Raw genomic sequence first — 72,089 nt, 5'->3', positions numbered from 1 at the left:
GAAGGCGATCTGATTTGTATAAGCTTGGCTTGACCATACTAAACGGGCATAGAGCCCCGCTCTCCGATGGACGCCGCGCATGGGACCGGACCTCGGTCTTATTCAAAAAAATATTTGTGGACCTTCATCATTTCTAGTTGAGGACCCCTGATATATACCATTGCAGTGCAATGGTATATATGGTCTGGCCAAGGCTGTCCCCAAACATTCAAGGTTCGAATGTTCGCTCGTTAGGGTTGGCACTCGAATCTTAATTAATGGGCTTGAACCATTCGTTTTTTAAATATCATTTTTATTTAAAAAAATATATATTTTTATTAATTTATTTTTTATTTTTTTCCTTTTTTATTAACTTGAAAATATATCTTGGCGAGAATGCGATATGAACGTGTAAAATAAAATAAGTTTCTAGTGCATTCCTGTCAGAAGTTATGATTTTTTAAAGAAATCTCTCCTTGTTCTGCTGTGCACATTCATTTGGTGATTGGAGACTCGCGTCTCTCTCTCTCTCTCTCTCTCTCTCTCTCTCTCTCTCTCTCTCTCTCTCTCTCTCTCTCTCACAAACACACGCCAGCTTGATCGCTGATAGGGGGAACTGTTCTTACCAGTAGCAGCCATAATATATTAGCATATGCTCTCTAGCATGATAGCATCACAAAATGAGTGAACTCTGATCATTGTTAAGCAAAACGGTCACGGAGGATCTGCTTTTTCCCTGTGCCCACTTCTTCTGAAGCCGCATTCATACACAGGTGGAACAAATTAACGAGGAACAGCTAACGAGCAACGCGCAGATCAGCTGTTTTCGTGGTGTGTGTGTGTGTTGTGAGAGACGAGAGAAGAGCGGGGGAGACGCGCTGTGCGCTCTGTTCGAGACGGTTATTTTTTAATGAATTAAAAACAAATGGTCCGAATGTTCACTCGGAAATTCCTGCCGAAGTTCGAGTCCTAAAATAAGGGCTAGGGTACAGCCTTACATTGCACACAGACAAACTGTTGTTTATGCATGCCATAATATTTTCCCATATCTCTTATTGTATTACTTCCAGTTTCTGGAGCCAGTCAATCACCAAACCAATCAGTAACTAATTTATAAACAATATATGAAGATAAATAATGGACAAAATATCAACCTATGAAATGGTATGCCATTGCAAAATCCTTAGAAAATAAAATACAATATGCTTAGTTTTGACAGTTTTATTAAATTCTCCTTTAGCAAATAGATTTTAAATGTGTCGGCCAGAGGTAACATTTAAAAATGTTGATTGTCGACTGTATTTTGGGAATGTTATTGCTTTTGCATGTTAGATTAGTTTATTTTTTGTAAACGATTGTTTTTAGTATAGTTAGATATTTGTATAGAAAGGCCTAACCATTAGCCTCGGCTATGAACCCCATATATATATCTTACAATGCAACGGTTTCATGATTTTATAACTAGATAGATGCATTGTTTTATAACTAGATAGATGCATTGTTTTATAACTAGATAGATGCATTGTTTTATAACTAGATAGATGCATTGTTTATAACTAGATAGATGCATTGTTTTATAACTAGATAGATGCATTGTTTTTAACTAGATGGATGCATTGTTTTTAACTAGATGGATGCATTGTTTTATAACTAGATAGATGCATTGTTTTATAACTAGATAGATGCATTGTTTTATAACTAGATAGATGCAGTTAGATGCATTGTTTTATAACTAGATAGATGCATTGTTTTATAACTAGATATATCACCCTGGGATACTTATACTGGCTGCTTTGTTTTCGCTTAGTTTATCTGCTGCTAGTTCTGCTTCTCACATTACATTTAGTTTATCTGCTGCTAGTTCTGCTTCTCACATTACATTTAGTTTATCTGCTGCTAGTTCTGCGTCTCAGATTACATTTCAACGTTTGTTTTAGAGACATTATGACCGATATCATATTGATATCAGACAAAATGAATTGCTGTTATGGCCGATAACCGATATTACCGATGTCGATAACCCTATCATTATGTGTTAAACAATTATAATAATTTTGTCCATTCTGAAAAACACATGTACAGTATGTAACAAGGTATCTGCACTGCAGGCTTAGGCAAGTCAGATTAAACTTTAATACCTTATTTTTAATATTGTGATACATTGTTTATCTGTAAAGACAATCGGACATATGTGTATTAATCGGTTCGATTGATTAATCGGATTATTCAGAAAATAACTAGAATCGGCCGATACCGATGTGTTCACCGATTGATCTCCCATCACTGGTTTGTGTCATGGTCTGTCACTCTACAGACCATGTCTCCACATCAGCCACTCCCATTCTCCATTCCCTCTCTCAGCCCTTGTCACACACCTGTTTCCACCCCCTCTTCAGCCCAACAGTGCCATGCCCATTCCACACCTGAGAACACTTCTGCAATCACCCTGCTCCCTATAAGACTGGACTAATTTCACAAACAAACTGTCAGTACATACATCCTTGTTCCTGTGTTCTGCCTTGGACTCCCCGTGTGTTATTTTGGGCTTCTAAGAGGTATTTGTGATTTGTATAGCCTTAAGTTTTTTGGACTTACTGAGTTTGCATTTATTGCTTCTTGACGTTTTGCATTTTTTGGATTTTGGACTGTACTTCTTGCATTCCCTACTTTTTGTTGTTAAACTTATTAGGCTTAATAAATAAGTTAATTTGAAACCTGTTCTGCTTTTGTCTCTGCATTTGGGTTCAGTCTTTCCTGCAAACCGTAACAGAATGTACTGACCATAAATGAACCCAGCAGAGATAAAACTTTTTCATAGAAAAGTAGTAGAATTTGAAAATGGTTTCCCATCTCTTGGCCTCTCCACCTAAACTGCTTGCTGAACTCCAAGTGGAGATATCGGTACAGCAGCAGTGGTTCAAGGAGAGACCATGGGTAAGCCATTTTGTCCCCCACCTGGATGTGGTCCTTGGGAGGCTCAAGAACTTTGAAAATGCCTCAATTCCCCATGCGTCCCAACCAGTTCCCTGCTCTCTCAGGCTTGGAGTGGTGAGTCTAGAATTAGCTAGCCCTGATAAGTTTGCTAATCAGCAGAAGACTCAGTATATGGACTTGCGTTCCTATTTTTGCAGTAAGGCCAAAATTCCAGTTTTTTCTGAACAACTTCACGCCCCAGATCCTTATCTGGGCACACGCCTGGCTCTGGGAGGTCCCCGTAGTGCCAACAAACGGGGCAACATCCCCCGGGATCGCCCAGCAACCAAGCCCACCCGGCCAGCCATCTCCAGTCTGCTGTCAGCCCCTAGCCAGAGACCAGTGTCTGCAGCTCCCCCTGCAGGCCTGCCACCCATGTTGGCCGTTCCGCCTCCAGTGTCTGCAGTTCTACCTGTGGTCCAATCTGCAGCATCCTCCGTATCTCCTGGGTGTGCAGCTGCCCGGCCCTCCGCTGCCCGTCCCTCCGCTGCCCGTCCCTCCGCTGCCCGGCCCTCCGCTGCCCGGCCCTCCGCCGCCCAGCCCTCCGCTGCCCGGCCCTCCGCTGCCCGGCCCTCCGCTGCCTGGCCCTCTGCTGCCCGGCACTCTACTGCCCGGCTCTCTGCTGCCCGGCCCTCAGCCTGCATCCCCGGTTCCTCAGCCTGCAGCCCCAGTTCCTCAGCCTGCAGCCCCAGTTCCTCAGCCTGCAGCCCCAGTTCCTCAGACTGCAGCCCCAGTTCCTCAGACTGCAGCCCCGCCTCCCATGGCTGCAGCCCCGCCTCCCATGACTGCAGCCCCGCCTCCCATGACTGCAGCCCCGCCTCCCATGACTGCAGCCCCGCCTCCCATGTCTGCAGCCCCGCCTCCCATGACTGCAGCCCTGCCTCCCATGACTGCAGCCCTGCCTCCCATGACTGCAGCCCTGCCTCCCATGACTGCAGCCCTGCCTCCCATGACTGCAGCCCTGCCTCCCATGACTGCAGCCCTGTCTACTGTACCTGCAGCCCCGCCTGAAGCCCCGGCTCCACCTGCGGCTTCCCTGTCATTTCCTCCAGTGTCCTCTGCCTCGTCTGGTCCTCCTGGCCTACCACCAGACAACACCTCTGCCTCGCCTCGGCCTCCAGGCCTACCTCCAGGTGGCACCCCCTTCTCGTCTCGGCCTCCAAGCCGACCTCCAGACGGTGCCCCCCTCTCGTCCCGGCCTCCAGGCCGACCTCCGGACGTCACCTTCTCAGCCCTGGTCTGTCCTCCAGGCCGTCCCCCTGAGGTTACCCCCGCCTCTGTCCATTATCCAGGCTGGCCCCCTGACGTCGCCTGGTCTGCCCCTCTTGCCCTCCTCCAGACCCCCACCACCCACCCTGCTCGATGCTCTGGACTATATTGAGGCATGTCTGGAATCCATGCCTTAAGGGGGAGGTACTGTCACGGTCCGTGACATGTGTTATGATTTGTTATGTTCCTTGTGCTAGGTTTTGGTTTTACTTTACACTTGTGTGCTTTTATTTTGCAGTCTGTTAGTGTTTCCTGTGTTGCTCTTGTTACCTGTGTTGTCTCACCAGTACCCTGATTACCCTAGTGTTTCCACCTTGTCTTGTTAGTCCTTTTAGCCAATCATTGTGATAATTATCTGTTGAGTTCACCTGTGTCTTTGTGTATTTATGCTCCCCTGGTTTTGTCTTTTCCTTTGTCAGATCATTGTTGTAGGTCACCAGTGTATTTTCAAGTTTTGAAGCTCTTAGGCCGCAGTCACACCTATCAGACAAAGATCTTTGTCTTGTCTGATGAAAAGCATCAGACAAGACAGCTCCCAATTCATTCCCAATGGGAGTCACGTGGTTTGATAAGACAAACGTGTTTTATGGGGGGGGGGGGGCAAGACACGCGACAGAAAACATTTTGTAGTCGAAAGACTGAAGAACAGGGTGGGACTTCAGACAAGACAAAAAGGGTTGGGTTTACCCCCCAACCAATAGGAGAGAAGGTCCGTTTGTTACGCTTCACTGGGCGGTCTTTTCACACTCTGTTGTTTTTATTCAGCAGAGTGCAGACGCGGAGGAGGAAATGCATTTTCGGAACTAAAATGTTGTTATTGTTAAGTAAAGTAGTTTGGTCTGTTCCAGTAAGCAATTCAACAGGAAAAAATAATCCCTGCCCGTCGTGGCCGAACAGAAAATTAAAACAAACGTTATAATTCAAGGTGCATGCATTGTATCATTCACGATCCTAACCTAGCAGCCTCTGGTCCATATAGCCTAATGCTTATATGATTCTGCCCTGTGTTATGATCTGAGTGCCTATGCTGTGTAGCCTACTTGTACGACTGTACGTGAATATACAAATGTACTCAGCTATATATATAATTCTGTATGTGTATAATAAATTGTGAACCCTTGGCGACATACTGTTTGAGTGTCCCGTTATTTGCATTTGTTATATGCATTGGCATAATGGACCGGAGCTACTCCGAGTCCTAACCTGCAGAAATAGTACAGTAGCATATCAAAAGAGATTGCATGCAAGCTATCAAATAATTCAGGTGTCACGTCGACGTGAAGTTTCAGATCTCTCGTTCCACCTCGCATCAGTTTGTTATTCCACCCGACCCATAATCAATAGTTATCCGCCTGACTGCACGGACTTGGTTGTTAAAATAAAATAAAACTGTTAATATGAATGAACATGTTTTCAGTTCGCATGGGCAGTGCGCATTGGACTGGAGATTATGAAAGAGTCGTAGCCATGACTTATATTTCTGAAAATGCTACTGCTCCCAAACAATCATTTTGGGCATGAAATGTTGAAGGATAAATGTAGATGTGATAATGATGTGCCGTGTTGGCTATGCCCAATGGGCCTACTGTACATTAGGCCTACTTCAGATTATGGTTCAAATATGATTTTTTTCTCTCATTTTTTTAATAACATTAACATCGAGGTGTCCAGTGGCAATGCCAAAGCAGTGGCATGCACTCTTCAATCTGTCGTCTCCTCTCCTGAAGTAACGGTGAACGGTCTGACTGCAGATAGGAGAGAGCCGTGCGCCCAGGCGCAACCTGGAGGCTCCAACTTGGAGACGCATGTCATCTTATCCTATATTTCGCCTATAGTCTACCATCGACGTCTGCGTCATGGCTAACAGCCTGAAATGCAACAAGTCGTCTGAGCGTGTTGTGGTAAAATGGATGCGCTTTATTAAAAATAATGGAGTGGTTGCTAACATAGAAAATATTAATTTTCCTCAAATGATGCCATGCTCTCTGCTAGTCTGCGTTCCTGGAGGCTACTATACATACACACGGAACCAGTGCCAGACTTGGCACCTACTGTGGTAGTGGTACTGATAACGTGGAGACAGCCGTGCGCCCGGACGCAACTTGGAGTCTCCAAATTACGCGCAGCTGTCTCCAGTCTGGAACGTTCTGGAAAGTTCGTTCGACAATCAGTACCAGATTTGTCGATTCTGGCACCGATTGTGTGCAGGTAACCCCCCAGGGACACAGTCACGCAGACTACAGGAGAGAGCATCAAGATGGCATCATTTGATGAACGATTAATTGTTTCTGTTTGTAAATATCCGATTTTGTACAGCAAAAGCCATCCATACCACTGTAGGAAGGACATGAGATGGGCAACATTTAAGGCTATTGCCCATGAGATACACGAAGATGGTAAGTAGGCGAGATATAGCCTAACGTAGGATAAGATGACATGGGATGGGTAACAGCATAGGTTGGCACCATGCAAGGAAGGGTCTGCAGCACCCTATAGGCCTATATATAGGCAATTTGTTCCAAAATGTAAAAAAGGACATAAATGTGTTTACATTATTTGAACATGCTTAAATAAGACTATAAGGTCTAGTAATGCTAACATTTTGCTTCATGTGTGCTTCGGAAATGCGCACCAGGAGCGCACTAGCCTATTAGGCATTGCACCGTGCGCTCTCCTCAGTGCGCTATTTCCGAACGCGTGTAACTGTGCAGATGCGATGTTGTGATTTAATCTTCATTTGATCTGACCCTTCACGTATTTTGTGGACATCTTCATGCCTCACGTATATAGGCTCTCGCTAATAAAGAGGCCGGGTCTCAAATTAGTTCGTCGTCTCAATTTCTCAAATATATTCAGAAGGAAATTAAAACTGTATTCAAGTGCATTCCCTATACGGTTGAGCCACACACGGCTTTTCAAAGCGCGCGCGCGTACACGTGCCCCACGCATCCAGTTAATATGTGCTGTGCGCGTATGCGGGGCTCGCGTGTGCGCGCAAACGCGAGCTGAAAAGCCTGGTGTAGCTCGGCCGCAGGCACGTGCGTCACGCGTACTCTGCGTAAAGTTCGGGCGTAATTTCTACAAATCCTCTATATAAATTCATTTTCCCAATAAACAATACCTTGAAGGATGTAAGATGATGCAGCATTGAGGCTATATGTCTAAATCATGGACGTATATTACTTAATGTCATTTTCCAAATACTTCTACATTTTGGACAAAATAGCCTATTTATGATCGAGGTGCCCACTCTGCTTGTATTCCTGTCGATACGTGTATCATACTGTGATTATACACTGCACACACAAGAAGTGGTACAAGCCTACTTGATTTTATCATGTAAAAAAATATGAAGGAGATACTTGTTGTAGGGATCAGGCACCATACAGTACTCATACAGTAGACTCCACTGTATGATGAGTAAAGTACAGTAAACACAGACCTCTGCAGTGTATTGCCTTGGGCAACAATTTGAATAGGACAGAATACAAACCATGTTGATTGAGTGAATCATTCTTTAACGTTTTGATAGGCCTATAGTACATATCTACCAAATGGACAAAAAAACTATTTTCCTGGGTGTCCCTTTGGATTTGTGCTATGCTTCATTTCCGTGTCTTGCATACTCAGCACAAAAGTGCTTCGATAGGTGGACAGGCCTCCGGAACCAGTACACCAGGACAAGGCGGGCGTTGAGAACCCCCAAAAGTGGCAGCGAAGGGAGGGACACGCACAAATGGCCACTATACGACATCATGTCGTTTCTGGAGCCCCATGTCACGGAGAGAGAAACATCCTCCAATTTCCCACCTCCAAATGGTAAGAGAAATATTTGTTATGACCGTTTTGAGTCAGCACACAACAGGCCAAAGTTTTACAATATATCTTTCAACCTTTATAGACAGCAATCAGCAGCACGGCAGCCAGGACTCCCAGGAGCCATTCTATGCTGGAAATGCAGGTAATAAATAATAATAGTACACATGACTCGTGACGGTTTCCAAATTCAACACCAACCCTTAAATAATTGTACACAATAAATATGTTTGGAACCTTTCTCAGATGAAACGCATCAGCAGCACTATGCAGCAGGTCCCAGCCACTTATTTGCTGACGGTGGTAAGAAGCATATATCACTCATGACTGTTTCCAAATTCAACACCAATCCTTAAAGAATTGTACACAATAAATATGTTTGGAACTTTTCTCAGATGGAATGCAGCATCAGCAGCACTATCCCGGTCACAGCCACCACCTCTTCCCTGACAGTGGTGAGACGCATATTACTCATGACTGTTAACAAATGCAAAACTTAACACATATTTAGAGCCTTTTTTCCTTTTTGTAATTTACTTTTATTTGGGAAAAGAACAGATAAATGCTTGTCACATTACAGTGTTTTGCTTTTCTATTTGCTCCTCTGCTACATTATTTGTCCTATTTGTACATACGATAAAGTATCTGCATGTTTTTCAATGGTCCCCATTTTTGTGTGTGCAAAAACACAACAAATGCACTGCCAAAAAATAAAATGAAATATCACTCTACACCAGGGCTGCAAAAAAGGTAGATCGCAATCTCACAGCAGATCACAAAGGCTGTTCAGGTAGACGACATGGCATGCCCCTAAAAATATATCATTTAAATATGGAGAAATAGATGTTTTGGCAACTGCTACTTGAAGGTGTCTTGATTGATTTACATCAAAAAGCTAAGTAGGTTCAAACTCACATTCCAAAACTGTTTTCAAGAGTGTTGCTGTTGCACCAATTCCATCTTCCCCCACTATTGTCTATATCAGGGGTGCCCACACTTTAACTTGAGAGCTACTTTCAAAATGACAAGCTCAACAAGATCTACCCGCTGAAAAAAAGAATAGTATACCATTGCTGAAAATAGTTTAAATATGGAATAGCAGAGCTGGCGTTACAAATACACTTGGAATTGGAAATAGAGGGGGATAAATGGAATATGTAGGGTTTGTTGTATTTAATCTGTAATGCTACTGACATTTGTGCACAGCAACACTCTTTAAAACAAAATAGTGGGTTTGAGCTGACAGGCCCTTTTTGATGTCAATCAATCAAGTCCCCTTAATTCAAGTGGCAGATTCCAGAAATATTTTTGAACTTTTCTTAATACTTTTTAGTGGCATGTCATGTGATCTACCTGCACAGCTCTTGTGATCTACTGGGCACCCCTGGTCTACATGTAATGCCAGCATTGCTATTCCAGAAACCCCTCATGAAAAATGTTAAAACTAAATTATTTATATAGTTATATACTATTGTGGGGATAATATTTATATAATATAAATATGTATAACTTCTCTAATATATAGAAGTATATATAATATAGATAATTATTTTGAGGTGGGTAGATATCGTTGAGCAGGTCATTTTGAAGTCAAATCCAAAAAGTGTGGGCACCGTTGCTCTACACAGACATTCACCATGTGGTTGTGAATTTGACTGAACACAGTTCTATCAAAAAGATTAGCATCCCCTCATCTCTAACATCCAGAGCCTTGGTTTTTCTTTTCTGAGCTGGAGAATTTAAAGATTGTCTACCAAGATGTTTATCAAATTTGTCGCACACCTTTCGTTAACATGCAATGTATTGTGAACTTGCATTTCCAGAAGACCTTTGTAAAGTCATGAGAGAATCCTAGGATGATTCTAGTTCTAAGCATCTGTACACTTTTAATAGTGCTGATTTTACCTTATCTATGATGACATTTCTGGAAATGTGTTGTATTTCATGTATTTGTTTTTCTTTTGAATCTTGGGAATTCTGAACCTCTATTTTCTTTCCCATTTGTTAATAGACAGAAGTCTCCCTCCTTATCAGGTGCCCAGCTCGCCGTTTCCTGCTGAAAGAGGTAATATATATGCATGTTAATCATAACCGTTTACAAACACAACACCAATCCAAACCATACAGGTGTACACAAATGATGTATGTTTGATTCTAACTTCATAGAAAGAAGTGTGCAGCTTCACCAAGTGCGCCAACCCTACATTGATGACAGTGGTAAGAGAATGATGTATATTAGTAATAAGATGACTAATTACAATTTCAATCAAGCCATAAATCTCTATTCAATAACATGTTAACCCTTACTTTACAGATGCCACTCAGATTTCCCAATGGTCCAGGCAGGACATCTTTGCTGTTGCAGGGGGTAAAAGTAAGACATGCATATTACTCAGAACAAATGTTTACAAGAACAACAAATTCAATAAATGTTTGAACCTTGCTTCATAGAAGGAAGCCGGCAGAAGCTTTCTTATTCCTTCGGTGCTCTAAATGTTAAGACATAAAACCTTACTTTAGACCAATCAGGAGCATACAATTTCAGAGCCAACTCACGAACAACGTGGAGAGTCACCAGCAGCCGTGGAGGATGACCCAGAGTTCACAATTGACTTGGTGTACCTGAATGTACCAGGTAACATGTTGTGATAGTTATCCAAACTAAATTATACTTTGCTAGAATTTTAGGTTTTAGGGCTTACAAATCCAATAGAAAGGTGTACTGACATGTTTGCAACATTACCTAATAGAAGACGAGCCCAGCCAGACCCAGTCTCTGCTGTCAGCGCCAGCCTGCAGGGAGCGAGGTCCACAGCCTGCTGAACGTGGTAAGATGTACAGACAAGACATTGACAATTAGAAATGCAACAAAAGAAAATCAAGCTCAATATCATATGATTAAACTTCTTCATAGTTGCCAGTCACACACCTGCTCGCAACAGCCAAGCAGCGGGGCCGAGTTGGTCAGCAGCAGACCAGAGACCCACAACCCCTGGACCTTGGTTTATGCAGTCCCCAGCTGGTGAAAGTGGTAAGGTGTAAAAGACAGTCATTCACATTTACAAATGCAACAAAAACAATTCAAGCACAATATCATATGATTAAACTTCTTCATAGTTGCCAGTCACACACCTGCTCGCACCAGCCAAGCAGCGGGGCCTAGTTGGTCAGCAGACCAGAGACCCACAACCCCTGGACCCGGGTATATGCAGTCCCCAGCTGGTGAAAGTGGTAAGGTGTAAAAGACAGTCATTGACATTTACAAATGCAACAAAAACAATTCAAGCACAATATCATATTATGATTAAACTTTACTTCATAGCAGCCTTTTACACAAGACGACGAGGGAGGGGGTCCAGTCGGTCACCAGGCCACAGACTGCCAGCCACGGTACCTGGGTACCAGGCAGGTCACCAGCCTGTGATGGACACAGCTGCTGAAAGTGGTAAGACATTCCAAATGAAACCATTTCCATTTAAGAATCTAACCCAAAAGCAATTCAAGGTCTATATCATATTGTGATTCAAACTTACTTCATAGAAGTCAGTCACACCAGCCACACTGCCACCAGCTGTGCAACAGCCAAAGGCAGAGGCAGGGGCAGAGGAAGAGGCAGAGGCAGAGGCAGAGGAGGGTCGGCCAACCAGCAGTGGTCCAGTCATCTGACTGGACCACAGGCTTCTGCAGGGTCAGCCAGTCAGATGACCGGACTGGTCACCAGTCAGATGACTGGACCACAGACCTCTGCTGTGGTTGAGCAGAGGCCTGTGCTGCCATCGGCTAGTGGAAATGGTAAGATCTTTAGACAACTCATTGGGATTTGCAAGTCAAACACCAAAAAATACAAGCTCTATATAATGCTATTAAATCTTACTTCATATCAGGCAGTCACACCTACAGGCACTGGGACCCTGCCACCAGGAGCCATCAGGCCAGACCACCAGCCTCTGTTGGTCAGACATCACAGGATGAAAGTGGTAAGATACAGAAAAGTCATAAACATGTGTACAAAGCAAAGACAAAAACAACTCAACCCCAATGTAATATTTGATTTAAACTTTGTGTGACTATAGTCAGATTTGACATGATGGTTGTGTAATACAATAAAAAATCAATTTCAGGTCAATGTAATACATGGTTGAACCTTTGTTGAATAGGATCCAGTCAGCAGCAGCAGACGGCCTCTGGGTCTGGGCAGGGTGCAGGCCCTGCAGGGTTAGAGCAGCCCAACGCCTTTGAACGGGATGTCCTGCACCAGCTCCGAGATGGCAACCATGACCTGCAACCCGACACACACCACTTCATATATTTCATCGGCCATGAAATGGACAAGTTGACGCCATTGGCAAAAAACAAACTCCGCCTGGCAATTCACCAGGCACTGGCGGACGCACAAAACAGCGACCAACGCCAGCCAACGCCAACGCCATGCAATTCAATTGCAGGAAATGGGGGGGAAGACATGCAGTAAAGGCCGTCAGGATCGGGAGTCGAGCCCGCGGCACACTGCCAGACTGGATTACCAGCCAAGGTGCCTGGACCGCTGAGCCACGGCCCAGGCATGACTTATGATTTTTTATGACAATTCTTTTTTTTTTATGTACTTACTTACGTACGCCTGAGACCCTACTGGGGTATAGGCCGTCGACAAGGATCCTCCAGAGTTCTCGGTCACTGGCATTCGTCTCTATTTGCGACCAGGTGCATCCCCGCCTCTTGGTGTCTGCCTGGAGATCCCGCCGCCAGCTGTTTTTGGGCCGGCCTCTGCTTCTCTTTCCCTGAGGGTTCCAAGTCAGCGCCTGTCTGGTGGTGTTCGATACTGGTTTGCGCAGTGTGCCCGATCCATCTCCATCTTCTTTGTCCAATTTCTTCTGTTGCAGGGAGTTGTTTAGTTTTCATCCAGAGATCATTGTTGCTTATTTTGTCCGGCCAGTGAATTTTTAGGATTCTCCTCAGACATTTGTTTATGAATGTTTGCACTTTGCTTATTGTGGTCTTTGTAATTCTCCATGTCTCTGCCCCATAGAGCAGGACAGATTTAACATTGGAGTTGAATATTCTGATTTTTGTTTTTTGTTGTATCTCCCTAGAGCGCCAGATGTTCTTTAGAATTATAAAAGCTGTTCTTGCCTTGCCTATTCTTGCCTTTACGGCTGCATCCGTACCACCCTGGTGGCTGATAGTACTTCCCAGGTAGGTGAAGGACTCTACCTCTCCTATCGTGGTGTCGCCTAGTGTGAGTGGTTCGGTACTGGTCGTATTTATCCTCATGTTCTTGGTTTTTCCTTGATGTATGTTAAGTCCTAATTGTGAGGAAGTCTCTGCAAGTGTTTTGGTCTTGTCTTGCATCTGATGGTGGGTATGTGACAGTAGTGCCAGGTCGTCTGCAAAATCTAAGTCATCCAGCTGTGTCCATAGTGTCCACCTGATTCCATTCTTCCTGTTTTCAGTTTTTTTTTAATGTAGGCTATGAAATATATTATTTTATGTGGAAATGTAATTCTTATGACGTTTTTTTTATTCATTTTTTTTCGTCATGAAATAAAAAGCGGCAGAGGGGTGGCTAGACTGACTGGTTTACAAGTGTGTGTGTGTGTGTGTGTGTGGTTACTCCCTCTGTCCGTAGCCTGAAATGCCTGCCTTTTCCTTTTCTTTAATGAGCCTATAAGTGACTATTATATGTACTCACTGTTTTTCATCACAGATATTTGATAATATCCAAAAACAAAACAACCTTCTGTTGTAGTTTGTCAGTGAAATAATCTTCCACAGGAATAGCCTATTCTGTCAATAGATCCATGGCCTGACCATGTCTCATTTGCATATTTGGTTACGTTTACAATGTCCTGTGGGGAACGCTATCCGGACCAAAAGAAATAAGCAACAATTAAGCATTTGGTCCCTCTCAGCAAATTCTGTTTGAACCATGTCCAAAAATTTGGTTGGTAGCAACCTAAGCTCAGCTTACACTATATTAAAGTCACACTTTGAAACAAATTAATAACTAAATAAGTCATGCGGAGTAGGTTGCAGGATACACTGCAGTTAAGTAATTCCAAATGTGTCGCATTTCAAAACTTTTAAAGGGTTACACAGCAGACGACTGAAAATCGAGCATTTTCTATAGCCGTTGCTGATCCATTCGTCCTAAATGACTTTGCATGAATGATTATGACATGTTTTTCAATGGCTATTTGTTAATGTTGTTGGGTCACATGAAAGTGAGCATTGTCTACGTACTTCACTATGGGAGACCATTTGCACCAAGTGTTACAATATCATGATTACCAAGTGACTCAGGAGGTGGAGTGGCCGTCTTGGAATTGGAAGGTTCCCCGTTCCATCCTCTTGCTGGCTGTTGTGTCACCTTTCTCTGATGAACGTACTCACTACGTGACAGCAGCGGTGAGGGGCTATGGTATGAGGAAGCTTTTGGAAATGGAGTGATAGACAATTCCAGTGCAAAGATATCTGTAAGAGAGGTACACAATCATCAATGTTAACAAGCATGGTTGATAATTATAGTTCAGGTGTACATGGATGGATTAGAGCAAAAATATAATGTCAGTGAAATAGTGTTGAAAGGAGCGTCCCATATGCTAGTGGCGTTTCCTACACAATGAACAATATTCACAATGATGATGTTTTAGTATCCTAAATAGTATTCCTGCTGTTCTACATTCTGCCAGCCAGACAAAGGCCTGTGAACCAATAGTTCAATCCACCTACTGTGTCAAGCATAGTAGGAGTGCCATACCAGGTTGATATTGTTTACAAATTCAGGACGGAAACCCCTTTTGGTGTTTTAAGCATTGTTATACTTTAGCTATTGAAAAATAGCAGATCTACAAGCTGATAACGAGGCACTTGGTGCTGTGCTACAAGCTTGTTGATTTGCTGTTTTTGAAAATTTGTGAAAATGTGGCGCAGATTTGGAACATATATTCTTCCAAAACAAACGTTTTTAACTCAAATGTTTGCTTCTGTGGGGTCCCTGGAACAACATATTTTGAGATGGGGGTCGGAGGCCAAATACATATAATTCTAGGGGTCGTTGATATGAAATAGTTTCAGGACCACTGACATAGAAACATAGGTTTTTCATGATTTAGAAAACATTTTGTAGAATCGAGCTGAAGTCTTAATGGGTTCATTTGCAAGGAGTGCACATATGACAGCACAGTATCACGGCATCTCACCGAGGCATGGCCAGCTTTATGGCCTGCAGGCTGGAGAAGGCTGTCTGGTACTGGGAGATCCACTGGTCCAGGTCAGAGTACCTGCACACATGTTCACACGTATTTTTATAATCTCTGGACATACAGTAGCATATCTGCAGTGGCTGGGGAGGTGGTATCCAACCACAGCAGTATAGACCGATTCCGTAGCGGGTCTCATGGTCGCAGCTTACGTATTTCCTGTAGGTGGACTCGACATAGCTGTGGGGTTTAAATCCTCACCAGGCGCACCTCTTCTACTATAGTGAACGGCAGAGTGACTGATGTTTAGTCTGCCTCAAACGTTACTCTTTTACCTCCTTTTTACTAACACTAACATTACAAATATGCCCAGAACATCGTGATGAACCTGTGTAGTTTATGGCTGCTCCAACAGTAGTGGCAACATAAAAAAGGAATGTCAAAATATCCACCGCAGTGGCTGAGACCAGAGCCATTGAGTAATGGTTGAGACCAGAGCCATTGAGTAATGGTTGAGACGAAGCAGTGAAATGTCCTGAAAGATACATAACGTTAGTCTTACCCAATACCCAATCTTTCTGTTTTATGAGCACAAGGTTGCTGTATTTTATACCTCTTACTAAGCATTTAAAGTATGAGGTATAAAGTACAGCAGCCTTGTGTTCATAAAACAGAAAGATTGGGTATTGGATAAGACTGACGTTATGTATGTTTCAGGACCTTTCACTGCTTCGTCTCAATGGCTCTGGTCTCAGCCACCGCGGTGGATATTTTGACATTCCGTTTTCTTTTTCTTTTTTATGTTGCCACTACTGTTGGAGCAGCCATAAACTACACAGGTTCATCACAATGTTCTGGGCATATTTGTAATGTTAGTGTTAGTAAAAAGGAGGTAAAAGAGTAACGTTTGAGGCAGACTAATCAGTCACTCTGCCGTTCACTATAGTAGAAGAGGTGCGCCTGGTGAGGGTTTAAACCCCGCAGCTATGTCGGCTCCGCCTACAGGAAATACGTAGGCTGCGACCATGAAACTGCTACGGAATCGGTCTATATCCAATCTTACTAACAGAGTTACACAGGCAGACACATAATTTCCTGACCTTTGCTCTAGAGATCAGGTGGTCTGGTCCCTCCAGGAAGGCCTCCTCTTTGAGCAGCTTGGCCTACATCTTATCCACTTGGCACAGCACTTCCTGCAGGGACAGGTACTCCTCCACTGACTCCTTCAACATTCTGCAGAGATAGGTGGACATGAATCAAAGACAGCAGATGTACATGTTTGCACTGAGCAATGACAGTGGGGAATCGGAGAATACAGATTATTACATGTTACTAATGCTTTAACAGGGACGTTACCTCGGATGATAGTTTATTTTGTAGCTGCACTAGGAATCCTTTGGTTTGTCAGCGTGACGTAGGTCAGCTGTGGAAGTAGGAGGAGTAGTGTGGAGCTCCTACATGTGTTACTTGCTCATGGGGACACTGCTCACTGTAGACTGATCATCAACTTCTCGTGTCAACTCAGCTGTGATGAGGGACTTTGGTATGAGGACGTTTTTGCAAATGTAGTGATATTATTTACCAGTGGCATGGTGTCTGGATAAGAGGAAGAGAAAAATCAATCACAATGTTCACACACAATCAGAAATGACATGTAACAACTTAGTTCAGGTATATATAAACTTAAAAAGCATGTGTATACTGATTTCAGTGATAAGACAGTATATGTCCAAGCTCAGTGTGTTTAATAATGTCAGTGGGGAGATTGATAATGCATATTACTACATGTTACTACTGCTTCACAGGGACATTTACCTGGGATCATAGTGTCATCTGTCACTGCATATATATTTCCATTGGCCAATCCTACGGTTCACTGCAGCATAACAGTCAGTGTGAGGGGGTGGTCAGGAGGTGTCTATGAACTCCACGTTTAAAGGCTTGAAGGCCATTGGCTGTGATGGAGTCAACTACATGCTCTGGTAGGCTGTTCCACCCACAGACAGCTGTGTGGAGAAAGGTTCTGTCCTGGGGGGGGGGGGGGGGGGGGGGGTGTCGGAGCTGTGCCATATAAGGTTGGTGTTTCGCCATCTGATTTGTGGTGGAGGGAGCATGTCCTGGAGGTCCCTAGGGCAGTGGGGGGGGGGGCATTTTGTAAAGGACTGTAGCAGCAGCAATGTGTCTTCTGTGGCAGTGGCTGTCGATGGAGAGTGTTGTACTGGCAGTGTCCTCCTGGTCAACTCAAATTATTTTGAGAGCCTTCCTCTGAATATTTTCAAGTAGACTGAGATTTGTAGGTGGAGCACTCATCATGGAGTCATGGAGTGAGGCGTACTCCATGACACTGTGGACCTGTAGCTTGTAGACAGTTGCTTGTAACAGTGCTGTTAGCTTCTGACCGGGCCGGATGGAGATTTTGGTCTATTTGGTCTATTTTGTCTGCAGGATGTCCAGCTCATTAGTGGTGGTCATCCACTTTCAGGTGAAATAAGGGATGTCATGTGTACATTCACTTTCGGGAGGATACCTTTGCGTTTGCATCACATGGGGAGACGGGCACACAGACAGCCATTAAGCAGTCATTAACAGATGTGGGTCAGGATCCAGTCGCATAGAGTCCAAGGGCTCAATGCTGCTGCAGCCTTCAGATCCTCATTCCCAGCTGTTGTGATGCTCCTGGAATGTCAGCATGTGTCTGGTCCTCCGTAGAGGTGTTGGATCGCACTTCGTCTGGAACCTCCCCCTTGAGCTGTCCGCCATGGGTGACCCTACCAGGAGCAAAGCTCCCGACGGCATAGCTCTCGGGTTCATTGGAACTCACAAGCTTCTCCACCACTACAAGGTGACGATCCAAGGAGAAGACAAATTAAATGGAGAAGAAAATGGAACCTCCCCTTTGACCTTACCGCCATGGGTGACCCTGGACGGCATCGCTCTCAGGTTCATTGGAACTCACAATCTTCAAACTAAAAAGGACAAAAAAGAAGAAAATGGAACCTCCCCTTTGACCTTACCGCCATGGGTGACCCTGGACGGCATCGCTCTCAGGTTCATTGGAACTCAGAGGGCTGTATTTTGTGTGTCTTAAGTACCAGGTCTTATTCCCTAACTTGAGTAAACTAAAGACCTGGAGGCGTGATCAATGCTCTCTGGCCACTCGGAATAGCCAAATGGCATTGATCACGCCTCCAGGTCTTTAGTTTACTCGAGTTAGGGAATAAGACCTGGTACTACACTGGTAAGACACGCAAAATACAGGCCATAATCTTCTAACTAAAAAAAGAATAATAAAGACACAGGGGATTACAAATGGCGCTCTTGCCACGGCACCGCACCGGCTGGAGAGTTAAAGTACTCCCTGAAAGTGTTTTGCACTTGGAGACCATCAAAGTTCCTCCTGACTGCTGCCCCTGCAGCATGTGAAGGCTCCACTGGAGGCATGTGGGCTGCGTCCTGCTGGCCCCATTTGACGAAGTTGTGGAGGACGGTGGTAGCCTTCACAACCTTCTCAGCGTGGTCAGGGTTGAGCTCGATGACTCCGTGGAACACTCTGAACTTTGTCACCAGCACACCAAAGGCACTCTCCACAACATGCCGTGCGCGGGACAGCCGGTAATTGTAAACACGGTGGGTGTCCGTGCGGAGCGACTGACGCGTGTATGGGCGAAGCAGGTTCTGGCGCAGAGGGAAAGCCAAATCCGCCACAAACGCGTACGGAAGTGGCCCCAGGTGCTCAGCATTTTGGAGCGGGGCATCATCGGGAAGGTCCAGTGTACCCCTCGTCAGAGCCCGCCCAAAATGAGACACTGCAAGTACTCCACCGTCACTGCCACCCCCATACGCACCTACGTCGACCACACGGAACAAGCCAAGAGCATCCACCACAGCCAGCAGGACAATTGAAAAGTGCCCTTTGTAGTTGTGGAAGAGCGATCCTGATCTGTCGGGTGCCTTGATGGCAATGTGTTTGCCATCTATGGCACCCACACAGTGAGGAAAGTGCCACTTCTCACCAAATACATCGGATATAGCCTTCCAATCATCCTTCTTTGGCACAGGCATGAAGTCCTCAGCCATGGTGTTCCAGATGGCAGCTGCCACAGTGGGCACAATGCCAACCACAGTGGAGCGGCCAACACGGAAACTGCTGGAGATGGCCAGGTAATTGTGACCAGTGGTAAGATACCTGTAAAATAGGTAGAGACAATAATCACAACGTTAACACACAATCTGAACTGACATGTTCAAGTTCAAGTGATGTTGATAAGATAATGTTAGCTCTGCATTATTAATATTACAGAACCTCAGCATCCATATATACCGGATCTATAATCATAATGGCATTGCTTTAATAGTGGCTCTGGAGAACAATGGCATGGCTGAATGATGAAATCATTTGTTCAAAAGTAGCCCACAGCAACTATTGAGTGCACAAATTAACATCCTTTTCAGATGGTCGACATTTCTGAATTAAAAAAGTTATATATATTAAAAAAAACTGTTTATACATAATGCATCTATAATAGACAGTGGAGCATCAGACAGTTTGAGAACATTTTGATCATAATAATTATGTATAGGTAACATCTTCGTCATGACCTGACAAAGATGTGCCCTATACTTGTTGTCATTTTTTACCTTCACCCTGTGTGTGCATTAAAAAGGGCTTGAACTGTCTGTGATGCTCCAGTGTCTTCCTTCCTATTCAAATGTTTAACTTTGGATTTAAACAGATCTTATATCAGAGTCTGCATACTATTTCAATAGTCCTGAGAATAAATGTCATTTGTCCCAAAGTGACAGTTTGTTTCAAAAAGCTTTATACCATGTTCTAACATAACGATGCAAAGTGACATAGCTCTGTTTGCAAAATGCTGCACCTCCTCCAACTGCATATACTTCCCCCATTTTCTACTTTTTTTAGTGTATTGTGACACTTGCTTTGGCAATGTAAACGTTTGTTTTCTCATGCCAATGAATCTCCTTTGAATTGAAATTGGATTATGATCTGTATGATTGCTTTTACAGTGGTGGTTCTCAAAGTGAGAAGTGTGTTGCAAAATGTGTTAATATATATATATATATATATATATATATATATATATATATATTAACACATTTTGCATCATGATTGTGATATCGTGGGGATATCGGGGGGAAAAAACGCTACGAGTCCAGTGCGTCACGACGCACTGGACCAGGGGGTTCCCAACACATCTTTTCACATGGGGATCCTCGGCAGAAAATCATATTAATATGGAGTTTGACATGTTAAAGTGTAAGACCCGCTGATTTACAGTAGGTAACTATATAATCTATAAAAAGCCAGTTGAACAGAGCTGGGAAGTATTTGGTGCTCTCTCCACCTTGCATGACCCCCAAACGGTGTTCACTCTCCATTCCGACATGCTGCCACTCCGACATTGACTTCTAATTGTCGAAATGGTGGTATGCTCCATATTTGTAAATATCCCACCATTCCGACAGAAAAAAGTCCCACCATTCCGACAGGGACCCGCGGCAGAAAAAGTCCCACCATTCCGACAGATCACTTTCACAACTATTTGGTTTAGATTTGAAAGTATAAGCAGCTTTTTTCAGTTATGTTTATTGCCTTTTTGGTTTATTGATTAATAATAATAATAATAATAATTGATTGATGTAATATATGACACTGACCATGATACTGACCATGACACTGACATGATACTGACTATATACTGACCATGTCACTGACATGATACTGACTATATACTGACCATGACACTGACCATGATACTGACATATTTACATTAAACTGACCATTATACTGACATGATACTGACCATGACACTGACATGATACTGACCATGATACTGACCATGATACTGACATGACACTGACATGATACTCACCATGATACTGACCATGATACTGACCATGATGCTGACCATGATACTGACATGACACTGACATGATACTGACATGATACTGACCATGATACTGCCATGATGCTGACCATGACACTGACATGATACTGACATTATACTGACCATGATACGGACATGATGCTGACCATGACACTGTCATGATACTGACATTATACTGACCATGATACTGACATCATGTCAGTGTCATGTCAGTATCATGGTCAAACACCAGCAGCCTTTAGTAGACAACTATCCACTAAGCATATAGCCTATATAATATTATCTTTCATCCTCACATCCATTTACATTCCTGGTGCTGTTATGATTTCCAGCTTACAGTAACATATTTAAGTCTACCTGTCATTCCTTGCTGCACAGTGCACACGTTAGCTGATTGGCGAGTTTTCGAGCTAACGATGCATTTACTAGGTGGGTAATCAACAAAATGAACGTAACATAGTTACTGTACCGTAAACAGATAGCAAGACGTTCAGCGGGAGGTATCGCTTCCCTGTAGAAAGTGTCTTGCTTCTGAATGTCTGGAGTCACCCTCGCCAGCAGGAAATCGAACTGTTGGATAGACATTCTAAATTCCTGGTGGAAACGGGTTTCATCCCGACGTAGCTCCCAATAAAGCTGGTGACCGTCACCGAGCCGTTTCCGAACTTGAAAGATCGGATCGACCCACACTCGCCGCCTCCTACGGACCGGAGGGGCCATTTGAATCTCCCTCGCTCGCATTCTCTCCTCCTCCTCCAGCCTCAATCTCCTGGCGACAAGCTCTCTCTGGCGCGTCTCCCTTTCCCTCTTTCTCCTCGCCACCAAGATCGCCAGCACAAGAGCCCTCTTTCTCCTCCAAAAAACCATTTTGTCACCACAAACGAGTTGCAATAACCAGCAAGCTACTATAGCTACTGTGTCCCGCAGCTAACAGCGTAAGGACAACAGGCAACACGTGGATGTGTTTCCGCACGTCCTCGCACCGCCCACGCACCGCCCAGATTCCGCAAAGCATTGTGGTAAATTGATGCGACAAACGACAAGACAGAAAACATTGTTTTATCACACAACACACGTTGTCTGATAGGTGTGACTGCGGCCTTAGTCTTGTTCCTAGTAGTCTTTGTTCCTAGTATTCTCCTAGTGTGTTTTCTCGTGTTTGGTCCTGGACTTTTGTGAGTTTTGGTCATTAAACTCTCTTGCATTTGAGCTCCTTGCCTCCGCCTATCTGTCTTGCATTTGGGTCCTACCTTCCTGCCCCGCACACGTGACAGTTTGTTTCTTAGTAAATCATTGCTGTCTCCATATTTTAACTTACGGTTGTGTTTGTAATTGGATGCCCTTGCCTACTGTAACATGTGAAGGCTATGACATCAGGAGTAGCATTACCTTGCTACTGCTTGACCACTCCGTAAATTCATTAACACTTCACCATCATCAATATTTTATACTATTAAACAGTAGGCCTACAAAGTTGGCTTCCAGGGCACTGGCATTATAGCTGTACATTTGAAATGTGCATTTATAGGCCAATATTATACCAAGTATACATTCAACTGATGTTTTAGTCAGGGACAGACTGTTGACTAGTCAAACAAAGGACTTTTTTTAACGATGGGTTCTCAGATTGGATATTGTGTAGTATATATATAGGTATATATAAGGTTTACTAAGACCAGTGCCCATCAGGCACCGGCCTACTTGGGAACGATGCAAGTTGGGAACAATACAAATCAGGAATGCATACCCCCACAGTATGCAATACCATGTCATCATAGCATCTGTTTTAACTGTCTGTCTGTGTTTTAATTCCAGGAGGGAAAGCCACACCTGCGGATATTCCCAGGCCCACCAGTAGGGTGCAGTGTTTCTCTCTCTCTGCTTGAAAAACTGGATCAGATTAAGATATGGAGGATCAGTGGCCAGTGGGTGCACAGGTGCATGGCAGGTGGCTTTGCTTCCACTGAACTACATTAGGTATAACTTCTAATCCAAATAGTTTTTTTTTTTTTTTCTAGAAACAGCAAAGCAATACAATGCTTGATTAATGGTCACTAATGGGTTAGGCTACATTCATCTTATCTGGCAATGTAAAAATGGGTTGCAACAAAATGATGTACAATAATGACAAAATTATTTATTAGGAAAACAATTACATTACATAGAAATTTCAATTTTTCAATGTAGGCATACTCTTAAAGTAAGGCAGAAATTAAGCGACTTTGTAATTGTAAAATGGACAGAGAACAGGCAGAGAGAGAGAGAGAGAGAGAGCACACATTGAAACCAGCCCCCTCCTCGACCAATCAGCTTGATCAGACACGGCCAGCATTCTGCCTGAGAGAGAGAGAGAGAGAGAGAGAGAGAGAGAGAGAGAGAGAAAGATCGGGAGGCAGCACAAGTGGCCTAACCAAAGAGGCCTTTTCAAATACTGGCTGCCCCCATTTTCAAAGCATTGTCAAACAAACCTAATTCATTACATCTTCAATGGGAACTATCAATATAGCAAATGCAAATTACGATCAGAAATGTTAATTATCTCCCCATGCAGCCAGCTCGGTAGTAGTGAGCACGTGCACACGTACGTGCACAACACAGAGAAGTATCTATAGTGTTTTCAAAGAGAGCCACCCCGTTTCTAATTATCTCAAGTTGTACTCTGAGAGAGTCTGTGACTGACTAACAGCTCAACGCTAGTCTTCAGTGCGCCCACATGCAGCTCCGCCAATCGGGCACGTGATGCCCAGTGGCGTCCCGGCGTCCGACGCACCACAAAACAACAAACCAAAAACAACAAACCAAAAAGATGTTCAATAAAAAGAAAAATACATCAAAACAACAAACAGCGTTAAGCGCTTCTTCTTCGTCCTAGCTCAGGGGGTTCACGTACCGTATAGCTCTGATGATGGTCTCTAAACCAGTGGTTCCCGAAGTGGGGTCCAAGAGATATAAATGCCATTAAATGGGGGGGGGGGTCCGTAGACTAATGCATGTCAAACTCACTGCTGGAGCTGTAAATTCTCTTATGGGGGTCCTTGGCGTATATTTTCAAATGGGGGTGTGCGCCTCCACGGGCTAATTAATGTCAATTGTGGGGGTCCTTGACGTGAAAAAGTTTGGGAACCACTGCTCTAAACCACCCTGGCCCTATAACTATAACCTTCTCTGCCTCGTGCACGCACACACCGTACTCACCACCACCTCCAGCTGAAGACCGTACTGCCCATAGCATCACTGCCAGCGCGGACGGATGGGGAGCAAACTCCCCCTCGTCACCGGCACCGAAGAAACACAAAAAAAATAAACAAAAAATTTATCAAACCCAAATCTCGTTTAACAACAAACATCATTCCATATACCTGTACATATATATGTCTCACTGAAGTTGAACACTATACATAAGATGTTAATTTGCCCACTTTGCAAGTATCTATCTTAAAGAATGGATCACATTTACAATTATAATGTGTATAGTGTTTTCCATTCTTTCCACTAGTACCACAGCAGGACATCTTGATGAAAGTCATGACAATTTACAACGTATTTCATTAGAAAGACAGTAGGCCTATAGTACACTCACGTTTTAACAAATGGGACTATAGTAATAGTAATAGTAGTAGTAATAGTAATAGTAATTCAGGCAAACATCATTTGTTTGATTAATGCATAGGCTACAGTCCACCAAAAAAAACTGTGTTTGAGGAGAGAAAAATAAATCATCACAATATGAATATAGCAATATAATCTATACGTATGTCTACATCAAATTAAATCACAATGCATCACCACGTTCTAAGCTTGTAGATCTGTTGCTTCTTCCAAATGTTTTGCCTATTTTGACATGCCCAAAATGGAGACCTTTGGGTTTCATATTGTCGTATTACTGGTAGTCGAGGAGTGAATTTAATGCCCGACTTATTTTGTCTCTTCTGTGTTTCTGTGTCCAAATCCACCCATGGCAACCGCAGCTAAAACCGCCTTCCCCACATCTCTAAAACCCTACTTCTTTTGTCTCTTCTGTGTTTCTGTGTACACTTCCGACTTCTTGACCTTGGCTATGATCGTCGCCTGATCTTTCATTTCCCCCAAAGACTGAATTCGGGTCATGTAGCCCTCCTTGGCTTCAGACCTCTCCCCCTCGATGAGCAGGTCTATGTATTCAGGTGCAGAAAGTGGATTGGGCCTCAAAGCGATCTCACTCAGTCTGGCCAAACATGCAGCTGCCTCCTGCACGAGGGACACCATCAGGTCCTGGAGGACTTTAATCTCTTCCTCTAGCTTTTCGATCACATCTTGTACGGACATCTTTGCTTCCGTGGCTTTCTGGTACTTTTCCATCATTTGGAAGACTGTGACCTTCTTTGTCATCGAAACATACTCCCATCTGAAATTCTCGTTATCATGGGATTTCGACCCACAGCCACATACAGTACACGTTCCATTGTCGTCCATGGCGGCACAGAGTGTCATTGGTCGGTAGCTTGGTATTCCACAGCCGTAGTGACAAGTCCTTCGGCATTGTCTGCAGTTGGTGCCCCTCTCACATTTGGCGACTCTCTCATAATTTGAGGATGTTTCTTCAATCTCAAACTTTGCATTTATGGAGATGGTGGCTTCATGTTCTTCAATCGTTCGCTTCGTCGCCCTTATTTGTTCAAGTTTCACTATCCCAGCTGTAACCTTTGGCTGTATGCCATTGATGGCTATCTCAAGCCTTTTGCGTTCTTTAAGAACCTCCTTTGTTAGCTGCAAACTGTTGGTTTCCATTTTGTCTAAAGCGGCAAAGAAACGTTTCAAGCTCCTAATGCCCATGTTCCAAAACATTTCTTCAAAGTTTTCATCGTCAGAGTCTTCATCTTCACTTTTCCCGGGGGAACCATTGTCTGCAAACAGAGCAGAGGAGTTGAATTTGAAGTGAATGGGCAACCCTGCATCTGTTTTGGGACATGGGACATTGGACGCGTTTATCGCCTCCAGAACTGGGGGCTGCTGGCCGTCTGCAAACGTCACCAGCATCCGAATGTGCTTTGCAATGTCTTTACCAAAAATGGACAGCACGGAGTCAAACACGTACTTCTGTGTGTGAGTCAGTCTTACAAGAGCGGCCTGGGTAACGAAACACACTATGTCAATCTCAGTGACACCAACGTCGGAACCGAAAAGGTTCCGGATCTTCTCTATGATTTCCCTGTCTCTTTTTATTCCTTGAGTATCACCAAAGCCTGGTGTGTCAACGATGGTGAGCGTATAAGGGACTCTAAAACCCTCTTGGTGGTTAATTTTGTATGCAGTGACCTGAGATGTTTGGCTTTCAGCTTGGTTGCCTGGTCCCTCATCGATCAATTTAAATCGGTAATCATCATTCCAGTTTATGCCGAGGATGTAGTTGACCATCCCATTGATGAGGGTGGTCTTCCCTGCCCCAGTTGCTCCAAGCACCATGATCGTGCGGTTTCGCCTTGTGCTTTCCTCGCCAACACTGTAGCTCCTGCATCCATCAATGTGCGTTTCATTCATTTTCAGAGGTAGCTTGTAAACTTTGGGTGGCCCCGGATTGATGAGTTCGCTATTACGTCTGGCAAATTCAGACAGAGATACAGTTGCAGCTTTTGTTGTCTGGACAGTGACCGGAATGCTTTCCTTGCTTCTGCCAGCTACGCCACAGTCACATCTGACTCTGACTACATAATCTGTCAGCGCTTCTAGCCGGGTAATGATGGCATTTTCAGCATTTGATGCCACTTTGTTCCACTGCAGTTGATCATGTTTCATTCCAGTGGATACTTGTGAGTACTCCACACTGTAGCTCTCCACGTTCACCCCGTCTCCGCGCTCCGTCGGTCTCTCCCATTTCACTGAGAGTTGATCTGAGAATGCTTCAACTTGAAGTTTTCCAGGTGGACTTGTGGGTAAAGTGTTCATAGAGCCACTGACTTCACTGGCTGGCCCTCTGCCAACTGGACCCACTGCTCGGTATCTGAACATGTACTCCGTGTTAGGAGTCAAATTTGACACTGTGACTTCATCAGCTTTGGCTGCAGTCTGCTGTTGCCAGATATCTTGTCCAGTGCCACGGTACTCAATACAGTAGTGGCTGGTGTCCTCTGCTCCAAATCTCGGTGCGTACACCTTGAGTGTGACGTTGTTGTGGTTTATGTCACTCGCTACAGCTGTGTCAGGCTTCGAAGGTGGCTCGAAGTTCTCATTGGCCAGAAATCCATCCTCATACAGGTAGACACATGCACCCTTTTGACTCTCATTTGCTGTAGCTGTCACAAGGAACTGTATATTCTTCCTGTCCTTGTTGGCATCCGCAAAATCAATGAAAAGCTTAGCTTTCTGCCTCACTTCCTCATATAGCTCTTTTGAGAAGTACCATTGTTCGTCTTCTACATCTCGGGGATGCAGTGCAGTATCGTCGGTTTTCACTTGTTTGGGTGCTTCTCTTAGATAGCTTGATAAAGCTGACAGATATGGTTCAGCCGTTTGCAGTGAGGTGAAAGCAAAGCATACCGCTTGCTTGGTTTCGGTATTTAGGATTATTTTGTCAATTTCATCCTGACTTGAGACAACCTTTGTGTGTTTCATCATGTTAGTGAGGGAGCATATGATGTTTATTTCTCTCTCTTTGCAGCGCATCCACTCACTCAGGTCTTTGTTGTTGAAAGGAGATGAGTGTCTTCTTTTCAGGATCTCTGCAAGCACACTTTCCTCTTCCCCACCTCCTCTGAGTAAAGGGAGTTTCCTTGCCAAGGTCTTCTGAAAGTCTAGCTTGAACTCATTACACAGATCTTTAAAAGCCCCCAGCTTCTTGCTGATCTGTGGGAACTGTTCTGCGACAGTGCTCTTCAGTGCATCGTTGCACCTCAGTTCCAGTTCAGCGATGTACTCCAGGACACTTTGAACTTCGTTCACTAATCCAATGCCAATCTCACGGACCAGCTGAGCAGCTTTCGGATCTAAAGCCTTCAAAGGCATCAGCCAGACCGTCACTGGTATAGCATTCTCTCCATCTGTTCCCAACAATTGTGGAAGACTTTGGTAGACTTGTATTGCATCTTTAAAAGACACTGGGGTGGTTTTAAGAGTAAAGTCCCCATGGAACTTACAGGAGAACTTATCAACCTTTGCGATGTCTGTGTCTTTCATTTGTAGATCAGCTTCACCTTCTATTGACAACATGCCGGGGATAATATTGATTGCTACCTTCAAGTGGCCTTCGATTTCTTTACGATTCTCATTATCGGACACTTCACGGTCAAATACAAAGAAGGCTTGTGCCCCATAAAGGATACCAGTTACAACATGTGTTGCTATGCCTGAGGCAAAAACATCTGGATAGACCACATTGCCTCTTCCAAGATGATTCATTGACAATTCTTCAAACATTGTGGTAGCTTTGTATGTGAATGTTACTCTCGCCTGATTTTGTGTAGTCTTACTATCATTGAGATATTTGGCAGAGCCCTCAACCTTTACCAGTCCACCCAAGAAACTTGCTTTCAAGGACGCGTCAACATTTAGTGATGAAATTTTGTCCTTAATCGATTCAGATGCAACAATCTCAAATTCAGTGTTGGGCTGGGGTCTTTTTCTGATATCCTTTCGCAGATCTTCATTATTCCACAGTGTATAGCCTGAAATTGAGAAAGTAGCTCAGTTATGTGCCTGTCACTAATATTGATGTTTGATGAAGACATTAAACTTGGTACACAGCCTTGGAATTCATCAATAATATAATGAAAACATGTTGATGGTTTCTCACTGATCCTGGGATGGCTGCCATATAATATTGAATTGTAGCTACCGTATAATTCCAGTAGTAATTAGTACAAATTTATTTTAGTAAAACTTCACGCCCCTTACCCCTTATCCCTAAACCTTTTTGCCATTTTTTACTATTTTAAAACATTTTAAAATAGTACAAATAGCCTATACAAGCTAACAACGTGCACGTCTATATAGATTGGCTAGTTGAACAACTTTTAAATGTTTTAAAATTGTAAAAAATGGCAAAAAGGTTTAGGGATAAGGGTAGCTCTGTTCCATAGCCTTCCGCTTCGCAGAAGGCTATGCGATTTACCGGTTTGAATCTCAAATCGAAATCAGACCAGCCTCTCCTCTTTAGTGGAAATCTCACGAACGTTTGACCTACTCACCAATACAAACACGGGTTGTGTCAATAGAAAGCCTACTTTCCTTAGTGGACGCACTCTGAGCCCCCCACCACACGTATAAACGGTACTTTTTGGCCAGAAAGGGATTTTTTTCCACCGGAGGAAAAATATTCTCTGAGGCAGTTCTCTGGGCAATATCAGTAGAGAGCGCAGCAGAGTAACTAAAAATGTTTTTTTTCCGGTGGAAACAAAATCCCCTTTTGGCCAAAAAGTACCGTTTATACGTGTGGTGGTGGGGGGGGCTCAGAGTGCGTCCACTAAGGAAAGTAGGCTTTCTATTGACACAACCCGTGTTTGTATTGGTGAGTAGGTCAAACGTTCGTGAGATTTCCACTAAAGAGGAGAGGCTGCTCTGATTTCGATTTGAGATTCAAACCGGTAAATCGCATAGCCTTCTGCGAAGCGGAAGGCTATGGAACAGAGCTAGGATAAGGGGTAAGGTTGTGTATTTTCTTGACAGGCAAGTGCTTTTGAGACTTTAGTGTCAATCCCATTCTTGCGAAGTCAATACATGACTATTACTGTTAAGCTTTGTGGTTTGACTTCTCACTGGGAGCACCCATTCAACATATTAATGTAAAAATGGTAAAAGTAGTCTACATTTAAAGCGTTACCTGGGACAAGCGAGTCTCGTCGACAGTCATAGAGCATGCCAAGACTGAAGGGTCGTCCCAGAGCTGCCATCTGTATGATTGCACTGCCCCCTGCTGGGTCCATTGCTCCACTGCCCCCTGGGTCCATTGCTCACGCTGACCTGGAGAAAATCAATACACCTGTGTTAGTTCATTCACCCTGTTGGTAAAACATAATACGCACTATAGCCTACATGTTGTGAACTCTGAATCTGGGCCTTACTTAAATACTCTGTGTAATTTAAGTTCTCCATGAGTTGAAGCTTGTTCTGAAGTTGCTATACCAACGAGGGAGTGTTTGCCAAATGCCGCTTTTAATTGTGACAATAGGAGCATGTATGGGAAGGCATTACATTTAATTTGTGTAGTTTGTTGTACATGAGTCATGACAGACTTATACTTATTGCTTAAATACCTTGTAAAACAATTGTAAATAGAGTAAATACTTGTGTTCTATACCTTTAGCAAACCAGGATCTGCTGTGACAGTCAGGATCATCAAGTTTTCACCATGCAGCACCTGATTACCTGTATGGGAAAATAACATTAAAAGACTATTCAAAACTCCCAAGCAAGCTCTGCATGTATAAACTAATTCAAGGACTTCGTTAAACATGTTATTAGTATTACACAGTTAACAGTACAACGGGTTGCATTGCAAATGTGTTTTAGTTGTTTTAGTTTTTCTTTTTTCTTCTCTTTTCTCCCTTTTGTGTATTGTATTGTATTGATGGTAGTTAGGACCCTCTCGAAAACGAGATACTGTATCTCAATGGGGTATTATATATATATATATATATATATATATATATATATATATATATATATTATATCCTAAATAAAGACATTTCAAACAAACAACAAATATACAGTATAGCTGGCTTTGAATGCATTGCATGCAATATTGGCCAATGAATGAATTAGGCCAAAAGGCACATTATAATTATTATATTATTGCAAAGTACTTTGCCGAGCAACATAGAAAAGAGAATAACAAAAACATTACAATTAAAATAAAAGTATGATTGAATATCAACACAGATATTTTAAACAATCAATTAAAAGCAAGAGTAGAAGAGGCTGCAAGCCATTGGCTCGTAAAAGGGCATTAAGGAGGAAAAAATAGTCTCCAGAGTACATTAGTGTACATAAAGCATTATGCACAGTGAACTGGCGAGACATATCGCTCCGTTGCTCAGTTGAGTACAAATTATTAATTAAAAAATAGTTTCTCATTGACTACAATCCTGTGGTAAGACAGCACTAGAAGCTCTAGACTAGAAGCACATATAATAAGCAAACAAATATCACAATATAACATCACAAAACCCAGCACAGCATTCTTTTCTTTTTGATTAGCCATTTTTCTGTGGATCCAGATCTTCAAATAATAAAATCATCAGGAAGAAGCTAACAAACAAACAAAAAAACATCTGAAAAGTGATGGAAAATGTAATGAATAGGGCCGGGACTTTAACGCGTTAATTGAGATTAACTACAGAAAAATTAACACGTTAAAAAAAAATTAAAGCATTTAATCGCACCTTTTTTTCCCACCGCGGAACGTTTCTCACTGGGCTCGTTTCTAGTACTGTAGTACTGAATTGGCTGCGGCACGCCTACTCTAGCAGCAGCAGCAGTGATCTCTACACCCAAACCCAAATTTATCGAATGAAGAAGCCGCTTATATTGCTTTTGCTCCATGGATGGGACATTTAGATGTAAAAGCTATCGGATGGACGCGTGGATAGCGGCATGGCTGTGTGCAATGTCAGAGGGAAAGGATCCATGACCAACGTTAGCTTCCATGCTAGCTGCTTCAGCTTGTCTCACAGGACACCGGAGACGTGCGGTGATTTCAGCACAGCACGAAGCTGTCAAGGTGTCCTCGATGCGAAACATACTGAAGTAGCAAGCGTGGGAATTCCGTGGTCAGACAATGGTGTACTGCCCCAACCTCATGTGAAATGTTTCCCCCTAATAAAGTTGTTTTTATTTGTTTTCTCATGCCCCGCCATGTAAAGCACATTTGAGTATTCATATACACGCTGAAGTGAAGACACTTTATATAGGCACTTGCTAGTTGCTGCACAAGTTTTATTGCTTAAAGGGGAATACCACTAATTTTCAACACATTTTTTTTCTATGGAGTTGTGTGCACTGGAAATAATAAAAAGTCCCCCCATTCTGTGTTGCCTAGAACTGGAGGTCTGGAAAAAACAGTAACATTATGAAGTACATTTTGTGATGTCACTGAGATGTACTTCATAATGTTACTTCAGACATCCAGTTCTAGGCAACACAGACTGTGGGGGACTTTCTTATTATATCCACACAACAACTCTAAAGTATATTAATGACAGTACAATGTTGAAAATGAGTGGAATCCCGTAGTCACTATTCACTGGGATACCAAAGAAACCAAAAAAAGGTTTCTCACTGTTCTCAGGTTGAATATTGATATGCGATTAAAATGCGATTAATCGAGATGAATTAATTACAAAGCCTCTGATTAATTAGATTAAATGTTTTAATCGAGTCCCAGCTCTAGTAATGAATTTAATTTCCTTACTTGTTAAATATGCTCCTGATGATGCTGTGTCGATGTGGACTGCCTCTGCTCTTGTCACTAATGCCTTAACTACTCAGCTATGAGTGGGGATGGATTCAGTATTCAGTAGATCCTCCCCGGTTGGTGGTTGGAATGGATTCAGTATTCAGCGTCAGGCCTCTAGTGGTGTTGTGGATGGATTCAGTGGTCAGCTCCCCGGTTCAGTGTCAGACCTCTGGTGGTGGTTTGAACTGATACAACAAAGTACTGGACAGACCTTTTTTATATACTATTCTAAGCTCCACCCTGAAGTTTGCTATTTAATCAGTGCTATCACAGCACTGACGAAGGTCTTGGGACCGAAATGTTTGCTTTTCAATCAGTGCTATCATAGAACTGACAAAGGTCTTAGGACCGAAACGTTTGCTTTTGAGCACAGAGCACTTTATGAGCATGATAAAATAAAATAAAATATATTTTCTTAAGTCTCAGTCCAAGGAGTTTTACTTCTATTTTCTATACGGTGAGCGAGTCTTTTTCTGTCAAAGTTTCCCTTACATTTATTTTTGTACAGTGTACAGTTTGTGGACCATGGTGACATTGATCAATTCTTGATAAACAAAGTTTCTAATTTATTAAAATGTATTAAAATCTATAAATCTCACACTATTAAGGCAACCGGCCGGTTCCACAAGGTGCCCTTTTTTCACGTGAGCACCTGCCCCTCTAAATGTCTGTGCACGCCACTGGTAATGCACACCAACAATAATAAAAAACATTATTCATGATTAACATACTGTCTATTACTGATGATTGCATCTGACTTGATAAGGCAACATGGTTGAAATGTCAGTTCCTTAGTTTATTTCCTTTTCTAAGTCTGCTGGGAATGTCCGCAAACGTCTTTCCAAGTTCTCTTTCTTCACCATCACTGTTCAGTTCTTTCTGATGAGACAAATAATTACTATAGAGCAGGGGTCCTCAACTAGAAATGATGAAGGTCCACAAATATTTTTTTGAATAAGACAGAGGTCCGGTCCCATGCGCGGCGTCCATCGGAGAGCGGGGCTCTATGCCCGTTTAGTATGGTCAAGCCAAGCTTGTATAAAATCAGATCCCCTTCCACCCAACTAATAATGGGGTGCAGAGTGCAGGCCCGGAGTGGAACTCCAAATCAGGCCGGGAGTTATACGCCCTGGCAGGCCACACTGTGCGCGCATAGCGCGCGCCAGAATTTTGGGGGCCCTTGGGGGACATTTTGGGGGCCTTTGCAGCAATTTCACATGAGAAATGTATACCATCTGATGTTATGTATATTATTAACTTAAAAAAAAACTTTTTTTTTTTTTGGGTGTTCCGCAAAGAGGTGGTCCGCGGTCCGGTCGCGGACCGCGGTCCGCCAGTTGAATACCCCTGCAATAGAGTAATGGTGAGAGAGCTCTATCCAGTTCCATGTATGGTACACAAATTCATATGGCTGAGATTTCTCTTCTTTATTTCTTGTTCTCAGTTCTCCGTTTGATGGAAAGTTAATCAAATGATTTGTGGTTTGCCAGAAAGGGTCTTTCCAAGTTCCCTTTATTCACTTTCACTGCATAGTTGTACTATATGTTTTTGGTGTCATAAACTCATTTAACCATGTCCATCCCACTCATTTGTTAGTTTCAAGAGTAGTGGCGTCTGTTAAGGTGAACAAGTATTGTTGATGAGAAAGTCTTAGTACATGCATACCGTATAGGACCAGTATAAGAAAGGTCAGCAGAGGCTGCATTTTATGCGCAGACTGAGACAGTATAACGTCGAAAAAATATTATGGCACTTTTTCATCGATCCTTTGTGGAGAGTGCACTGACATTGTGTTTTGTTTCCTGGTATGGCTCATTATCATTGGTTAATAAGAATAGAGAATGTGTGTGTGTGTGTGTGTGTGTGTGTGTGTGTGTGTGTGTGTGTGTGTGTGTGTGTGCGTGCGCGTGCATGTGCGTGTGCGTGCGTGCGTGCGTGTGTGCGTGCGTGCGCGCCTTCAGTTCTAGTTGATAGTTGTCAAATTCCAAACTGGGAGATACTGCCTTCAGGGATACATGCTCCACGTCTAAGGAATATCTGTCAAAACAAGTTGAAGCTGGATGTCCTTATTGTTTCATATGATATTTTTTAAAGATTTTTAACTGACCTCACACTAGAAGAAGGCGTACACTAGTATGCACCTGCTTTTTGTAATAATGTGTTTTTGAGATTCTGATTCTGTTTTCTGGTGTGTGTTTTTGTATCATAATCCTTTTGTGTGTTAGTGTTTGCCATGTATGTAAAATCATTGCTGTAATTGTTCTTTGTATACAGGGTTAGGGGTTAACCCCTAACCCTTTTGAAAAAGAGACCTTGGTCTCAATTGGATTCCCCTGAAATAAAGGTTTCAATCAAATGCCTTTTGAATAGCCATGCCACAATTACATGAATAAACACACTGTTGCGATGTATTCCTGTCTCATCGGCAACTAAAAAAAACTCAATCCATTGGAACTACTCCAGAACTACTCTGCCAGGGCTGGGAAGTACACTTCTGGTGCATGGAAGGACTAGGCTCTGTGGGTTGTCTCCTGCCCGGGCCCCTCCTACGTCTCACCAGGTCCACTTCTGCTCTCACCAGGCCCAGGACCTGTGCGTTGCACCAGAGTCCCAGCACAAGACAGTTCATTCAGGAGTGGTGGGCAATGGTTCCGCAGGGAAATGCTGCTGCGGCTCTGCTTGCTGCTTGCATGGCCCTCCTAAAGTCCTCACCGAGGGTTGTTGGGCTTCCTCCTCACGGAGGACACAGGCTGGGGCACACATCTCAATATTTGCCATTGGCAATGAACGGAGAAATTTGGTCAAAATTCCACTAAATATGACGTAAATTAAACATCAAAAGCCATTGACATTGAAAGGAAAATGTCATATGTACGATTGTACGTCATATGCAAACGAGCAAATCAGCTATTACACCAATCACAGCTAGGTATTCTGATGTACGAGATTATTCATGATGATGTATGATGATAAGACTACCCAGGTGTGATTTTTCTTTAATATAGTGATATGAGGTAGGGACGGGCAATATGTCAAAATATTATCAGGATCAATATCTTTTCAGCAATTATCAAAATATTGATATTCATCAGGATATCATTTTTATGTTTATTTTTATATAATCTATTTAACCAATTAGTTTTTATGCTGATAGACTATTTGTTTTTTTATGCAGATAGATGGATTAATTCAATTAAATTAAATTATCTATATAGCTATCTATCTATGTTGCTCATGGATGCATGGATGGATAGACAGACTATCCGTTTTTATCCTGCTGTTCTATCATGTGATATTCGATGCAGGGCAAGATGCTCGATTGTGAATTAAATTGTAATATTCTCCTTGGCTTTGACTGCTTCAGACAGAACATCTGACACACAGCTACAGTAGACTATTAATTTACTAAACTGGTAACTTACTCGGCTGCCTACCGTTGCTCGTTAATCAGGTCACACAATGGATGGACCACTGATATTTATCCAGCCAGGTCGGTGATTACTAATATCATTCATGCTGTGCAACACATGCTTTTGTAAGCGACGCTAAGGATTGTTTTGATCGATAATAATCCGTCATGTGCGTGCGCGCGTGCACTCTTTATTTGTGCGTGCAGCTGTGCACAGTGTTTCTCCCGCGTTTGGTTAAAAGTTGGCGTTCGAACTTTACAAATAAGTTTAGTATTCAACGTGCCGGGGACGCTATCATGCTGCGTTCACTCTGACGCTCTGTGTGCTGCCTGCGAGGGAACAACAGACACACAGCACATGAGCACAGAGTGCTAAAAGGGGGAGGGCCGAGGGCGGTGCGGTGGAAGCAAGGGGAACAGATCTTCAAGCTAAAATGCATCGAGCCTCGACACGTTGTAGGCTTGTAGATCTGCTCTTTTTGGCGAACGACACCGCCGTACTACATATATAAATGTAGGTATAGAACTGAAACTAATAGAATGTGTATTGCGGGATCAGAGCCTTAATTGTCTTTATCACGATTGAACGGTCAAATTCTGTAGTCACCAGTGCTACAAATTTAATTCTACAACTCGCACGGTGCTATTTTTAGTAGCATATGCGACTACCTAGTCGCACTGTCGAGCCCTGCCTGTGTATACATGTATGTAATCTGGCACCACTGCCGTATCAGGCACAATTTGCTGGGACGGTGCATACGCATCAAAAGTGGCGGGTTGGCTGGGACGGTGCGTACGGCGCAAAGTAACCACAGTATACCGCTAATCAATTTACAAATTACTATACATAATACATAGTATCTCAATGATGACGTAAAAAAGATGTGGATTAAAGGACCAGGCCAGAGTGTAATTGGTTTTCGGTGGTGACGTAATGATGATATATTTTAGTGTTGGGAGGATTAAAGGTAATGCTCCTATGTATACATGTATGTAATCTGGCACCACTGCCGTATCAGGCACAAGTAGTCATTACTGAGATTTGACAGTTTGTAGCGGTCGAAAGTACTTGCGCGCTCTGCTTGCTTGCAACAAGCAAGTATGCACTTGACAGAGTGCAGTTCTAGTTGATATTGTATTCTATAGCTATAGGTCCATATAGCCTAAATGCAGTATGGTTTAATGCTGTATAATTCACAGCTTTGTGCCATTCTTAATGAATAATCATCAATCAGTCAGTTCCCCATACAATGCTCCAGTCAGTCAGTTCCCCATACAATGCTCCAGTCAGTCAGTTCCCCATACAATGCTCCAGTCAGTCAGTTCCCCATACAATGCTCCAGATGACATTGAGAATAAGCTGCTGATGATGAGTACTACCATATAAGAGTTATAGAACAATATTTTTGTCATTCCAGCTGTTTTGAGGCATAGGTCTACCTGAGAAACATCCTTAGATTCTACATGCTAGGGGCACGGTGGCACAGTTGGTAGTGCTGTCGCCTCACAGCTAGAAGGTCCTGGGTTCGATTCCCGCTCGGGGCGCTGTTGGTGTTGGCGGCGTGTTTCCTCCTCCGCGTCATCAGTGCCCATACCCGAAGGCGGGGTTGGCGAAAGGGCCTTTCTGTGTGGAGTTTGCATGTTCTCCCCGTGTCCCCTAGGGTAGGTACCCTCACAAAAACATGCAGTAATCCTGGTCTCTAAACTGCCTCCCCCTGGCCAGCCGGGACGCCTGATGGAGGGGAAAGGAACTGGTTGGAATAACGTGCTCCTTCCACGCGCTACGTCCAACCAGGGAAACTCCCCCCTGTCAGGTGTAAAGGAGCAACTTGGACACTCAAGCATGAAGGAAGCATGAGTTAAGTCTGTTGCTCTCCCTAGGTTGGCGGAGGGTGTGTAGAGCCCAGGATCACATCACAGGATGATTGACACAGGGGTGAAAAATGCGTTACAAAATCGTGGGACAAAAAATATATAAATTTAAAAGATTCTACATGCATGTGGGTAAACTAAAAACATGGCATCAAAATATATTTCCTGTTTCCAGTTTGTATAGGCATTTTACAGTAACAGATCAGGATTAGAACATTTAGAAGTCTTGAAAAGAAAACTGTAAAGGGGCCTTGGAGCCTATTTTTACATATATTGGGGTCCGTATACCTGTAGACAATATGTGCAAATATGTAAATCCAAAAAGTAGGTGGACAATGGAGCAGGATTAACTTGAATTTTCTGCATTTGTATTAGCAAATCTCATGGATACATTTCATGGCTTTTGAGGTACCCCTGGTAGAAGAGTAGGAGCAGTATTACATGAGACTATAGCTATTTCCACCTATAACCAGTAAGACGCCTGAGGGTGAGAAGCGACTGCGTCATAAAGGGCGAGGTGGTGTGCACACATCCACCTGGGTGACTGCTGGGTGAGTGCTGGCACTTTGGCATGGGGGGTAAGATCAACATAATTATGGAATTAATTATGTACTGACCATATATGGAGCATGTCTTGAGTGTACTGGGTCTGATGAGGTCAGATCAACATATAGAATGTCAGAACAGGTCAGCTCCATATAGAACTAAGAAAATGTGCAAGTAATAATTTCGCCCGGTCCGTATGCACCGTCCCAGCCAACCCGCCACTTGATGCGTATGCAAATAAAACAGCAAATTTGTGCCTGGTTTGCTGGGACCAGATTACATAAATGACCATATTTCTTACGTCATCATTTAGAGCTAGTCATACATATACTATATATATAATCAGTCAAATAAAATAGCATATTGTGCCGTAAGAAATATGGTCATTTATGTAATCTGGTCCCAGCAAACCAGGCACAAATTCGCTGTTTTATTTGCATACGCATCAAGTGGCGGGTTGGCTGGGACGGTTTTTGGCGCAAAGTAACCACAGTATACCGCTAATCAACTTACAACTACATATATATAGTATATGTATAACTGCTCTCAATGATGACGTAAGTAATACAACATTATTTTTCTGGAGTGTATAAAAGTAACGGTAGTGTCAAAAAGTTAACCATAAAGCTTTACGTTAATTTCATTCAACATTATCAAAAAGTAGTGTGCAAAAACTAAGTCAAAGTTTTATTCTAGAAAGTGAAGATATATACTTTCAGACGGGACCACTGACCTAAAGAACTGACCTAAAGAACCACTGACAAATCCAACTACAGATTACGGAAGTATTTTAGATCATGTATATTTTAACAAAAATTGAAGTTAGAGACACATATTACTCTGATCATGATTTAGTATTAATATCACTATAGTCCAAGATGAAATACATTTAAAACAATTGACAATTTACAATAAATAATAAAATAATTATACTGTATAACATATTTTAATTCAGTTTATATACCTTTTTTTTCATCACATATCAATGATTTATTTTTCTTTGAAAAACTAGAAAGGGATCCAGAATATTTCTAAATTGATAAAAGTGTATTTCTTATATAGATAGAAACTTGAACCATACTTAATAATACTAGGTGTTTACATGCATTTAAGTAGGTAGGTAGCAAATAGTTACACCTAATAATTAGACATTTCAAACGTTCCTTCACAGAGATACTGAGATTCCACAGTTTATATTCCACAGCGCACTAGTTGGCCATTTATGGCCTACTAGTGTGCAACAAGCAATATGCACTCGACAGAGTGCAGTTCTAGTTCACAATAGAACCAAATATTGGCATCCTGGTTGCTTTAGGGGCAGAGAGCACTGAGGGGGAAGGTGCCCAAACCCCATAAAAGCGCACCGTTTTGGGGTGGTCTTTTTGTGTGGGTCCCTTGTGCCATTTCAATTCAGAAATACCCAACTAGTATGTTTCACAATAACTTGGCCTGTGTCATTGGAATTGACCCACCTTCAGGGTAGGTGTTTTTTGCAGTGGGGATCACTTCATGGATGGATTTAATGACTTTTGCAGTAAAAGTAAAACGTCTGACCATCCATTTCATGAAGAGGACATCTTAAAGATATGAAAGAACAATGTCACATTTTTTTGATAAATAGTAGGACCAAAATTCCAAGTGAATGTTGCTCAGAAAAGTTAACTTTTTGCTATTTCCGCCTATTTAAGTCCTTATATAAAAGGCTGCTGCTTCACAATATAACCAAATATTGGCATTCTGATTGTTCTGGGATGTAGGCACACTACCTGGGGAGGCATACTGTTGTCCGACGGGGCATAGGCCCGACACTGCGCTGGGGGTCGGGAGAGGGTTGCGGTTAGGTTTAGGTGTCTGCCCCGGGGGAGGTTAGGGTTAGGGTGAGGGTTTGAGAAAGGTTGTCGTTCGGACCAATGCTCCGTCGGATCAAAGTACTGCACTCCACTACCTGTAGACAATTTGTGCAAGTATGATGTAAAAACAAACAGCAGGTAAAATATTACAGAGAATTCTCTTGGAACGATCTCTTTCAGATAGACGTTTTTTATTGCCTACTGTATGTGCTGAGTAACTTCATGGATCAATTTCAACCCTTTTGCAGTAAAAGTAAAACTCGGGACAATCCATTTCATGAATGGGACATCCTAAAGATATGAAAAAAACTATGTCCCGTTTTGTTATACCTCGGGGAGGGGTATAGTCAACTTTTGGGGCTTTTGTTCCTGCACTAAAATGTCAGACATGGACAAGTCTTGCCGCGGACACGTGTGTCCATCAATGTACGGACATGTTGATGACCCCTGGAACAAACAGACAGGCAATTAACCAGGATTAGGCGCCAGTACTGGGATGCATGCAGTATATTTATTAGGCATAGTAACAGAAATCTGTTTTGAGCATATAAATACAATATTTTTTTAATTATTATTATCCTGCCTGAGGGGGGGGGGGGCACAGTGTGTGTGCAGAATTTGGCATCGACCGGGTTAACGGTGCTGGAGATTAGCTGCTCACGGACACACACACGGACGGACGGACACACGGACGGACGGACGGAGTGCAAAACATGCCTCGGCCTGGTGGAGACAAAAAGAAAGCTGTTTAGTACAGTGGGAAGAGGGGGGTATCATGCACCCCCCGGAAATATACTTATAATCAGTGTTTTATTATTGGAAAAAAATGTGCTGAAAATGATGAGCTATGATAAAAAGTTGTCAAAATGTCCCACCTACCTCAAAACCCCCTTTTTGGTATATGGCTCTGGCGAAATTGTGTAAAGGCGAATATTAATTCACTAAAATTACATAAATAGTCTGAAATTTGTCATGGAGTATCCTAACACATAGGGGTAAGTATAATAATAGGATTTGGGGGGTTGCTACCATTATATTTTTAAATATGACCTACATTATCCCCAGAAAAACAAAAAAAGATGCTGTCCGCTTGACTAATAATAACAAAGATGGTTATTTTCCAACACATTATGGTGAAAATCACTGCCTCACTTGTATATAGAAAACCTCCCATATCCCTAAGCTTCATTTTGAAGCCAAAACTCTGAACTATACCTCAAATCGGTGAAAAGTGTATATTCAGTCAGTATCAGCTATACATTTGGAATAAATTAATGAATGACTGAGTTTGAACTGACTCCACATTATGGAACATTTCTTACTTGAATAAGCAATGTTAAAAAGTTGGAAAAGTGTCCACAAATCTACAATTTGTATGCAAATGTGTACCTCCATTATCAAAATAATCGATTTTCACTATATATCTCAGCCAATACTGCACTTAAATGAACAAATAAGGTGTATAGACCTATGTTTTGAGTGAAACTATTTTTAAAGTGACCATATGTGCCCGTGGCATGCTGGTGTGCAAATCAGTACCGATTCAATCAATTCCTCTATCTCGTTGGCTTCTTGTCCGCATGCTTTCCAGTGTCAAGGAGATCAAGCAGTGAGGTTGGTATAGGACTGCACCACAGGACACACTGGATTAAAAAACTATTTGGTTATCAACCATCCCTGCCCTTCATCATATGGTTTTGGTTTTTCCACCATAGCTTCATAAGCTCGCTTGTATAAGGCAACAGTGGCTGTCTTCAGAGCAGAGTTGATAGATAGATAGATACTTTATTTGTCCTTTCGGAAATTTGTTTTGTGTCAGTCATCAGTCATCAGGATATACATAAAACATATGCAAACAAACAGATCACACAGTACATAGACAATAAAGAAACAATGCCAACAGAAGGCCACCAGTCATAGTTCCAAGAGGCATCACATCACACTTTATGCATCGAACTGAGACGGGGCCTGCTTGTTCATCAGTCCTATACTTATGGGAACAAACGATCTTGAGGCCCTAGCCTGCAGGGAAGGTACCATATACCTGCTGGACACGCTGATGATTTTATGGAGTTTGTTCTTATTAACCAATGATAATGAGCCATACCAGAAAACAAAACACAATGTCAGTGCACTCTCCAGTCTCCACAAAGGATCGATAAAAAAGTGCCATAATATTTTTTTCGACGTTATACTGTCTCAGTCTGCGCATAAAATGCAGCCTCGGCTGACCTTTCTTATACTGTAGATGGAATGAGTGTTGGAATTCCATGTCAGCTTGGAATCAATCGTTGTACCCTAGTACTTGTATTGCTCCACAATCACTACCCCATCCCCACCAATGACTATTTCCTAGTGTGCATGAGGTCAAATATGACCTCCTTAGTTTTTTTGATATTCAGCTGGAGGAAGTTACTCCTGCACCAACCGGCAAACTCGTCCACTGTTCTTTGATAGCTAATCTCATCAGTAGTTAGTTAATAGTTATCTGCACGCTCAGTTAGTAGGACAGAGCATTATGGATCAGGAGATAGTGAAGCCAGTACCAGCCAGTAGACCAACGTGCCTTCTTGTCAATCTGAATAGGCCTACCCACAGTGGCACAAAGGACATTCACTCAGAAAAGAAGATAAAGGTCATTCAAAAAGCAGTTATCAGCACTGTTAGTAGGACAGAGCATGATGAGTCAGGAGATAATTAATTAATCAGTGGAAAGAGTTGTTTTACTTAAGTAAAAGTACCAATAGGCCTACTGCAATTTAGTATGTAATTGAAAATGCACTTTAGTAAAAGTACAAAAGTATCTGCATCAAAATGTATTTAAAGTAGGTCTACTAAAAGTAAAAGTATACTCATATTGCAGAATGTCCCATTTCACAAGTTCAAAATGTGTAGAAAACCTATTGAAAATAGCCGATCGACAAGCTCGCAATGCGTAGATCGTAGAGACCTGCGGATGGAGTTTTTTGTCACCCGCAACCGCAAATTCATTATCCGCCCGCTGTCCAACCGCATTAATGATATCCTATTTATATTAAAAGTTATTAGTTATAGTAAAAGTACTTAGTTACTTTCCACCACTGGATATAATACAGCACAGTACCAGTCAGGTTAAGCAGACTGTGACTGTAATCAGTAACATAACAGTACTAGCCACGTGTCGTACCACTCTATCATGGCTGTATACTGTAGGTAGACATTATTCAGCATATGCTTAATACAATATTTACGCTTTTTTAGTTGCCGATGAGACAGGAATACATCGCAACAGTGTGTTTATTCATGTAATTGTGGCATGGCTATTAAAAAGGCATTTGATTCAAACCTTTATTTCAGGGGAATCCAATTGAGACCAAGGTCTCTTTTTTCTCTGTATACAAAGAACAATTACAGCAATGATTTTACATACATGGCAAACACTAACACACAAAAGGATTATGATACAAAAACACACACCAGAAAACAGAATCAGGATCTCAAAAACACATTATTACAAAAAGCAGGTGCATACTAGTGTACGCCTTCTTCTAGTGTGAGGTCAGTTAAAAATCTTTAAAAAATATCATATGAAACAATAAGGACATCCAGCTTCAACTTGTGTTGACAGATATTCCTTAGACGTGGAGCATGTATCCCTGAAGGCAGTATCTCCCAGTTTGGAATTTGACAACTATCAACTAGAACTGAAGGCGCGCGTGCACGCACGCACGCACGCACGCACGCACGCACGCACGCACGCGCACACACACACACACACACACACACACACACACACACACACACACACACACACACACACAGTGTGTGTGTGTGTTTCACAGCTGTTTCACATGGGGTGGACTCTGTTTGGTCAGAGGTAGGAGTGGTTTGCAGGGTATATAAGAATGAGCGAGCCTCCTATCCTTAGTATCCTCACGTCTCTTCTTGTGACACCACACCGACACGACACGGTAAGTCAAGGAATACTTAGAATCCATAGATTGCCTATATAGATCTATGGATTTCAATCTTTAATGGATTGTGAATATATATATATATTTTTTTTAATGTTCACTATATTATTTTATTATTTCAGAAGATTTTCTAAAGATTTATTTTTCAGAAAATAAATATTTTCAGACATAACTTTTATGACAGATTGAACATATAGCATAGTTTTTCATTCACTTTGATAAAATATTGTCTTTTCTTTTTTTTCAGCAAACTGAAGCAAATACTGACTATATACGGTAGGCCTATGATATGTCTTAATCATTTCACCATAAATGTATGACTATTGACAAATATTAATATCATTGTCTGACAGTTATGTAACAAGTAAAGGCCAATTCATGTTTTGACAATAGGTGTCACATTAAAGTCACATTAAATGTATAGGGTAGTGATTTTCTTTGTTTAAAATAAGTGCTATTCCTCCATACTTTAACCTATAGAAACTCAATAAACAATTAAAAAAAAAACACCTTACCTTACTGTGTGTAGACATGCATTATTGAGATCTTTACATTTTAAATACTAGCTAGTACTTTCTGTACTGCTTTTCAATGTGTTTTCAATGTGTGATTTTCTGTGAACACGTACTTTCCCAGCTGGCCGATCTGAAGCAGCAGTCCTCTGTCCAACACTCCTAGAAGGAGAGCTCACCCAACCCCACCCCCAACTGCACTGTCTATATCTACACCCCCCTGTTATGGTCAGTGACAGGTCAATTTGCTATAGAAACTGAAATAGTTAATTTGATTTATTTTGAAAAGCCATATAGAGCACTGAAGTCTGCCGTCAATATCGGTAGAGGGCACAAATCCACGGGTTCATGTACTTTTTATTTGCATTGTAATACCCATAGGGGGATTTTAAATCATAATAACTGAGAGAAAACGCTATTGTTACTGCTACTGAATTAGTTTTCACTAGAAACAGTCTGTTCATAGAAGACACAAATGTTGACAAAGGTTTAAATGGTGTCACTGATAATCTCACAGTTCATACAACTGAAATGAATGTGATTATTTAACTAATGATGTTAAAAAATATATAATATATATGTAATCTTGTTGATTGAAATTATTAGTTTGTTTATTTATTTGAACCAACAATTAAACAGCAGCAAGAGTTCCTGACATGTTGGTTGAATCCATCTTTTAGGTCGCACTTGAGAATCACTCTCACCGTAGCTGCTGAAGAATTCTGCAAACATGGGGAATTCGAATTCGAATTCGGAACCGGAACCGGAGGAGAGACCAGCAGAAGACACAGATGACCTGACATGCTACAGGTGTTCTATTCCTCTTCCTCGATGCTCCTCGTTTCACGATTTTATAGAAACAACAAAATATGGCCAAGACGTGTATGAGTTTAACAATGGTGCATTCTACAGACCAATAGAACCAATATGTTACACAAAATATACGTGTGGAAGTTGCATGGATATAATAGAAGCGGAGAGAGAGTTGAGAGCAGCGGATCGACTGATTTGGCATCTACAGGGGCCTGGCAACCGCTTTTGACACCGCGTCGACAGCGGGGGATGTGAGAAGTGAAGAGATTTAAAACACAACAAGAGTTCTACCTAATAAGTAAAAAAAAAAAGCCCAAATTGATTAAATAAATTAATTAACAGGCTGCATTATTGTCATCTGTGGTGGTCCGCTATACTGTAACTGCCTCTGTGTCAGTTTCAGTGCAGTAGTTTAGGTAGGAACCACGATTATGTCTTGTCTAGATACTTCCTTAATGTAAACGAAGTCCACACCCACAACACCAGATGGAGTGCAACAACAAACCATGTACAACCCAGATTCGACACAAACAAGGGACTAAATTATTTTCGCTCCTATGCCACCAAAATGTGGAACGCCCTGCCAACAGTCATTAAGACATGTAAATCCCTTGACTCCTTCAAAACCGCTCTCAAAGGGCACCTACGGACGGCTGCAATTCGAAACTGGCCCCTGTAAAATCTGAATCCGCCCCCCCACCCCCCCCCCCCCCTTTTCCCCTCACTGTATATGTATCTTTTCCCTTTTTCTCCTTTATGATGAATCCCTGTTCTGTTCTTTAACTATATAGAAGTGTCTATTTGTATGTCTCTAAATGTTTTGATGAATTGAACAAGATGGACCCTGTTGTAAACAAGTGTAATGCTTAACTGGGTCGTCCACTCACAGTTAACAGTCTTTGTATTGAGTTTGTGCTTGAAATGTACTGTAATTCTGCAAACTGTTAATAAATATTTCAATCAATTAATCAATCAATTCTCTAAAGCGGAACTATTGTGTTCCGAGTCGTTCGTTTCCGCCCGGACATATTTAAGATTATATTTAACCGTCTTCCTGCCATTGCCGAAGCCCTTCGGCAATTGAAGCATTAATTTGATATTAACGCTTGCTGCCATTGCCGAAGCCCTTCGGCAATTGCCCTTTATTAGTGCATATGATTGATCAAGCCATAATGCTACTCACGTTAGCCGGTTAGCTAGCACTGTTGTTAGCACTGCACTGGATCGTTCATATTAATTCACCGTCGCCATAAGAATCCATTCTATCCGTTTCTTTCAATCGCCTGTATCTCCTATTCCTTGTCCCAGATGGCATTTTTGGTCAAAACAGCGTTTCTTTGACGGCACGAGCCGACGTTGTGGAGTGCAAAAATGTACCGGCATTTTTCGATCATGTAAACAAAGGTTGTCTTGGCAACGTAAAGCTGGCAGGGATAAGCTCACTTCCGGTTGAGGCAAAATGTGGCTTTTCAAAATAAGAGCTCAAATTAAAAAAATGCTGGCATGAATTAGGTCCTAATTTCTCAATAAATGGCAGCAGTAAAAGGGTTAAGATAATATATTATATTTAAGATTATATTTAAGATTATTTAATTTAAGAGGATGTATAAAAAATGACATACTTAACTATTACAGAGTGGAGGATGAGGCACATTGATTGTCTCGGGCTATACTTGATTATACTTAATTATTGTTCTTATATATATGCATGTACGTGTGCATGTATGTATGTATGTATGGATGCAGTAACACTTGGATTATATGTTTATTGTAATTACTTATTGGTGAATGTTTAAGATGGGGGTAGGAGTAAATAAGTTTTTACTTCTTCCTACTCCTTTTTGAACTTCAGGTGCAAGACCAATGATCACATTGTTGTCATTATAATTTTCATAATCAAATTAAAAATATATATATATTGACCGCCGCAGCTGGTAAAATAAACATGCATAGAAGTGGAGTTCTTAAAATACAAACGGGCGTCAGAAAATGTAGAAATGCAGGCAGATGAAGCTCTCGCGAGTTGTGACCTTTAATGTCCAGAGAAGGAGCCGGCCCTATGGCGGCCCATGAGCTCAGGAGCTCATGGGCCTCAAGTCCTGTACTGACCAGTCACTGACCGCAGCACTGCCCTGTATACTGACCAGTCACTGACCGCAGCACAATGCCAGCTTTGAGCCTTTGACTGAACTGTCTTCACAGATACAATGACAATAGTCCAGTGGCGTGCACAGATAGACACTATAGGGGTGCTATAGAGCACCACCTGCCCTTTTCCCTCTGGACAGCAATGTGCCCTTTTGGAAATCAAAACAAAACAATCCTTTTTTGTACAGAGTACAGTATGTGGACCATGGTGACATTGATCAATTATTTATACAAAAAAAGCTTCTAATATATTAGTTATGCCCCAAAATCTATAAATCTCACACCATTAACCCATTCTGGGCGGGAACACCTTTTGGTGTTTTAACTAAGCATTATATTATACCTTAGCTGTTGAAAAATAGCTCATAGCGCGCCACGAGCTTGTAGGTCTGCTATTTTTGAAAAATCGAAGAACGACTGACATAGAAACATAGCTTTTTCAGAAAACTGTCAGGATGTAGAAGACATTTTTAGAATCAAAATGGGTTAAGGCAACCGGCCGGTTCCACACGCTGCACAAGGTGCCCTTTTTTCACTTGAGCACCTGCCCCTCTAAATGTCTGTGCACGCTACTGACAATAGTTGTTACAGAGCAGAGGTGAATACATTGGGTGGAGTTACTTGCAGATCAAAGCATCGGTGGTCTTCTTATACTGTCTCCATATACAGGACATTACAATACATATGCAAATGGTTTATCCAATCTTACTACTACTACTAGCAGTCAGTTGAATTAGACATTGTATGGTTGAACATTATTGAATATGAATAGGGTTTAGGCACTATACCACAAAGGCTTACGGAACAAGAGCAAAGGGAAAAATAAGTTGAAGAGAAGTATAGTAGACCAGGCAAACTATCCGCTATTAAATCCCTAATCGATTGGAATTATCACGGGTGATAGCTATGGTACTCACCATATTATAACAAGGTTGGATGCTATTTTTCAATAGCTAAAGCATAACACGATGCTAACACCAAAATGGGTTCCCGTTCAGAATGGGTTAATTGAGAAATCGTTGCAATTTATGTCGCGACAACGACATGGTATTTTCCCCTTGAAAACCTTGAAGAAATACATAGCATACTATACTTATAGGGAATAGGGACACTAGGGCTCATGTGGTTATACTATATATGTGTGTCCTTCCTGGGATTTGAACCCAGGTCTCCTGCGTGGGAGACACCAGTTGACAACACCAGTGATCTAAAACAGAATGTCTGCTTAAGTAGGGAAGATTTTGTGTTTTCTGCTCCAGGCAATATACCGCTTGTTGTCAACCAGTAACGGTTCCTCTGCGTCCCTGGGCTGTGAGCTTGTAGATTGTCAGTTTACGACTGTACGTTGTCACCTTCAAAGTCTATCCACTGGACACACACTGATCTGATTAACCCATTCTGACCTGAGATCAGATTAAAGAGTGTAGTAGTGCATTGGATGGTATAGTCACTCCTCATAGAGGCTGTTTGGAAAACTGGCAGTTGATATTTCTCAGTGAGTGTCAGTAATGATTTAATAGCATTGGAATCGGAACGATAGGAAAAGATCGTGGAGGCATGTGGAATTAGTGTGAACGAACGGCGTCATGAATTTAGTGCTTTGAGGACGTGACGATTGTTTTCCATCTTTACAATACTACGTGGTCGTCACAGATTGGTTACGGAGGACTTGATTGTTGCTGTTGATTGATAGACAGCCAATCGACGTGAAGACTGCATTGGCTTTAGTCAGTGGACGAACTACTGTAAGCAGATAAAAGCCTATACAGTAAATCAGTGACACCGTTTCAGTTTTCCAGTCATAAAACACGTCACAGACTGTCACCTCAACTGATCTCAAGACAAAGTCATAGTATTAATTATTAATGATTAATCTTTTTCTTTTTTTCTTCTTAAAATTGCTAAATACAATGCACCAAATACTCATTGATCATATTGATCATTTACATTGCAAAACGATTCGATACAATGTCAAACGATACGAAACTATATTATCCATTTGCATTTCGATATACTTTAATTTCGATTTTTTTAAATTAAAATCGATATTTCGATACAGTTACTACATCATTACACCCCTATAGTTAGTAGCGTAGCACAGTATACAACAACACAGTCAATATACGGGCCTGTGACATTTCTTACTGTCACTGTTCATACTGTATACTAAACCCAAGCGTTTAGGTTATAAAGACTTATTTGTAACACTTTTTAAACGTGTCACAGTGTTTAGATTATAAACAGAAGAACATGTTTAATCGCCTGTAACACTTTTTTAAACACATAAACGTGTTTAGTTTTTACAATCAAAGTCAGTCATATTATAGGTGTTTAGAATTTTAACACTAGGTGTTCTCGTGAGGTGTTTGAGTGAACTCGTGTTCTACTGTATTTTATGACCATTAATAAACACTTGGCATTTTATTATTACATGGTGTTTAGGTTTAAACGCGTCACATGTTCCAGGGATTTACAGATAAGTGCACGTCCACATACTGCAAAGATACTGTAAAGATGTTCATAGCAGAGTGAATAGTGTCGGGCTGGCTGGCCAGTGATGCCCAGTCCAGTGTGATGTATATAGATTATAGACCCAGGCCTGGCATGCCTCACATGGGTGGCATTCCCCCCTCGTGCCAGATCACGTTACCATACTGCTCAACTTGGGCCTGTGTGTGTCAGTGTGTGTGTGCGTGAGTGCATGTGCATGTGCGTGTGCGTGTGCGTGTGCGTGTGCGTGCGCACGTGTGCATATGCGGACTGAGAGCAGTTTCTTTACTGTCAGCGTTTCAGTGCAGAGTTTGCTGTTGAAATTACACAGCTGAGTGATGCTGTTTAAAGTTTCACTCAGTTTAGAAAGACTTTGCTGCTGATGGAGGTTGGTTGTGTGTGTGTGTGTGTGTGTGTGTGTGTGTGTGTGTGTGTGTGTGTGTGTGTGTGTGTGTGTGTGTGTGTGTGTGTGTGTGTGTGTGTGTGTCGGGGTCTTCAGGGGGCACAGCTGCCTCCCGTTCCCCCCCCCCCCAATACCCCTCGCGTCATGTAGAAACAGGTGCGGACGAGACCCCCGCCCTCAGTTTGCTGTAGCACGCCAGCGCTTCTGTATACAGCCCCACACACACGCACACACACACACACACACACACGTACACACACACACACACACACGTACACACACAAAACGGCACAGGTTAATCTCCAAAGAGCTGCCCCCCCCCCCTCAGTAACATCTCAGTCCGCAGGGGGCTGAAGGGAAGGGGAGGGGGCCGTCCTGCAGGGTAAGTGCAGGCCGTCAGAGGGTCAGGCTGTATGTGACCGTGATAAACCAAGCCTGTTGTTGACCCTGTTGTTTTTGGCCGGGGGGTGACGTGGTCGTCATTGCTGCAGGGTCATCCCGGTGTGTGTGTGTTAGGGCATTAACGACTTGAGATTTTTCCCAGTCGACTTGTCGGACAGTAAAGTATCGATTTATCGATTTATCGTTTCTGGCGGCGGGGGGGGGGGGGGGGGGGGGCGGACGCGGACGCGCGGGGGGGGGGGGGGGGGGGATTTAACAGGGGCGGGTGGAGCTGCCCATAGAGTTATGGAGCTGCCGCGCGCTCAAATACGGAGCATGTCAAACATAGCACTGCGCATTCAGTGGCCTCTCCAATATGACACAGTCACAGTGCATGTATCATCTATATCAGAGGTTCCCAAACACCGGTGCCGGTCCGCGGGACACGTGGCACTGGTACGCAAGAGGGGAATTCTAAGTTTTGCGTCGTTTAAAAATGTCCAATCTTTGTATCTTTAGCAGCAGCAGCTGTAGGCTATTTTGTGACGATCACGTTAATGAAACCAAACGCTACACGCGGTTCCGGTACAGGATTATTATTTCATGTGAATCATGTCAAAATGAAAAGATGATGTTATCCAGGTAAAGTAGTGGTATTGGCACACAGCGCAGCAGCAGCACCGAGAACACAATAAGAGATATAACATTATTATTCTCCTCCTCCTCCTCCACAACTCGATAACGTTCTCATTTGTTACTCATTTTCTGAGCCATGCAAATAAACAACAACCCGCACTGACCGGAGACGGAGAGGTTCATGTGCGCTGCGCGTAAAGCTTAGCCAGAAACAGACAGTCATTGCGTCAGCATGAATGTAGCCTCGGGAACCCAGACGTTATATTTCCAGCACGGAGGTGAGGGGGATATCGTTTGGGGGTAACGTTTGCGTGCTTCTATCTGTTACTTCTCTGACACAGCGCTGCAGTTCAAACAGACTTCAGCCAGTCTCAATAGTGGGACACCGCGCGCTGAGAGCCACATAGCCTACACAGCTGCATTTGGTTTTTAATTAAGGGCGCGTTCTGAATGCAATGAAAAAAGGGGAGGAAAAAAAAAAAAAAAAAGCTCAACTTTCGACTCGCGCTGCTGCCAGTCGACTCGTGACTCGTTTATCGATAAATCGATAAATCGATTTTTTGATGAATGCCCTAGTGTGTGTGAGTGTGTGTGCGTGCGCGTGTGCGTGTGCGTGTGCGTGTGCGTGTGTGTGTGTGTGTGTGTGAGTGTGTGTGCGTGCGTGTGCGTGTGCGTGTGCGTGTGCGTGTGTGTGTGTGCGTGTGCGTGTGACAGTGCAACACAGATTACTTTTATATAATAATAATAATATACAATGGCATTGCAAGACTAAACAATGAAAAAAAAGAACAGAAAAAAATATATTAATTAAGTAATTAAGTAATTTTGCAATAGTACTACCATGGGTCAAACGAGTTAACACTGTCCTTTGCGTTGTTGACACGTTGAAATCAGGGAAAAACTAGAAAAAGTGCCCTTCTGGGCACAGGTCTCCACCAGGATAGGAATGTAGGACATTGCAGCTTGCCTTCATCTGGTGGTTGGATAAAAGGGCAACAAAAGTAAATCAGGATGGAGTCTGAGAAATCTGAAAGATCGGTTTCGTTGAATGGCTCTAGAGAGACAGTGTACCAATTTGCGTGATGTTTGGTCAAAATCTGTAGGTGTACTGTGCAAAAACGTGTTTTGCACAAAGCGGCCTCCTGGTGGCGCTATAACAGGCCGTTCTGGAAAGTTTGGGGCAGAGGTTCATCGTTGGCATCCAGGGAGTGTGTGTGCAAAATTTGGCATCGACCGGGTTAACGGTGGCCGAGATTAGCTGCTCACGGACACACACACACACACACACACACACACACACGGACAGACGGACGGAGTGCAAAACATACTCTCCCCCCATGCCTTCGGCCTGGTGGAGACAACAAAGCCTTAAAGTGTTGAACTATTGCAGCCTTTCTCTGTAGTTTTGGCACTAGAGCAGCGACACTTAGCGCCTTCATCCACTTCCTGTGATCTACAGCGCCAGAGAGAGGCTCCTCGTCAACATCCAACCTCTCAGGGCGAGAGCTGTGATGATTGACTGGCTGGCCCTGGATCAGCCGTCTGGGCTGCCACGGTATACTGGGGAAATGTTTTACCCCGTTTAGATTAACCCATTCTGACCTGAGATCAGATTCTAAAAAATGTCAGTCGTTCTTCGATTTTTCAAAAAATAGCAGACCTACAAGCTCGTATCGCGCCACTCGGTGGCGCGATATGAGCTTGTAGATCTGCTATTTTTCAATAGCTAAAGCACGACATGATGTTAACACCAAAATGGGTTCCCGATCAGAATGGATTAATAACCAGGCTCTGATATACTGTAGGAATGCTGACACCTTCTGTAGAACGGTGTTGTTTTTTTGGCAGCAAATTTTCTATTTGAGTTTTTAGTCATTTATTTTAGTCTCTTGGAATAATAGTTTTCATTTAGTTTTAGTCACATTTTAGTCACCCGGAATGTTTTTTTTGGTGTTATAGTTTTAGTCGACTAAATATCGACTAAATCTACAGTTGATTTAGTCGACTAAAATGATTTTTTTTTGGTGGGGCTTGATGTTGTCGCGCAATGGCTTGTAGATCTGCTATTTTCAGCATGCAACCAAGTGTAAAATTACTTATATTATACTGGATCTCTTGTCCACTAGCCCCTTCCTAACACATAGTGTTTTATTTGTTGACAAAATCGACAGTATATTTAATCATAGTTTTAGTCACCATGGCTTTAGTTTTTGTGTTTTTTTGCCATTGAAAAAAGGTAGTCGACGAATATTTTTCATCTTAGTTTTTTAGTCGGCAAAATCAACACTGACTTTGCAGACTCTAAACCCCTAAGGCTCTGATCCTAAACGTAAACTTTCTTTTTTTTTGTTATCAAATGTTTTTTATTTTAAGACAAAAATCACAATAATACACGTTAACAACATGAATGACTTAAAGAAAACAAAACACATATAAAACAACACATAACAGCAAAAGCAAGGAACACAAAAACAAACAATTGCTATTTTTGCCCTGTGGCGCCATCATCGCTCAACAAAGTGTAAAATCGGGCTTATACATACTTAACCTCGACAAAGTTCAACAAATGTTTTCAGCAAAAAGATATTAATAGGAGAACTTTGGATTTCTATCATCCATTCATTCATTGCCACTTTACTAATTTGCCTTGACTGAAAGGCTGTGCCTAAAATAGTTTCATTTTCCACAGTGTCTAAATGAATGTTATGCCTGACCCAGAGATTTAGTTGCGTCTGAATAACTTCCAAAAATATAGGCTAATAGTGTACTGAGCTGAACAATGACTGTTGACCTAATTAGCTCCCCTCGCAGCTTCACACACACACACACACACACACACACACACACACACACACACACACACACACACACACACACACACACACACACACACACACACATTTACAGTTGTGGGGGTTAGAGTGCTTTCTATAGACAGCACCTGCTGGCCCTATGCTGGGTGTCTGCGGAGCAGTCACTGCCCTCCCCCACTTAACTTAACACCATGTCCCGTACTGGCCAGCAAGTTGACCCCCTGGTGTCACGCTCTGCGTCGCGCCTGCCCACTGCCATCCCCCGGGAGAGGAAGAGTGGTCTTCTGCCCTCCTATGGGACGAAAGCACCCAGCCTAGCCTCGCCTGCAGACTCCTCTCCGAGGTACATTTGAACAGTAGTGCGCGTGGCGTGCATGTCCGTTAGTCCGTCCGTCCGTCCGTCCCGTCCGTCCGTCCGTCCGTGTGCGTCTAGGGCAGCAGAGGTTTGGACGTTGTTGGAATTTAGGAGGCCGCGGGTGGAATATGGATTAGTGCCGACATGCCGTTAAGCATCATGAACTGGTAAATTATTGGATTTGTTTGATCTGTAGAAAATGTGCATTTTTGCACATTTTTGCTGTTTTATGTCCTGGATTGAATGTTGTTATTAATGTGGACTACAGATTTTGTATTTTGTACTATTATTGCGATTTTGTTTTGTTCAACTCAACAGTGGCCATTGTACTGTACTGTACGTGATATTGGCATGTTATTTTTGTCTTGGGTATTACTCGGTCTCAATCACTGTAAAACATTGGTTGTTTGTCATTAATTAATCACTCCAATGGCATAGTTAAGTCTACTTGAAGCATAATTAATCTACCATTCTTTAGGGCAATGAAAGCCCTATAACCACAGCAAAGGGTCGAGGCGGTTTTAGCGTTGTCCCTGCTGTGTGATACAGTATGTCTTGTTGCACGTTGACGCACGTTGACCAACGTTGGTAAATGGTAAATGGTGCATTTATATAGCGCCTTTATCCAAGGCGCTTTACAGAGATTGTGCATTACATTCACCCATTCACACATACATTCATACACCGATGGCAGCGGAAACCATGCAAGGCACCAACTAGCACATCGGGAGCAATTAGGGGTTCAGTGTCTTGCTCAAGGACACTTCGACAGTAACTCTGGGGGAGCCCGGGTTCGAACTGGCAACCTTACGGTTACCATCCAGGCACTCTACCCCTGAGCCACCGCCGCCCCGGTGTTGACCCTAGTGATTCAACGCATGGAATTCAATGGCCCAAACCACACCAAAGGGTCGAGACGGTTTTAGCGTTAACTCCTTGTAACCGCTTGGTGACCCCTTTGGTGTGGTCAGGGCTTTAGAATGCCATTTTAATGTGTGGTCTGTACAGTAGTACTCACTGTAGGCGTACAATGGTGACGCAAAGCGAAAAGAGCCGATCTACAAGCTCACAGCACGTCACGTTTTGAGCTTGAATTTATTTTGAAAAAAATCTTAAAGGGACACTTCACCCACTTTGCAAAAACATATATGTTAATGACGTTTAGAAGCTTTAGATCACTTTCCTGGGGGGTCTTTATGTGTGTAATATGTGGTTTTAGATATTTTAGATTGTAGCAGTGAGCCCAGTGTCTCTGATGTCATGGACACTGGGCTCACTTCCTTCCTGGACTACAATTCCCATAATTCTTTGGTGCACTGCTCCTCCTTGTGGATAGGGGGAGAGCTGTCTTACTGAGACAACATGTAGTCCAGGAAGGAAGTGAGCCCAGTGTCCATGACATCACAGACACTGGGCTCACTGCTACATTCTAAAATATCTAAAACCACATATTACACACATAAAGACCCCCCAGGAAAGTGATCTAAAGCTTCTAAACGTCATTAACATATATTCTTTTGCAAAAAGGGTGAAGTGTCCCTTTAATGACATGCCCAAAATATAGGGCCTCCAGAGTTGCAAGTGGTTAATCAACTGAATGTGTCACAAATACAGTATGCGTATACAGTAACAGCATCCATAAATTAACTGATGCATAATAACTCCATGCGTCTTCATTCGTGTGTATATCGGCTTTGGAAAGGCCATAGGCTGGATTTATCGCCCTGCTGGGATCAGTTAATACCTGCATGTTGTCACCAGAGTTGTTGTGAGTGGTCACCATTTCGGATCTGAGAGCCATTTGTTTCCGTCTGACCTCTCAGTGCTGCGACTGTTATTATCTTGCGCCAAACTGATATCACTCACATTTTACTAGGGCAGCTATTATGCCATCCAATATCGCTGGCATAATATGCACTGCAGTGTCACGGACCATTAGTCTTTTTTATTGCTGATGTATGTTGGATTCTATCGAGAGCGACGCGCTGCATCTTGCCCTCATATGTTCTTTTTCCCTCCACATGGAAAGATCTAAAAGGTCGTGGGTTTGGTTAAGCACTCCAGGCTGGGACTGTATACGCTTGCCTTCATGTTTCACTACATCATATAAGGCCTTGTGGTGGAACAAAATGTGCGCCACAGAACCCCCCTGTCAAAGGTTTGTTCTGACAGACACGTGTTGCTGTGGTGGAGTTTCAGTAGAACTGCGGCCTCCACAAACACGTTTCCTCTACCAGTAGCCTGTGTTTTATCTCTGTTGCCTCTGTCGCTTTTAACCCATTCTGACCTGAGATCAGATTCATACGAAGGTTTCCGCCGGACACACACTGGTCCTGATCAACCCATTCTGACCTGAGATCAGATTCTAAAAAAAATTCAGTCGTTCTTCGATTTTTCAAAAAATAGCAGACCTACAAGCTCGTATCGCGCCACTCGGTGGCGCGATATGAGCTTGTAGATCTGCTATTTTTCAATAGCTAAAGCATAACATGATGCTGACACCAAAATGGATGCCCGGTCAGAATGGGTTAAGAGCATCCCTCCTCCTTCCTTCCACCATTCCTTTCCTCCTTCCTTTTTGGCTTCCACGAGACTGCCACCACACGGACATGAAAGTAAAGGGACACGAGCTTTATTTAACACGGAGAGCACGGCGAGCCGTTTTTAGCCCAGACTGTTTTTGGCCCAAACGTTGGGAGAGAGCCACCTATATTGGAGTTGACGGAATGATGAGCTCCGTTAATCTTTGACTTAAACCCATCTCTGCGTGCAAAAAGACATTTAGGCTATTTGATGTAGCGCGAAACACACTCATGGCGCTGGAAGAGTCGCCATGAAGGGTGCTGGACAGGGAGAATTAACCCTCTAACACCCGCATTCATTTCTACTTGCAAAAAATAGATTTCAACCTTACTACTACTTTGTACTACTAGGACTAACACTAAAACATATGTTAAAAAAAATAAAGTTTGATGAAAAACTTATAATAATTATAGAATAATTATATAACAATATAATACATTAATAATTTACATTTGGGGGATATCTTTCACAATAATGAATAAAACATGTTATAGACATTCTAATGATCACAAAAAAACATATATTACAATTATTTTACATACTTTTATTAGGGTAAAGGTCAAAAGTCTTAGGTTAAAATTTTTTCAAAAGTCCAGACATTTTTAATTTGTGTGAATTTCAGCCTCTGTGGGGGGTATTTATATGCAAATATCATGACCAATGGCATTGAAATGGCATTGCAATGAACATCACTGATGACGTTTAGGTGGAAAAAGAACAGAAACAAATAATGATAATTTAGTAATTAATTTAAATAAAATTGTTGCTAAAAAGCAACACTGGGTCTTAGAGGGTTAAGGGACCTACGTAGTTTCCATGCCATCATTAACTCTGTGTGTCGCGTGTCATATAGTTTTCATTTCCTCCCAACGATATGAAAGGCTCTCCTGGTATATGAAGGGAAATGGCCCTGAACCTGTTTTCATGGAGCTCTGTCGCTGTCTGCGATCCCCAGCTCATTAGCATATAACATCACAGGCTCGGAGCATAATGAATATCTCTCTGAGGTCAACAGTGATTTGGCTCTTCTGTCCTCGCTGTTGGTTTTTAAAGTCTCATTTAGCCGCCCACGAATTGCAGCTTGACTGAGTCAAATTGTGAAAGTTGGGGCCGCTGACATTTTTTGAGAATTACCAATTTTCCTGAAAACGAAGAGCTTTAATATACCAGCGAGGGTTGAGACCCTGCAGCTCGCTTTATGATTCATCAGGTCTCTGCCGTTATCATACTGTACAAGCCACATGCAGCACTTAAAGGACAACTTTAGTTTGTTATTAGATAAAGTAAAAGATGAGCGTTAATCTTTTTTCATTTGCTGCTTTCTTTCGTTTTAGGGAATTTAGCTGTTTTTGACAGGGGGGCGGGGGCATTCGAGCATGGGTCTAAATATGTATTTGTAACACAATTTTATGGTGATTTATTTTTTTATGGTTTACTATAGTCCTAATAAACGTCAGGAAATTACATCTGGTTACAGAAGATCACAGGATCTACTGATTGTGAAGGTAGCCTACTGGGGGAAGGCTTATACTGTGTGTGTATAGCAGGGTTCCCCAATTAATTTTCCTCAAGGGCCATATTTTGACTAGCGTACCAGGCTGGGGGCCGAGTCTGCACGCGCGAGGTCGAGGTCTTGCCCTGAAAATTCATTTTCAGGGCAAGACCCCATTTGAAAAGGATGCCCAGTTTGACATGCATAGGCTACTGACCCCCATTTAATGCCATTTATATCTGGGACCCTTAAAAAAAAGGAAAAAAAAGAACTTTTTTTTTCTTTTTTTTTCTTTTGGAAATTCTTTCATGGGCCACAAGGGGGCGCTCTGTGGGCCGCAAATGGCCCGCGGGCCGCCTATTGGGGTACCCTGGTGTATAGGCTCAATATGTCAGTTTGTCACATTTTTTGTGGCCAGATGTAATTTCCTGGCGTTTATTAGGACTATAGTAAACCATAAAAAAATTAATCACCATAAAATTGTGTTAAAAAACACATATTTAGCCCCTTGCTCAAATGCCCCCGCCCCCCTGTCAAACACTGCTAAAATCCCTAAAACGGAAGAAAGCAGCGAATGAAAGAAATGAACACTCACCTTTTAGTTTCTCTAATAACGACCTAAAACATGAACCTTGGTTGAAAAAAACTAAAGTTGTCCTTTAAAGATAAGGTCAAATAAAACTCGAGACATGCAAGTGAAGATAGAAAAAGTTAAGTATTCTGAAAATACTGATGTAATAAAGTCACGTTACCTTATTTACAGTACCATGCTAGGAAGACGGGAGTATGAGAGGGAAGTGAAAATGTTGAAAAGTGAAGTGTGGTATTTACAGTAGTAGTAGTAGTAGTAGTACAAGTTAGGGCCGGGACTAATTGCGATTAATTACGATTAATTAACTACAGAAAAATGCAATGAAAAACGCATTTTAATCGCACTATTTTTTTCACCGCGGAACGTTGTCACTGGGCAGTTTTCAGACGGACCTGCGCACCAAGTGTCCGTGTCCTCTTCAGACAATAACACCACCAGACACCGCAGACAGTTCACCAGACTGGGGGAAGCCGCTGAGATCACTTTGCTTGTCCCCGTGGATTGGAAATAGGATTTAAAAGGCTATCCGATGGTAGCGTGGATTACAGCACAGTTGTGTGCAATTATTCAATAAATAATTATTACCCCTATTACTACAAAAACAATGTTTTATTGCTTAAACTTATGTATTCACTATTCATTGATTCACTAGTATACCAAAATCCATTTGAAAAAATTGCTTTCTCACTGTTCTCGGGTCAAATAATGATATGCGATTAAAATGCGATTAATCTAGATTAATTAATCGCAAAGCCTCTGATTAATTAGATTCATTTTTTTAATCGAGTCCCAGCTCTAAGTACAATATAAGGACAGTTTTAAAAATGTTGCATAATAACTACAGCCTGACTGATTAACACATTAGGTATAGTAAAGTTTGTAATGCAATCATAACATAGCTGGGCTATAAACACTCATATTTTTCATTCAAACTGGAAGCAATGTTTTCCATTATGTAGAACATAAACATAACTAGAAACAAAATTTCAAGAAATTTTACTGGGTGCCTGAAGCTCGCCAAGACTGTGCAGCATTTGAGCCACGGACCACCATTTGATGACATTTAGCCTCTCAGAAGGGTCCATATGGTTACATGTGAGCCAGGTCTCCCCATTGACTTTCAATTTATTTATTGCGCATTACGTTGCCACCAACATTCTAATGCTAACATGCTAACATGCTAATGCTAACATGCTAATGCTATCATGCTAATGCTATCATGCTAACATGCTAATGCTAACATGCTAACATGCTAATGCTAACATGCTAATGCTATCATGCTAACATGCTAATGCTAACATGCTAACATGATAATGCTAACATGATATCATGCTAACGCTAACATGCTAATGCTATCATGCTAACATGCTAATGATATCATGCTAACATGCTAATGATATCATGCTAACATGCTAATGCTAACATGCTAACATGCTAATGCTAACATGATATCATGCTAACGCTAACATGCTAATGCTATCATGCTAATGCTATCATGCTAACATGCTAATGCTAACATGCTAACATGCTAATGCTAACATGATATCATGCTAACGCTAACATGCTAATGCTATCATGCTAACATGCTAATGCTAACATGCTAATGCTATCATGCTAACAAGCTAATGCTATCATGCTAACATGCTAATGCTAACATGCTAATGCTAACATGCTAATGATATCATGCTAACATGCTAATGCTAAGATGTCTGAGCTGTAAGGGTCCATTTGGTTTCGTTCAGGGGGGCGGCCCGGTTCCGGCGAGCCGCCCTGCTTCTGAAACGGTCGAGAAATGACAGTTACGTGTTTCCCCGATTTTCTCCATTGACTTTCAATGTGTGTGTGTGCGAGTGGTGGTCAACTTGGTCTAAGTGCATGGAGCAAGTTTCAAGACTGTAGCATGTTGCAAACAAAAGTTATAGCTGTGTAAAGGCCAGCCAATAGGAATACAGAGGGGCGGAGCTTAAGCAATTAAGCCATTACAGCTTGTTCCTCTTGATGGTCTATGTCCATGTACCAAAATTTGAGGCTGTAGCATGTTGTAAGCAATAGTTGGAGCTGTGTAAAGGCCAGCCAATAGGAAGACAGGGTTTGTGTGTGTGCGTGCGCGTGCGTGTGCGTGTGTGTGTGCGCTCAGGGGGGCAACCCGGTTCTGGCGAGCCACCCCGCGTCTGAAACGGTCGAGAAATGACAGAGTTACGTGTTTCCCCGATTTTCTCCATTGACTTTCAATGTGTGTGTGTGCGTGCACATGTGTGCATGTGCGTGCATGTGCGTTCGTGTGTGCGCGTGTTTGAGAGGTGGTCAACTTGACCTTGAATCATTAACAAAGTATCAATTTCACCTGGGCTAGGGCTAGTCTATGCAAATGCAAACACTATTGAAAGTTAAAACCACACTGATTCAGTGAGAGAACGTATGTCCGAACAAATTGCTCTATCGCAAAAAGTAAACGTCAAATGCGATTTTTGTTTTCGCCGTGAGTGACCCGAGACATTGAGGTACGCCGTGTGCGATCGTGGTATTGGTACGATAAAAAACGTGGTTATGAGAGCGAGTTAAGAAATTGTGTTTGTGATGAAAAAATTGCTGACTCATTCATGCATTTAACATGGAGTTGTATGACACATTATGATGGTACACCTGTCGCTTTCAGGGCTGTAGTTCACGTACCGTATGAATCTGGGCTGTGGTTGTGACATTGGGTGAAAGAGGACGAGTGTGGCTACAAAATTACCGAAACCCATGCGTGTAAAGTTAATATTTTGGCCGTGAGGACGATTTGTTCGGAGAATTTCGCTACAGTTTTCACATTGGCTTCTCCCTCTGACCCGCTCTCTCTCTGGCCGTGCGACACTGAGAGTCGAGATTTTTGCTCAGACCACACACACTTTGAACTGCGGTAGCAGGCAAACCATGCAACGCATTCGAATTCCGTCTGAACCACGACAAAGTCGATGGCCTCGTGTGCTGTTTGAGGTTTAAATCGTGTTTCTACGTAACAGTATGCCAGAGCAATGTGGCTCCAAAGTAACGTGTCGTTTTCTGTTTTTACCCGCGTCTCCCCATTGACTTTGCATGGGGCATTTTTCGCGTCGTTTATTGCGAATTACGTCGGCACGGTAACCCGAAACGGAAAGAAAAGCACAAGCACACCATTCCCGGCCGAGCCGCACGTTTCGATGTATATATTGTGGGGCTTTGGTAAACCGTGCGGCCGGCCATAGACGTCAAAGTTTCGTGTCTTGATTATTACGATTATTAAGTATGTGTTGCGGATTTCAACCTGTGTTTCTGCCATTGCATGGCAGGCACCCAGAATAATGTGCCTTTTGGCCTAATTCATTCATTGGCCAATATTGCATGCATGCATTCAAAGCTATACTGTATATTTGCAATGCAACCCGTTGTACTGTTAAATGTGTAATACTAATAACATGTTTAACGGTGAAGTCCTTTAATTAGTTTATACATGCAGAGCTTGCTTGGGAGTTTTGAATAGTCTTTTAATGTTATTTTCCCATACAGGTAAGCAGGTGCTGCATGGTGAAAACTTGATGATCCTGACTGTCACAGCAGATCCTGGTTTGCTAGAGGTATAGAAGACAAGTATTTACTCTATTTACAATTGTTTTACAAGGTATTTAAGCAAGTATAAGTCTGTCATGACTCATGTACACAACAAACTACACAAATTAAATGTAATGCCTTCCCATACATGCTCCTATTGTCACAATTAAAAGCGGCATTTGGCAAACACTCCCTTGTTGGTATAGCAACTTCAGAACAAGCTTCAACTCATGGAGAACTTAAATTACACAGAGTATTTAAGTAAGGCCCAGATTCAGAGTTCACAACATGTAGGCTATAGTGCGTATTATGTTTTACCAACAGGGTGAATGAACTAACACAGGTGTATTTATTTTCTCCAGGTCAGCGTGAGCAATGGACCCAGGGGACAATGCAATCATACCGCTGGCAGCTCTGGGACGACCCTTCAGTCTTGGCATGCTCTATGACTGTCGACGAGACTCGCTTGTCCCAGGTAACGCTTTAAATGTAGACTACTTTTACCATTTTTACATTAATATGTTGAATGGGTGCTCCCAGTGAGAATTCAAACCACAAAGCTTAACAGTAATAGTCATGTATTGACTTCACAAGATTGGGATAACAAGATTGGGATTGACACTAAAGTCTCAAAAGCACTTGCCCGTCAAGAAAATACACAACCTTACCCCTTATCCTAGCTCTGTTCCATAGCCTTCCGCTTCGCAGAAGGCTATGCGATTTACCGGTTTGAATCTCAAATCGAAATCAGAGCAGCCTCTCCTCTTTAGTGGAAATCTCACGAACGTTTGACCTACTCACCAATACAAACACGGGTTGTGTCAATAGAAAGCCTACTTTCCTTAGTGGACGCACTCTGAGCCCCCCACCACACGTATAAACGGTACTTTTTGGCCAAAAGGGGATTTTGTTTCCACCGGGAAAAAAAAGAAATTAGTTACTCCGCTGCGCTCTCTACTGATATTGCCCAGAGAACTGCCTCAGAGAATATTTTTCCTCCGGTGGAAAAAAATCCCTTTCTGGCCAAAAAGTACCGTTTATACGTGTGGTGGGGGGCTCAGAGTGCGTCCACTAAGAAAAGTAGGCTTTCTATTGACACAACCCGTGTTTGTATTGGTGAGTAGGTCAAACGTTCGTGAGATTTCCACTAAAGAGGAGAGGCTGGTCTGATTTCGATTTGAGATTCAAACCGGTAAATCGCATAGCCTTCTGCGAAGCGGAAGGCTATGGAACAGAGCTACCCTTATCCCTAAACCTTTTTGCCATTTTTTACTATTTTAAAACATTTAAAACTATATAGACGTTGTTAGCTTGTATAGGCTATATTTAAAATGTTTTAAAATAGTAAAAAATGGCAAAAAGGTTTAGGGATAAGGGGTAAGGGGCGTGAACTTTTACTAAAATAAGTTTGTACTAATTACTACTGGAATTATACGGTAGCTACAATTCAATATTATATGGCAGCCATCCCAGGATCAGTGAGAAACCATCAACACGTTTTCATTATATTATTGATGAATTCCAAGGCTGTGTACCAAGTTTAATGTCTTCATCAAACATCAATATTAGTGACAGGCACATAACTGAGCTACTTTATCAATTTCAGGCTTTACACTGTGGAATAATGAAGATCTGGGAAAGGATATCAGAAAAAGACCCCAGCGCAACACTGAATTTGAGATTGTTGCATCTGAATCGATTAAGGACAAATTTTCATCACTAAATGTTGAAGCGTCCTTGAAAGCAAGTTTCTTGGGTGGACTGGTAGAGGTTGAGGGCTCTGCCAAATATCTCAATGATTGTAAGAGTACACAAAATCAGGCGAGAGTAACATTCAAATACAAAGCTACCACAATGTTTGAAGAATTGTCAATGAATCATCTTGCAAGAGGCAATGTGCACCATCCATATGTTTTTGACTCAGGCATAGCAACACATGTTGTAACTGGTATCCTTTATGGGGCACAAGCCTTCTTTGTATTTGACCGTGAAGTGTCCGATAATGAGAATCATGAAGAAATTGAAGGCCACTTGAAGGCAGCAATCAATAAGATCCCCTGCTTATCAATAGAAGGTGAAGCTTCTCTACAAATGAACAACACAGACATCGCAAAGGTTGATAAGTTCTCCTGTAAGTTCCATGGGGACTTTACTCTTAACACCACCCCAGTGTCTTTTAAAGATGCAGTACAAGTCTACCAAAGTCTTCCACAATTGTTGGGAACAGATGGAGAGAATGCTGTACCAGTGAAGGTCTGGCTAATGCCTTTGAAGGTTTTAGATTCGAATGCTGCTCAGCTGGTCCGTGAGATTAGCATTGGATTAGTGAACGAAGTTCAAAGTGTCCTGGAGTACATCGCTGAACTGGAACTGAGGTGCAACGATGCACTGAAGAGCACTGTCGCAAAACAGTTCCCACAGATTAGCAAGAAGCTGAGGGCTTTTAAAGATCTGTGTAATGAGTTCAAGCTAGACTTTCAGAAGACCTTGGCAAGGAAACTCCCTTTACTCAGAGGAGGTGGGGAAGAGGAAAGTGTGCTTGCAGAGATCCTGAAAAGAAGACACTCATCTCCTTTCAACAACAAAGACCTGAGTGAGTGGATGCGCTGCAAAGAGAGAGAAATAAACATCATATGCTCCCTCACTAACATGATGAAACACACAAAGGTTGTCTCAAGTCAGGATGAAATTGACAAAATAATCCTAAATACCGAAACCAAGCAAGCGGTATGCTTTGCTTTCACCTCACTGCAAACGGCTGAACCATATCTGTCAGCTTTATCAAGCTATCTAAGAGAAGCACCCAAACAAGTGAAAACCGATGATACTGCACTGCATCCCCGAGATGTAGAAGACGAACAATGGTACTTCTCAAAAGAGCTATATGAGGAAGTGAGGCAGAAAGCTAAGCTTTTCATTGATTTTGCGGATGCCAACAAGGACAGGAAGAATATACAGTTCCTTGTGACAGCTACAGCAAATGAGAGTCAAAAGGGTGCATGTGTCTACCTGTATGAGGATGGATTTCTGACCAATGAGAACTTCGAGCCACCTTCGAAGCCTGACACAGCTGTAGCGAGTGACATAAACCACAACAACGTCACACTCAAGGTGTACGCACCGAGATTTGGAGCAGAGGACACCAGCCACTACTGTATTGAGTACCGTGGCACTGGACAAGATATCTGGCAACAGCAGACTGCAGCCAAAGCTGATGAAGTCACAGTGTCAAATTTGACTCCTAACACGGAGTACATGTTCAGATACCGAGCAGTGGGTCCAGTTGGCAGAGGGCCAGCCAGTGAAGTCAGTGGCTCCATGAACACTTTACCCACAAGTCCACCTGGAAAACTTCAAGTTGAAGCATTCTCAGATCAACTCTCAGTGAAATGGGAGAGACCGACGGAGCGCGGAGACGGGGTGAACGTGGAGAGCTACAGTGTGGAGTACTCACAAGTATCCACTGGAATGAAACATGATCAACTGCATTGGAACAAAGTGGCATCAAATGCTGAAAATGCCATCATTACCCGGCTAGAAGCGCTGACAGATTATGTAGTCAGAGTCAGATGTGACTGTGGCGTAGCTGGCAGAAGCAAGGAAAGCATTCCGGTCACTGTCCAGACAACAAAAGCTGCAACTGTATCTCTGTCTGAATTTGCCAGACGTAATAGCGAACTCATCAATCCGGGGCCACCCAAAGTTTACAAGCTACCTCTGAAAATGAATGAAACGCACATTGATGGATGCAGGAGCTACAGTGTTGGCGAGGAAAGCACAAGGCGAAACCGCACGATCATGGTGCTTGGAGCAACTGGGGCAGGGAAGACCACCCTCATCAATGGGATGGTCAACTACATCCTCGGCATAAACTGGAATGATGATTACCGATTTAAATTGATCGACGAGGGACCAGGCAACCAAGCTGAAAGCCAAACATCTCAGGTCACTGCATACAAACTTAACCACCAAGAGGGTTTTAGAGTCCCTTATACGCTCACCATCGTTGACACACCAGGCTTTGGTGATACTCAAGGAATAAAAAGAGACAGGGAAATCATAGAGAAGATCCGGAACCTTTTCGGTTGCGACGTTGGTGTCACTGAGATTGACATAGTGTGTTTCGTTACCCAGGCCTCTCTTGTAAGACTGACACACACACAGAAGTACGTGTTTGACTCCGTGCTGTCCATTTTTGGTAAAGACATTGCAAAGCACATTCGGATGCTGGTGACGTTTGCAGACGGCCAGCAGCCCCCAGTTCTGGAGGCGATAAACGCGTCCAATGTCCCATGTCCCAAAACAGATGCAGGGTTGCCCATTCACTTCAAATTCAACTCCTCTGCTCTGTTTGCAGACAATGGTTCCCCCGGGAAAAGTGAAGATGAAGACTCTGACGATGAACACTTTGAAGAAATGTTTTGGAACATGGGCATTAGGAGCTTGAAACGTTTCTTTGCCGCTTTAGACAAAATGGAAACCAACAGTTTGCAGCTAACAAAGGAGGTTCTTAAAGAACGCAAAAGGCTTGAGACAGCCATCAATGGCATACAGCCAAAGGTTAAAGCTGGGATAGTGAAACTTGAACAAATCAGGACGACGAAGCGAACGATTGAAGAACATGAAGCCACCATCTCCATAAATGCAAAGTTTGAGATTGAAGAAACATCCTCAAATTATGAGAAAGTCGCCAAATGTGAGAGGGGCACCAACTGCAGACAATGCCGAAGGACTTGTCACTACGGCTGTGGAATACCAAGCTACCGACCAATGACACTCTGTGCCGCCATGGACGACAATGGAAGGTGTACTGTATGTGAATGTGAGTCGAATTCCCATGATAACGAGCATTTCAGATGGGAGTATGTTTCGATGACAAAGAAGGTCACAGTCTTCCAAATGATGGAAAAGTACCAGAAAGCCACGGAAGCAAAGATGTCCGTACAAGATGTGATCAAAAAGCTAGAGGAAGAGATTAAAGTCCTCCAGGACCTGATGGTGTCCCTCGTGCAGGAGGCAGCTGCATGTTTGGCCAGACTGAGTGAGATCGCTTTGAGGCCCAATCCACTTTCTGCCCCTGAATACATAGACCTGCTCATCGAGGGGGAGAGGTCTGAAGCCAAGGAGGGCTACATGACCCGAATTCAGTCTTTGGGGGAAATGAAAGATCAGGCGACGATCATAGCCAAGGTCAAGAATCAGGAAAAACTCACAGAGATGGAGTCGGAAGTGTACACAGAAACACAGAAGAGACAAAAGAAGTAGGGTTTTAGAGATGTGGGGAAGGCGGTTTTAGCTGCGGTTGCCATGGGTGGATTTGGACACAGAAACACAGAAGAGACAAAATAAGTCGGGCATTAAATTCACTCCTCGACTACCAGTAATACGACAATATGAAACCCAAAGGTCTCCATTTTGGGCATGTCAAAATAGGCAAAACATTTGGGAGAAGCAACAGATCTACAAGCTTAGAACGTGGTGATGCATTGTGATTTAATTTGATGTAGACATACTGTACGTATAGATTATATTGCTATATTCATATTGTGATGATTTATTTTTCTCTCCTCAAACACAGTTTTCTTTGGTGGACTGTAGGCCTATGCATTAATCAAACAAATGATGTTTGCCTGAATTACTATTACTATTACTACTACTATTACTATTACTATAGTCCCATTTGTTAAAACGTGAGTGTACTATAGGCCTACTGTCTTTCTAATGAAATACGTTGTAAATTGTCATGACTTTCATCAAGATGTCCTGCTGTGGTACTAGTGGAAAGAATGGAAAACACTATACACATTATAATTGTAAATGTGATCCATTCTTTAAGATAGATACTTGCAAAGTGGGCAAATTAACATCTTATGTATAGTGTTCAACTTCAGTGAGACATATGTACAGGTATATGGAATGATGTTTGTTGTTAAACGAGATTTGGGTTTGATACATTTTTTGTTTATTTTTTTTGTGTTTCTTCGGTGCCGGTGACGAGGGGGAGTTTGCTCCCCATCCGTCCGCGCTGGCAGTGATGCTATGGGCAGTACGGTCTTCAGCTGGAGGTGGTGGTGAGTACGGTGTGCGCGTGCACGAGGCAGAGAAGGTTATAGTTATAGGGCCAGGGTGGTTTAGAGCAGTGGTTCCCAAACTTTTTCACGTCAAGGACCCCCACAATTGACATTAATTAGCCCGTGGAGGCGCACACCCCCATTTGAAAATATACGCCAAGGACCCCCATAAGAGAATTTACAGCTCCAGCAGTGAGTTTGACATGCATTAGTCTACGGACCCCCCCATTTAATGGCATTTATATCTCTTGGACCCCACTTTGGGAACCACTGGTTTAGAGACCATCATCAGAGCTATACGGTACGTGAACCCCCTGAGCTAGGACGAAGAAGAAGCGCTTAACGCTGTTTGTTGTTTTGATGTATTTTTCTTTTTATTGAACATCTTTTTCGTTTGTTGTTTTTGGTTTGTTGTTTTGTGGTGCGTCGGACGCCGGGACGCCACTGGGCATCACGTGCCCGGTTGGCGGAGCTGCGTGTGGGCGCACTGAAGACTAGCGTTGAGTTGTTAGTCAGTCACAGACTCTCTCAGAGTACAACTTGAGATAATTAGAAACGGGGTGGCTCTCTTTGAAAACACTATAGATACTTCTCTGTGTTGTGCACGTACGTGTGCACGTGCTCACTACTACCGAGCTGGCTGCATGGGGAGATAATTAACATTTCTGATCGTAATTTGCATTTGCTATATTGATAGTTCCCACTGAAGATGTAATTAATTAGGTTTGATTGACAATGCTTTGAAAATGGGGGCAGCCAGTATTTGAAAAGGCCTCTTTGGTTAGGCCACTTGTGCTGCCTCCCGATCTCTCTCTCTCTCTCTCTCTCTCTCTCTCTCTCTCTCTCTCTCTCTCTCTCTCAGGCAGAATGCTGGCCGTGTCTGATCAAGCTGATTGGTCGAGGAGGGGGCTGGTTTCAATGTGTGCTCTCTCTCTCTCTCTCTCTGCCTGTTCTCTGTCCATTTTACAATTACAAAGTCGCTTAATTTCTGCCTTACTTTAAGAAAAATTGAAATTTCTATGTAATGTAATTGTTTTCCTAATAAATAATTTTGTCATTATTGTACATCATTTTGTTGCAACCCATTTTTACATTGCCAGATAAGATGAATGTAGCCTAACCCATTAGTGACCATTAATCAAGCATTGTATTGCTTTGCTGTTTCTAGAAAAAAAAAAAAAACTATTTGGATTAGAAGTTATACCTAATGTAGTTCAGTGGAAGCAAAGCCACCTGCCATGCACCTGTGTACCCACTGGCCACTAATCCTCCATATCTTAATCTGATCCAGTTTTTCAAGCAGAGAGAGAGAAACACTGCACCCTACTGGTGGGCCTGGGAATATCCGCAGGTGTGGTTTTCCCTCCTGGAATTAAAACACAGACAGACAGTTAAAACAGATGCTATGATGACATGGTATTGCATACTGTGGGGGTATGCATTCCTGATTTGTATTGTTCCCAACTTGCATCGTTCCCAAGTAGGCCGGTGCCTGATGGGCACTGGTCTTAGTAAACCTTATATATACCTATATATACTACACAATATCCAATCTGAGAAACCATCGTTAAAAAAAGTCCTTTGTTTGACTAGTCAACAGTCTGTCCCTGACTAAAACATCAGTTGAATGTATACTTGGTATAATATTGGCCTATAAATGCACATTTCAAATGTACAGCTATAATGCCAGTGGCCTGGAAGCCAACTTTGTAGGCCTACTGTTTAATAGTATAAAATATTGATGATGGAAGTGTTAATGAATTTACGGAGTGGTCAAGCAGTAGCAAGGTAATGCTACTCCTGATGTCATAGCCTTCACATGTTACAGTAGGCAAGGGCATCCAATTACAAACACAACCGTAAGTTAAAGGGATTGTGACATTTAAAACACATTTTTGTAGATTTTTTGGCTTTTTTGGCTTTTCTTGACATCAATTTCACCAAAAAAAAAACGAAGTTTGAACATTCAGTGTATTCTCTGCTGTCTGGACTTTTGTGAATTATTATGCAAAAATGTCTCATCTGGTTGGACGGCAGAGATATACGTAGATCTCCGCTAAACCTCCGCCCCCTCCCCTCTGCTCCCTGCCTAGTGCCTACCCTCTCTTCTCCGCTTCCTCATTGTGATCGCGACTTTGTTTCTTTGTAATACTTACTAATAATGGCTTCTAGAGAAAAATCAATCTGCTCTGTTGTTGGCTGTGTCAATCAACACAAGTCCTTACACTGGATACCAACTGGCCTAGATGACTCTTTTATTTTTGACGACGTTCCTACCACGTTGTCAAAGAAGCGCATCTTGGGTTGACAGGAAAGGGGGAATTACCGACATCTACAGGCTAAAATAATGTGTTTTTCCATGGCTTCTCAGGATGAACTTTACACATGCACAAAAACTCGTGTCAAGAAATACTGGAGTGGAGTTGAGTGTTCAAACGTTTTAGACACGTTTGAAGGACCATGGCCAAGACTTTTAATGTTGTTAAAATTATGTTATAAATCATGTCATAATACCTTTAAAATATGGAGACAGCAACGATTTACTAAGAAACAAACCAGTGATGGGAGATCAATCGGTGAACACATCGGTATCGGCCGATTCTAGTTATTTTCTGAATAATCCGATTAATCAATCGAACCGATTAATACACATATGTCCGATTGTCTTTACAGATAAACAATGTATCACAATATTAAAAATAAGGTATTAAAGTTTAATCTGACTTGCCTAAGCCTGCAGTGCAGATACCTTGTTACATACTGTACATGTGTTTTTCAGAATGGACAAAATTATTATAATTGTTTAACACATAATGATAGGGTTATCGACATCGGTAATATCGGTTATCGGCCATAACAGCAATTCATTTTGTCTGATATCAATATGATATTGGTCATAATGTCTCTAAAACAAACGTTGAAATGTAATCTGAGACGCAGAACTAGCAGCAGATAAACTAAATGTAATGTGAGAAGCAGAACTAGCAGCAGATAAACTAAATGTAATGTGAGAAGCAGAACTAGCAGCAG

At 42.5% G+C, this 72,089-nt stretch overlaps 1 protein-coding gene and 1 long non-coding RNA gene across 2 annotated transcripts; both read left to right on the top strand.

Moving 5' to 3' along the window:
- Positions 1–44,163: 44,163 nt before the first annotated feature.
- Positions 44,164–46,413, top strand: LOC310867943. Its single transcript, XR_014570042.1, has 4 exons — positions 44,164–44,197; positions 44,448–44,476; positions 44,837–44,940; positions 45,393–46,413. It is a non-coding gene; the product is annotated as an uncharacterized lncRNA (long non-coding RNA).
- An 8,418-nt stretch (positions 46,414–54,831) lies between these two features.
- LOC310868167 (uncharacterized protein) lies at positions 54,832–70,044 on the top strand. Its single transcript, XM_083778435.1, has 4 exons — positions 54,832–54,918; positions 62,947–63,014; positions 63,351–63,463; positions 64,595–70,044. Exons 3-4 carry the CDS (start codon positions 63,364–63,366, stop codon positions 68,251–68,253), a joined length of 3,759 nt encoding a protein of 1,252 aa, XP_083634561.1. The 5' UTR covers positions 54,832–54,918; positions 62,947–63,014; positions 63,351–63,363; the 3' UTR covers positions 68,254–70,044.
- Positions 70,045–72,089: the final 2,045 nt, after the last annotated feature.

The sequence above is a fragment of the Protomyctophum parallelum genome (assembly GCF_964188405.1).
Source record: "Protomyctophum parallelum genome assembly, chromosome: 12".
In the NCBI taxonomy this organism is placed as follows: domain Eukaryota; kingdom Metazoa; phylum Chordata; class Actinopteri; order Myctophiformes; family Myctophidae; genus Protomyctophum; species Protomyctophum parallelum.
Note: the sequence above shows the minus strand (reverse complement) of the source record. Positions and strands in the feature narration are given on the sequence as shown.

Coding starts and splice junctions, on each gene's coding strand:
- LOC310868167 (XM_083778435.1), top strand. CDS start 63,364: ATGGACCCAGGGGACAATGCAATCATACCGCTGGCAGCTCTGGGACGA. Junction 63,464..64,594: donor ACGAGACTCGCTTGTCCCAG/GTAACGCTTTAA, acceptor TATCAATTTCAG/GCTTTACACTGTGGAATAAT.